Consider the following 72,089-nt stretch of genomic DNA (forward strand, 5'->3'; position numbering starts at 1 on the left):
CCGCCTGCCGATGCAGGGGACACGGGTTCGTGCCCGGGTCCGGGAGGATCCCACATGCCGCGGAGCAGCTGGGCCCGTGAGCCATGGCCTCTGGGCCTGCGCATCCGGAGCCTGTGCTCCGCAACGGGAGAGGCCGCAGCGGTGAGAGGCCCGCGTACCGCAACAACAACAAAAACAAAAAGTACAAAAATATGGAAGTAGAAAATAGGAAATGTATAACACAGGGAACTATATTCAATATCCTGTAATAACCTATAATGGAAAATAATCTGAAATATATACATATGTGTGTGTATATATATATATATATATATATATAACTGAATCACTTTGCCGTACACCTGAAACTATCACAATATTGTAAATCAACTATACTTCAATTTAAAAAAAACAGAAAATAGGAAAGACATTGGAAGGTCATGCAAGCCAGGTCAACATCTAATGGGAGGAGATCATTCTTGAAAGTGTGCCAAGTATCAGGCAAGATGTTAGAAGGAATGAAGGAATCTGAAAATTGCCATTTTGAAATCACCAATCTAATCATTGATTCAGGCAACGCTCCTCAATGGATTCTAAAATCAGAAAGTAAATGGTCAAGATAAGGGATATTCACTTAGTCTCTTAGCATCAATCCACATATGATTTACTAATTAAAAAGGGAAACATGTACCTTTATACTGGAAAGGTTTGGTACTCAGTACCTTTAACCTTGAATGATGAAACTTGGTATCATCAACAGTGGAACAACCTGACACTCTGCCTTCTGATGTAATGCAATAGAATAAACCATACCACCTTTGTCAAAATAGGTAAGCTGAATCTAAGCCTCCTATTTCCATAAGAAAACCATCAGACAAATGGAGGTTGTGAGACATTCTATAAGGCAACTGTCTTGAATTCAGTGTCATATAAAGCAAACAAAAATGAGAGGCTGTTCTAGATTAAAAGAGACCAATGAAGCCCAATGACCAAAATAATACATGAATCCTGATTGGATCTGAGATCAAGCAAACAACCAAGTAAATAAACAAAAACATAACATCAGCTAAAAAAAGACATTTGGGGGAACCACTGGAGAGATCTGAACATGAAATGTTTGAGGTGGTACTAGTGAGTTTATATTAATTTTCATAGATTTGATATGTCATTGTTATTGTTTGGAAAATGTCCTTATACTTAGGAGATGCACGCTAAAAGTATTAAGGGTAAATGTCAGGATGTCCCCAACTTATTTTCAAATGATTCAGGGGAAAAAAATGCACACGCACACACACGCACGTGTGTGTGTGTATTTAGAAAAATAAAGCAAATAAATAAATAAAGCAAATGTGGTAAGATGTTAACAATTGGTGATTTTAGCTGATGGCTATATGGGGCAAAGAACTGAATATTCTTTCAAATTTTCTGTATGTTGGAAAATTTTCAAAGAAAACAGAAACCAGAAACAGATTGTTTTTAAAAGTAGCATTTAAGAAGATTTTCCAGAACTGAAGGACACAAATCTCCACATTAAATGGGCTCGCTTGATACCTAGTATAAAGAATAAAAATTATTCACACTAAGATATAATTTCATTAGGTTCCAGGACAGTAGGAACAAAGAAAATACCCTAAAAGAATCCAAACAGTAAAAAAAAAAAAGTGCATAAATAAGACCAGGAATGAAAATAGCTTTGGAGTTCCCAAAAATATTCTAAGCCAGAAGTCCTAAGTTCAAATTTCTGAGAGAAAATAATAATTAGAATCCCATGCCCTGCCAAAGAACCAATGCACTGGTTGAAACAGCCCTTTCAGATATGCTAGAACTCACAACAAATTTAACACATTTATCTCTTCTTACATGCCATCTACATCGAAAACCCATTTTGATATCTGGAGTTTTCTTGGAGTAAACCAAGAAACAGGAAGGAAATAAATAGGAATTCATAGTCTTGCCATGATTTCCATGTGAAAGGTAGAGACTTGATTGGGAAAAAATGAGATCCTTAAATATGGAACTGGGACATCTGGTTGGGACCCAGATGAAACTGACAATTTTGAACCTCCAACTTGCTTTGGGCCTCTCTTACCAGTGGAAGAAGCTTGCAATCCAGTGTCTGGGAGACTAGCTTTCCTCTGACTGAAAACCCTATAATAACATCACCTGGAGCAGTACCTGAAAAGGCATGCTAATTCTCCTCATGACCCACCAGAACCATTCTGTTGCCACTAGACCTGTAACAAGGGTCCAACCTCAGCATGTTCCAGAGGAACAAGTAGATACTATGACCCAGGAGGAAATAACTTACTATTAGTTTGCAAGAGCTGCCAAACCAAAATACCACAGACTGGGTGATATAAACAACAGAAACTTATTTGCTCACAGTTCTGGAGATTAGAAGTCCAAGATCAAGGTGTCAGCAGGTTTGGTTTCTTTTGAGGCCTCTCTCCTTGGCTTGCAGATGGTTACTTTCTCACTGTGTTCTCACATGGTCTTTCCTCTGTGTGAGCATCCCTGGTGTCTCTTTGTGTGTCTAAATTTCCTCTCATATAAGGATACCAGTCAGATTGGTTTAGGATCCACCCTAACAGCCTCATTTTAATCATCTCTTTTAAAACCCTGTCTCCAAATATAGTCACATTGTAAAGTACTGGGGGGTTAGAGCTTCAACATATGAATTTGGTGGGGGACACAATTCAGTGCACAATATTCACTAAAATGAAGGTTATTGAAGCACAGTGACACTACTCTAACTGTATCTTTTTGTATAGTTTTAACGTTTGGAACCATGTTCATACAATCAAATAAACAAGAATGGATTAATATTAATTAAAAAATCAAACAGAATACAAAGGGAATAAATGAACCTAAAAGTATTTGAAATGAATAACGTAACCACAATGAAAGAGCAGATTAAAAAATGAATCCAAGGGGCTTCCCTGGTGGTGCAGTGGTTAAGAATCCACCTGCCAATGCACGGGACACGGGTTCGAGCCCTGGTCCAGGAAGATCCCACATGCTGTGGTGCAATTAAGCCCACGCGCCACAACTACTGAGCCTGCAGCAACGAAGACCCAAGGTAGCCAAAAATAAATAAAATTAAATCTTAAAAAAAAAAAGACTAAAAAGAGACATGATAACTAAATTCAGTGTGTGATCCTAGACTGTATCCTGGATAGCAAGTCAGGGAGAGAGGGTGTGATGTAAGTAGGATGAATTGCTAAAAGAATATTATTGAGACTAGCAAAAAATTTTGTATATGGACTGTTACATAACAATATTGCACTGTTGTTTAAATTTCTTATTTTAGTGACTGTACTGTGGTTATGTAAGAGAATACTCTTGTTCTTAGGAAATAACACACTGAAGTGTTTAAGGGTAAAGAGGCAAATGTCTGCAACTTATTCTTAAATGGTTCAGATAAAATGTGTGTATTGTGTATGTGTGTGTGTCCTCACATGCATATATAGAGACACAGAACAATTGCAAGTGCACACAGGAATGATAATACAAATGGGGCAAAATGTAAACAATTGGTGAATCTGAGCAAAGGGTACCCAAGAATACTTGGTACTATTCTTGTAACTTTCCTACAAGTTTGAAACTTAATCAAAATTTAAAAGTTACCCAAAACAAGACGTATTCCTAAATAATTCTCATGTTAAATATGAAACTAAATAGAAATATAAAATACCTAGAAATGAAGTGAAAAGGAGATCAATACATGTAAAAAACCTGGACACAGGAAAGAAAATTACCCCCCAAAAAAGAAAATATAATAACATTAAACTCCCTTTAAAAAATAAAACTGATTTGAATTCAATACTGCAACAAAAGAATCTCCAAAAAAAGCAGAAAAAAAATTAATGAAGATTTAAAATATGTAAGATTCACAATAGTCAAACCTTGCTTTTGAAAAAAAATGAAGACTGCTGATTAAACATGTATGTATACCATCTCCTTTAGGTTTTATCCCAAAACACCACTAAAATGACCAAATGGTGATATTTTCCTATTGTTAATTGCTGGTAAGGGCACAGGTATGACAGATACTACTGACTGCCCCCCTCAAAATCATCCCTCCCCTACTTCCTTGCTACAAGAATTTTTTTCCATAGTTTTTTTTCATCAGCTCCAGAAAATGAATCATGATTTGCCTAGGCCAGTGGTTCTGAATTGACTGCTATTAGAATCAATTAGGTAGCTTTTTAAAAAATTCTAAAGCTTGAACCCCACTCCAGACCAATGAACTCTTAATGTTTTTCTTGTCATCTTGTATGACTTTAAGTCATTAATTCTCAACTGTGGCAGCACACTAGAATTACCTGGTGATCTTTTAAAAATGATGATGTCCAGGTTATATCCCAGACCAATTAAATCAGAATCGCTGAGAGTGGGACCCAGACATCAGTAACCAAGGTTAAGAATAACCAGCTTAAATTAAATGAAATAAAATTAACTCTCTGTTCTATTTGTTGCAGTTGTGTTTTTCTGCCTTATGCAGCCAAAAGTAACCTAATGGCAGTGGAAACACAGGTTCTAGCAGAGAGAGCTGGGTGTACTGGAAGTGTTTACTGAAGTTTAGAATATGTGTACTCTATTATCTCCATGATTTCATACTATAAAATACGGCCTTACATGAAGCAATTAAAATGAGCTCTATACTTAAGTGAACAATTCTCCACACAGAATAAAAAGCACAAACAGTAACAATAACTACAGAGTGACCACTAACTGACACTAAGTAAATCGGCAGGTCCTCTTTTAAGTGTTTTATGTGAACCAACTCAATCCTTGGACCCACTCTATAATTCAGTTACTTTCCACATTTTGCAGGATACACTTATAATCCTTTTTTTTTTTTTTTTTTCGGTACGCGGGCCTCCCACTGTTGTGGCCTCTCCCGTTGCAGAGCACAGGTTCCGGACGCGCAGGCCCAGCGGCCATGGCCCACGGGCCCAGCCGCTCCGCGGCATGCGGGATCCTCCCGGACCGGGGCACGAACCCGCGTCTCCTGCATCGGCAGGCAGATTCTCAACCACTGCGCCACCAGGGAAGCCCCTATAATCCTTTTTATATAGAAATATTTTTAAGTGACAAAACAGTACCACATACACATTTACATGTGTATGCATGTAAAAGGATATTTAAAAAGGATAAATAATTAACTGATAACAGTGGCTACCTTTGGGTACTTTGGGTAGATACCTTGGATTGGGAATTGTAGTTACATCAGACCTGAACCCCTTCATAACATACAAATTATTTTTATAACAAAATTATAATTATTAACTAAATATAATTTAACTAAAAATAAAATTTAAAAAGGAAAGCACTAGCATTCGTCCTAAGGAGATGCTCATTGTTTATAATGGCAATAATTTGTAAGCAAACCATGTTCAAAAAAGGGGGCTTGGTAAAATGGTAACATGATAAGGCCATTACAACTCATGGTAAAGATAAATGTGTAAAGACATGGACAGTTGTTTACAATGTATTGATATTTTGGCATGATAAAGACAGGTTACAGGTCAGTAGCCATAGTATGATCACATTTAGAAACGAATTCTCAGTATTGACAGCAGTTGTCTTTAACTGACAGGATTACAGATAACTTTTGTTACTTATTTGTGCTTCTCTGTGTTTTACAAATTTGTTGTAATAAATATTTTTTTTGTAATGAAAGAAATAGAGAATACAGCTATCTTCAGAAAAGTGACATATTTTACCAAGTATTCAAAGATTTTAAAAAAGAAATGATCTAAACATGGCACAGGTACAAGCACAGAGACATAAAATTTAAAACTTCAAATACATAATACAAACTATTTAAATAATATAACAACAGGTAGGCAATGCACAGTGGAATACTAGTCAGCCATAAAAAATAATGAAATCTTGCCATTTGCAACCGTGTGGATGGACCATGAGGGTATTATGCTAAGTGAAGTAAGATAGAGAAAGAAAAATACCCTATGATCTCACTTATATGTGGAATTTAAATAAATAAGCAAACAAAAACCAAGCTCATAGATACAGAGAACAGATTGTTGGTTGCCAGAGACGGGGTGAGGGGGTGGGGTTGGGTGAAATGGGTAAAGGGGGTCAAAAGGTACAAACTTCCAGTTATAAAATAAATAAAGCTTAGGGATATAATGTATGGCATGGTGTAGAGTTAATAATACTGTATTGCATTTGAAAGTTGCTAAGAGAGTAAATCTTAAAATTCATAAGAAAAAAATTGTAACTATGTATGGTGATGGATGTTAACTAGACTTACTGTGGTGATCATTTTGCAATACAGTTGACCCTTGAACAACATGGGTTTGAACTGAGTAGTTTTACTTATAAGCAGATTTATTTCAGTAGTAAATACTATAGTACTACAGGATCTGTGGTTGGTTAAATCCAAGAATGCAGATACAGAGGAACTATGGATGTGGAGGACCAAGTATAAGTGATATGAAGATGTTTGATTGTGCAGAGTCAGCGCTCCTAACCTCCACATTAAGGGTCAACTGTATGTACAAATATTGAATCATTACATTGTACACCTGAAACAAATATAATGTTATATGTCGATTATACCTCAGCAATTAAAAAAAAAAGATCTTTTGGGACCCACCAAAAGACTCTGGGACCCACCAAAAGACTTTTAGGCAACCACTTTATACCATAATTGATTTAGAGGTCCCAAGAATGGGAAATAAAGGAGACGGGAGCTAACATTTATTGAATTTCTGATGTGTACCAAGTGTTCTACATATCTTATTTCATTCTCAACAACATTGAGAATGAGAACCACTTGTTTACAGGTTAAACAGCTCGTAGGTGGTGTAGCTGAGATCAGATGTCACATTTGATACTAGAATCCCTAATTTTTATACCATGTTACAGAGACTAGTAGTGTAGGTAAAATAACCCGAGGGATGATTTGTTTCTTTTTTTTCTGAGGGAGCCAATATTTAAACTAAAGTGTTAGTGAGAATAGATGGGAAAGAGGCAGAGGCAGAAACTGCCTGATGGAGGACAGTGTGGGGGAGGGGGTTGAGGAGGCTGGGGAAGAGAAGTGGAAAGAGTAGTTAAAAAAGAAATATAATATAGGGGGAACAGCAAAAGGTACCATACAAAACTGACTTGATTAGACAAGAATGTTATTAAAATAAAAATATTAGACAATAAATATCTACATCTGTATCTATATCTCATTTTATATCCCCCACTTCCAAAAATGTATTTGAGGAGGCTAAGAATAAAGAAAAAATTTTAAATCATACATAAAGGTCATACATCATAGGTATTCAATGTCAAAAACCCAGGCTAAGATTATTACTACAATTGATCATTTCTGAAGTGCTCAAATTCCTGGCAGTCAATGCAAAAGGGAAATACTATATATGATGGATTAAATTATTCCTATTTGCCAAGGACTATTTTGTTTTTTCTGGCAGCGCCTTGCGGTATGTGGGATCTTACTTCCCTGACCGGAGATCGAACCTGTGCCCCCTGCATCGGGAGCTTGGAGTCTTAACCACTGGACCACCAGGGAAGTCCCTGCCAAAGACTATTTACAGGAGATAATCAAGACCTTGATGAGAAACATGCAGAAAATGTAATATCAATTGAGAGATTCATGTTATTAGAAGAGTCCCCAAATTTCTACTCACATAATTATAGACACAATGCAATTCGATCAAAATCCCAAAAGATGTTTGAGTGGAACCAAACTATTTCAAAAATGTATATGGAATGCAAAGAAACAAACAGCCAAAACATTCTTGAGGAACAAGAAGGTAAGAGGACTTGCTCCAAATATTATAAAGTCACAGTGAATAAGATAGCAGAGTATTACTGCAAGGGGAGACAAACAGAGCAATGGAACAAAACATAAAGTCCAGAAACCGATGTAGCCATAATGGTCACTTGATTTTTGGCTACAATGGCACTGCAGCTCAGTGTAGAAAAGATGAAGAACTTTTCAATAAATTATACTGGAGCAACTGGATACTCACATGGGGGATAAAATGAAATTGAATCCCTACCCTACACAAATCAATCCCAGGTAGTGTAAAAACATACATGTTAAAGCTAAAAACTAGGAAGCTTTTAGAAGAGAACACAAGAAAATCTTCATTACCTTGAGGTAGCAGAAAATTTCTTAAACAAGCACTAACTATTAAGAAAGATTTCATCACATTGAAATCCAAAACCTCGATTCACCCGAAGACACCAGAGTGAAAAACCAAGTCAGAGTAGAAGATAATATTTGTCACATGTGCAACTGACAGTAAACTAAAATATAGAAGATATATATTATGTATATATATTTAATATATATATTCAACTGCTATAAATTAGTTAGAGAAAAACAACCCAGTTAAAAATTGGCAAAATATTTGAACAAGCATTTCACAAAAGAGGATATCCAGGAAGGCAAGAATTAGTGTTCAGTTTCATTGATAATACAGGTATATCAATTAAATGTGATAACACTAAAGATCTACCAAATTGGCAAAAATTTTAAAGTGTGACGATGCCAAGAGCTGGCATGACTGTGAAACAAAAGGAGCCTTTTTAAACTGCTGATTCAAGTAAAACACTTGCATAGTATATTTAGAGAACAGTCCAGCACTGTCTAGTAAAATTGAAGATGCGCAAACCCTATCCCTCAACAATTTAATTACAACTTTAGTATATATATTAAAGAAATACAAGCACATGTGTACCAAAATATGTGCACAAAACATTTGTAGTCACATTGCTTATAGCAGCCAAAAACTAGAAGCAAGTCAAATATCCATGCAGAGTAGAATAGATAAGTAGTAAATTGATACTATTATACAAGATAGTATATAGAGAGCAATGGAAAAAAATGAACTGTAGTTATAGGAAATATGAATGAAGCTCACAAACGTTTTTCATGAAAAAAGACACAAAAGAATGTCTATTCATACAAAGATAGAAAACAGACAAAAACTAAATCTATGTGGTTTTGGAATTCATATCAAAGCTCTAATGAAAGACAAAGAAATGATCACAGTGGTTATCACCAGAAGAGCATAATTGTTTGTGATTGTGGAGTGGTACATCAGAGGCTGCTTTAGAGATGGCTGTATTCTTTTTCTTGACCTGGGTATTCCTTACATCGGTCTTTATAATTATTTGCACAAATGGGTGTTAAATGCCATTTCTGTATCTAATTTGAAAGAAAAAAAAGACATAGGCATTCAAATAATTATGCACCTCTAAAAATGTTTCCAATATTAAATTATGTGGGGAAATACTTAAATATAATTTTATGTGAAAATATAGGCTATAAAACGGTAAATGCTGAATAAAACCAATTTTTAAATATCACACTTTATATATGTACATAAAACATACTGGGAAGAAATTATCAAAAAGTTAGCATTGGTTTTAACCGGGAATTTAAATTTTCTTCATTGGGAATTGCTGTACTTTTGAAGTTATTTAAGATAATTTCACTTTTATAATAAAAAAAGAAATATTTTTTTAAGAGGGCATAAAGAAAAATTAAACCATTTGTCAAATTAGGAAGAGAAAGTCACGTGTGTGGGTTGGGTTTTGGAGCAAATCACATTTCTCAAAGGAAAAATTCCATAGATCAGGTCACCTGACAGGCAAGAATTTTCAAGAAAAGGAAAGCAAGTCATATCCTGACATAGAAAAGAGGATTTCAGGAAACAAGGGGAAACGACAAGCTACCTTGCAGGTGCCTTGTGGATGTTCAACAGTCATTCTTTACTCCACTCTGGAAGACTATGCAAGCAGAGAAGAGCTGGAGAGAGAGAAAGGAGTCAGGAAAAACCACGCTCTTCTGGGAGCCCAAGTCAACCTACCACCCACCACCTACAGATATTTGGTCAGACAAGTCTTGGGCGTCCTGCTCAATACCAGCATTACAGACAGGCATGGTCATTTGCAGTTCTGGGCAGAATGTGTCCCTGAGCTCACAGAGGTCTCCTGGTAACAGAGCGCTGGAGTCACAAAGGCACAGACAAAGGCGCCCCACACCTACAGTGCTATATGGATACATAATCATAGGAAGTCACACCACGGGCACACAGGCACCCCAGACCTCAACAAAATGGGCTGCAGACGGCCACGCAATCATACACACCCCGGGGACAGTCAGTCACAATCGCAGTCATAGGCACCCCCACGTACTCACATTCCCAGTGACATACATCATGGGGACACGATGACAAATTCACACGCACCCTACCACCAACAATAACACACACACACACACACACACACACACACACACACACACCAAGGGGAAACAGTCACAAATCTCACAGTTAAGCCATCCCACACCCACGGATCAGCAAATGATCATAAATACACACACACACACCCCAAGTGTATACACAGTTTTACAGCCGCGGTCAAGGAACCTCACATTCGCAAACAGTGCCACACCCGGTCACACAATTAAACCCCCATCACACTTGCACAATCAAATCCACAATCAAGCCCGTCTCCCGCCCTCACAGTTTGGTACAAGGTCACACAGACACAGAGACAAAACCACAATCAGACACACACTCCTCACGATCTCCCCTTCCCAGCTGGCTCCCGTAGAGGCCGGAGGTCCCAGACACTCCCGGCTCCAACCCCGGGCTCCAGGCCATCTCACCTACGACTCCTCCGGTCTGGTCAGCACCGCTCCACTGTACTTGAAACAAATAGAGCCCAGCACCTCGCACAGAACCCTGAGGCCGTTTGCCCCAACCCGTCAGAAAATCCCGTCCACGCCTCAGGAGAAGGTCTAGTTCTCGCGGGAGGGAGCACTAGGCCTAGAGGCCTCTGGGAGATGTAGTCCAGAAAGCGACAGGCTGCTAAAAGCTCTCTCCTCTTCATCCTGATTCCCCCTGGCCGCGTAAGCCTGGATCCGGCAGCGCACCTGAGGCTTCCGCGAGTCTCAGCTGACAAGAACTCCCTCGACCAAACTTTAGTCAAGTCGACCGCACTGACTCCATCACCCTGCCCTGTGGCTATAAATCCCCAGCTACTGTTACATACCCAGTTGAGTTCAATCTCTTTTCCCTATTGCGATAGTCTTTATAATAAGGCCTTCCTTATCTGTTTACCTTGTCTGGTGCAACTTCTTTGACACATCCCAGCCTCAGGTTGCGGTTCTTTCAGGTTTTGGCGCTCACCCTGCAACATCCTGGGCCTCACGGCCTCCTGGGAAATGTAGTCCAGGACTTTGCCAGCGGAGGAGTGGACCCGGCCAAGATAGACTGCTTTCCTTAGGCGCTGAGGCGGGACGTGGCCTCAGTTAAATGCCCAGGAGGCTGCTAAGAATTACGCTTTGCCCTGGGAGCGCGCAGATACCTAGAGGCAAGCTGCTGCGGAAAGTGTCGGGGAGCCAGAAGAGCGAACCCGAATGCAGGACGTGAGTGTCTGGGACCAAAGCAGCCTAGGGAGTTTGAAGGGGAGAAATCCACAAGCCCAGTCACGTATGCGAGAGTGGGTGAAGGAGGGTCCGAGTGTGAGACCGTGATGAGACTGCGTGTGTGACTACATTTAGGGGTTAGTTGAATGGAAGAGAGACTGCATGCAGGTAAAATTGATGAGTGTGAGAGAGAGGTGGGATCAAGATTATAAGTGGCTTTGTGAGGATGGAGCGTCATATTGTGGGCTTGTGTGGTTGGGAGTAATTGTGTGTGTGTGTGTGTGTGTGTGTGTGTGCGTGGTAGGGCAAGATTGTGTGTGTATGAAAATATGTGTCATCACGTGATGTGGGCCACTGCATGGGTGGCCGAGATAGTGGAGGAATCTGAATCCTCTCAGCCTCATTTCCTCTTCAAACTGAGATAATAGGATATGTCTTCCCGTAGATTCAATTTTAAAGAGAAAAAGCTCCCTGTTGATATAATAAATAACTTATACCATTTTAATATAAACACTTAAGGTTCCAAACATTTTGTTCTGGAATAGAATACTGAAACAGTATGGCTTTTTAAACAGGGTGTATTTTATTATGGGGGTGCCTGTTTTGGGTTATGTCCATGAACTTATCCCCAGACGTTTTTCTCTTCTCTGTTCCTTGGGAGACATTGATGAGGTAAATATTCAGAGATGTGATTGTTCAGTTCAACCAGGAGGCTCAGCCACAATTAAAAGATGTTTAGAGGAAGTTGTATAGATATATGACGCTGGAGAACTAGAGCAACATAGCCTTATTAGGTATGGATAGCTTCTCCGTATAATCCAACTTTTGAAAGTAAAGTGACATCTCTGATATATTTAGAATCTTTACATAGCATAATGGTTTCAGCTTTGAGATGTAGGCTTCAGATATTCTCAAGCCCTCTGTGACATGATTGTATATGCTCAACCTTTAAGGCAAAAGGTTATTTACTTTGTTCCTCTTTATATGGTAACTTCCTTAAAGGCCCAAGGTCAGTCTGAGTTTGGAGATGGTGCTTGAATTCAAGCCTTTTGTGATTTTCCTATATACAGGCTCTCACATCACCAAACTGCATGAAATCTTCAAGTTGGGACAAGAAGATAGGCCATGGGTGGTGAGTAGAAGAAATGAAAAGGAGTGGGAGCCTTTTCTGTACAAGTGAGTGAGTGGGAGCCAGGCAGATGTGCCTGGGACAAGGGAGAGCACAGATAGATGTTCAGTGAGGCAATTTACACCATAAAATGTTTTCCAGGTTTTGCTATATAGACCCTACTCTTCTTGAGTTTTAGTTGATGTGAATCCTTCACTCATCATTCTTCCTCTATCAGTGCCCTCTGTATTTAAGCAGATTCTAGAGAACCATATTCTCTTCATTTTCAGAGCCTACATATGCAGTCAGTCCTTTATACATCTGCAGTCTTTTAAAACTCTTATTGTTTCACGCTGCTGTTTCTTCTTATTACATTCCATTTTCTAGCTTTCCATTGCTAAAAGCTTCAGGATTATAGTTTACCATTGTCATTGGCTTCCCACAGTCATATTTCAGCAATCTCCATTACCACGAGAAGCTGCTAGCTTAGAAATCATTGCTACTTTCCTCTTAGCTCCCCTCTCTGCCAAGTTTTTTATTTCATAATTGTTTTTAAAGGAATCATCTCATCGATTTTAAAAATTTAAATAAGGTTATAGTGAAAAAAGAAGTCTCCCTTTCAGTATTTCTCTTCTCCATATGTATCTACAGTGACTAGTTTCTTATGTTAACTGCTTTGAGTTATTCTATGATTATACCAACATATCTGTATATATAACATCTTTATTTTTCACAAATGTTAGTATAGTGTAAAGCACCTTGTTTTTTACTCACTATTATTTCTTAGAAGACATTCCATGTTAATATATATTCCTTATTTTTTCTTATGGTGGTATAATGCTTTATGGTTGGGGAAATGTCATACTTTAACTAATGCTATGTTAGTGAATTTTTAGGATGTTTTCAGGTTTATGCAATTTTGGAATGAAATCCTTATATATTCAGCTTTGCACAAATGTGCATGTGCATCTTTTGATTTCTTCTAAGAAGTGCTGGGTCAGAGGTTATGTATAAGTATTTGCAGTCCACAAAAGATGAATCACTTTCCATTTCCACCAAAAAATTTATGAAAGTGCCTATTTCCTGTTGCTGTCAAATGTATTTCTTCATTCAGCAGATATTTATGGAGCCCTTTATCTGTGCCAGTTGCTGTTCTAAGGCCTAGGAAAGCATCAGTGAACAAAACGGTCCAAATTTCCTGTCCTCAAGGAGTTTACATTCTAGTCTGGGAAAGTGACCAGTGAACGTGTAAATGAAGTATATAGTGTTCCAGATAAACGTAAGATCTGTAGAGAAAAATGAAGCTTGGAAATAAGATAGTGAGTGACAAGGGAGTTGTGATTTTAAATAGAATGGTTAGGAAAAGCCTTCCTAAGAAGAAAATATTTGAGCAAAAACAAAAGGAAGAAGCAGTGACATTTGAAGATATTTGGATAAAGAGCATTACAACCAGAGAAAACAGCTAAACATAAATGCCGTAAGTTATATACAAGCCTGGTGTATCCAAGGAGCAGCAAGTAGGCCAGCATGACAAAGTAGAGAGTAGTAGATGAGGTGAAAGAGCTAATGAGAGGACAAATTATGTACGGCCTTGGAGAATATTTTAAGAAGTTTGGTTAGTCTTAGCAAGATGTAAAAGCAATAGTGGGTTTTGAAAAGAAGAGTGACATCTTATATTTAAAAGACATCATTTGGGGTACTGAGTAGAGAGTAGGGTGTAGGGGAACAAAAAAGGAAGCAGGGAAGCTAGCTAGTGGGCTGTTGGAATAATCCAGGTAAGAGATAATGGTGACTCAGTCTAGGGTGATAGCGGTGGTAGTTAGGAGAAATAGTTGGATTCTAGATATATTTTGAAGATAGAGCTAAATGGATCCGGTAATAGATTTGATGTGGGATATGAGAGAAAGAGAGGAACCTAGGCCAACCCAAATATTGCAGCCCAAGAAACTAGACCAGAATTGTCATTTACTAAGATAAAACTATAGAATGAGCAAGTTTTAGTGGGTAGATCAAGAGTTTGGTCTTTGCTCTGCTAAACCACTGAGATCAGTGACATAAGAGGAGAATTCTAAGGAAATCTATTAGGATAAAACTAAGTATAGTAACAGGTTGTTTTGGGTTGAATGGTGACACCCCAGAGATATGTCCACATCCTAACCCTCAAGACCTGTGAATGTGACCTTGTTTGGAATAAAGGGTCTTTACATATGTAATTAAGTTAAGGATCGCTAGCTGAGATTATCCCAAATTATCTGGATGTGACCTAAATCCACTTACAATAGACAGAAGATGAGAAGATATAGAAGAAGGCTGTGTGAGGGCAGAGGCAGAGATTGAAGTTATGCAGCAACAACCTAAGAACACCTGAGTCTAGTTCTGATTGCTGCTTTGTGTTTTGGGAGTGTCTTGATTTTTCTTGCCTTTTCACATGCCTTGACATTTTTTGTTGTTGTTGAAAGCCAGACATTTTGTTTAGGACAGTAGTGTGCAGAAAAGGATTAACATAGCAGACCTGAGACTTCTTATCCTTAGAAAGGCCTGCTTGAAGTTTGGCGCTTGGCTTGCAACTAGAACTTGGATTTTGAGAAGATTCCCATTATCCTCACTGATAAGAATGGCTTACTGTGCCTAAAGTGTTTGTGCAAACAATATAATTTATGCTAAATACCTGCTTTCCTTCTGACAGTCTGAAATTCTGGTATGTGCCAGGCAGAGACTGCCTATGTGACCAGGCCCCAATAAAAACCCTAGGTACTGAATTTCTAATGAGCTTCCCTGGTTGGTACTATTTCACATGTATTGTCACAACTCGTTGCTGGGGGAATTAATGGCCTGTGTAACTCTACTGGGAAAGGATCCTTGGAAGCATGTGGCTGGTTTTTCCTGGACTTTGCCCAATGCACCTTTTCTTTTTTGCTCATTTTGTTTTGTATTGTTTTGCTGTGAGTTCTCCCAGTAAATCATTGAACCTTGGAGGGAGGGTTGATCTTGGTCCTACCATAGTAACTGAGGAAAATAGTTTTTATGCCTGAATGGGGGCATACATTTACTTCTGCAAAGCCTTTAGTGTGGAGTTTTGAGTTAATCAAGTTAGGAGTTTTAACAACTCAGCAAGGTAAGAGATTCATACAATTTGATTGCATTTAAGTGACAAACCAAGATATTATTACATTAACAATCAGGATAGTGGTCAGCTGGGGTCTGAGGGGTCAGAAATGATCATATGGGGTGGGCGTTTCTTCTTGAGGTACCCACAATCGTCATGGTATGAACGCGGGTTGGAAAAGAATTTCCAGACACAAGGCAGAATGAAAAGAAGATAGAATTTATTAGAGGGAAGGTTCGCTGCCAGAACAGCGGGCCAACTTCCTGATAGCCAGGGAGAGTCGACCCCGAGCAAGGGTTACTGGTCTGTTTTTATAGCCAGGGAACAAAGGAACCTGCGAGTCATCTGCTGATTGGGCAGGGTATGTATACTTTCAGTGTGCAGAGCGTGAGAAGAACGGGACAAATATCTTTCCTTATATGGGATGGGAAAGGGACAGGGCATGCTGCTTGGGAGGGCTCTGGGACATTGTAATGGTCGCAATGTGACAGAGTGATAAGAGTCCTGTAACTCTTTGTTCCGGCAATGTTGGCCCTTTGAGTTTATCTTGTTCTTTGTCCTTGGAGCACCACAACAATGTACTGTTTCTTCACTTGTATGGCGTTACACTGAACTTACACATTCTATGCAGTTTTCTTCAGGTGTTTTCTATTTCACAATAAAAAAATTTAAAGAAAAAATATTTAAAGGTTACCTGATGATTTTAAAAATATTGAAGAAATTACTCCTCCATCAGAAAGTTTAGATATACATCTAAATGACAAGCACATAGGAAAGGATGCAAATGAGAAAAGCTGGCAAGTATTAACTTCAGCAAAAAGAATGGCTCAGACATGAATAACATTTACACAATACTAATGTAACCATGAATATTAATTTAAACCACTTTAAGGGTAATTGGAATAAGGTATTTGTCTGCTGATGTGAAGGATATTACACGTGGGTTCAAGGAGGAGCTCCAATGGCTTCACAGGGGACACCCCTCTCCCTCTCCCGAGGGGTGCCCCATAGTTCCTCCCCTTTATCCTACCCTCAAGCCGGGGCTTGTGGGATAAGAGGTATGCACCCGGCCAGGCCGAGGCTCAAGACCTTTCTGCCACATCATATGTGTCACATGCCCAGGCGGCGAGCTTGCAAAGAAAAGAATTACACGCTCCTTCCCGAGGTAGTTTCCACGGCTCTGGACTACATTTCCCAGAGGCCACCGCGTTCACGGCTACTTCCCGTCGAAAGACCGAGTTGGCTTATGGTCCAAGTTCCCAGAGAGGGCCATTTGTTTGCGGAGGAAGAGCCGCGTGGAATCGTCTGTCGAGACTTGCGTTCTAAACGCGACCTGGAATTCGTTAACGCTTGCCAAAGATAGAGCGGTGTGAGGACAATGGTCTTTGCCGAGCGAAGTGATAGGGTACAAGACCGAGGCCTGTGAATTGAGACCACTGGGCTCTGGGCTCTTAAAGGTTGTCCCGGCTCCAGACTACATTTCCCAGTGTCCGCCGTATCCGAGGCAAAGTTCTGTCCGCACACCGGCCCTTTCAGGACCATAGCAGGGGTCGTGCGCGAGTCCCTGAGGAACATCCACAGCTTGAGGGAACCGCAAAGTCGAGTGAGTCTAAGACCCGGAAGCGGAATGACCCCTGAAAGGCCGAGGCCGCGGGGGAGGGCAGTGAGGGGCTAACGTTTTCGGAGACAGGCTTTACCAGCCAGCAGGTGTGGGAAGGAAGACGGTGGGGAGTTGAGTATGCGTGTCCGCGCGTGCTAGCGATCGCGATAGGGAACCTTGGGTGCTTGTGTGAAATTGATACAGAAGCAAGGTGTGGGAGTGATCGCACGGGAACCGTAGAGGGGTGTATGTATGTGTGCGTGTGTGTGTGTGTGGACGGTGCGATGGTGACGGGAGCAGTATGTGATTGTAATTTAGGTGTGATTGTGCATGTATATGATTGTGACTGCGTCACCATGTGCGTGACAGTGTGTGTAAATATGGTAGCATCAACTGTGGGGCCAGAGACAAAGAATTGAGCGTTGCGTTTAGTAACGTTCACAGTCATTCGTGAATGTGTGGAGAGCAGTTTCTGTGGGGATATTAGTTGGATTGGAGTAGGGTAATGTAGAATGAGGGGAGAGGAATGGGAGACAGTGTAGACCACATATTCGAAGAGTTTTTCTGTAAATATGAAAATGGAACAGCAGCTGGTGTGGGAGAAGTAACCTATCAGTATGCTGGTGGGAATAAGCCATTAGAGAAGGGAAAGAAGTACAGGTAAGTGTGAGTAAGCCAGGCTCATCTGTGTGGTGTGTACTGAAATTGCAAGAATAAAACAAGGGTAGTAGCGTTGCAGCGAGTGAACCAGGAGCTCAAGTTTTGAAAAAACAAGGGGAAGGAAATATACAGTGTTTGGTAGATGTCAGCAACAGTGAGGTGTGGTGAGTTATATATGATCTCTTGGCATGAAATTCAAAGGTAGAGCTTTTGTGGAGGACGAAGGGAGAAAGGTCTGAGAGTAATAAGAGCAAGGAGGACACCTGCCCCACTTCCAGACCCAGTGGCAAGAGGCTGTAGGGGGAAAAAAAAACGTAGAGAGGGCTGCAAGAGTCCTCTGGAGAGAGCCAGGTTTCTGTCAGATCCAAAGGTGAAGGGAGTGTTCAGGGAGGTGGTTGAGGATAAAAGAGGGGTTTATGACTGTGAATTCCAGAGGGCATATTGGAAAGTGTCGGGAGTTGAGGAGGGGTGAGAAAATGGGACATCCAACTGATGGGGAGTAGAGTGTCTGAAAAGAGAGATGATCAAGGAGCCTAGGGCCTTTTATGATGTACATAAACATGGATGCAGGGGATACTGATGCTTATTCTGGTTGGATTCACGGCAGTGTTGGAGAGGTAGTGTTGGGCTAGAAAGGTGGACTTTTGAGAATTCCCTCCGAAAGAGGGAAGCTGAGGATGGAACATTTAAGAGTGGTTGGGGTAGGCAGAATAATGCCCCTGCAAGGATGTCTGGACACCTGTGAATGTGTTACCTTACAAGGCAAAAGGAACTTTGCAAATGGGATTAAGTTAAGGACCTCGAAGTGAGGAGATTATACTAGATTATCCAGTTGGGCCCAAACTAATCACCTGGGTCCTTAAAGTCAGTAAATCTTTTCCAGCTGAGTTTAGAGTCAGAGGGAGATGTGATCACAGAACAGTGGTCAGAGAGATGCAAAGTTGCTGGTTAGGTAAAGGAAGGTAGCCTTGAGCCAAGGAGTGTTGGTGGCCTCTAGGAACTGGATAATGTAAGGAAATTAATTCTCCCCTAGAGCCTGCAGAAAAGAACACAGCCCTGCCGACACCTTGCTCTTAGCCCAGTGAGAACCATGTCAGACTTTTACCTAACAGTAAGATAATAAAGTTGTATTGTTTTAAGCCACTGCATTTATAATTTGTTACTCAGTAGTAGAAAACTAATATAGTTGTATAGTTTCTTAGCCTCAGCTCTGTGGAAGGGTTTTGAACCGTGTGACAGGAGGGGAACTCAATCCCTATTGATAAAATTTAGAACTTTAGGTAAAGCACATAGGCCCCCTCTTGTAACTTGGAGTTTTGCTGCATTGTGATATTTTTTAACATTGGAATTTAATGAATTTTTGTTTGTCATCTAACATATGGTCAGTCTATAGTTACTTGTTTTGCACTTGGTTTATCTTGGATTGAGAGAAATGTGTTAAAATTCTCTATTATTAATGAAAGTTTATCTTGTACAACCTGTAACTTCTGCTTCATGAAACTTCCTGCTGTTAGTTGATATATAGATGTTCATAATTGTTATATGTTTATTGTGAATGGTAGACTTTAGTATTTTAGCATCCTCAAGATCATGGTCCTTGCTTATTTGTTTGTTTGCATTTTGCCTTGTATATATTTCTCCATAATTTGTAAAATAAACCTTTTTTGAAGTTTATCATATATACTGACAAGTGTATACATGATGATACAAACAACCAATACAATCAAAATTGTACACCTTGAGTTACCACAAAGGGAACACCCATGTGATAAGCACCCAGATCAAGAAATAAACCATTGCCTGCATTCCAGAAGTCCCTCTTGTGCTCCTGTTCAGTCAGTAGCTTCCCCAAAGTAACCACCATACATCAGTTTCATCTGTTTTTGAACTTACGTGTAAGTGGAGTCATATAGTATATAACCTTTTGGCTTCTTTTGTGCAACATTATGTTTGTGAGATTCATCCATATTGTATGTAAATATAGCTTACTGTTTGCATTGCTAAATGCACTAGTATTCCAGTGCATGCATATACCAACTATATTTGTCCATTCAACAGTTGTCATACAGTTGATAGACATTTAGAACTCTTTATGTCCCTTGTACCTGAAGGACAGCTTGGCTGCATGTCAAATCTTTGACTCTCTCATTTGTTTTTCCACAGTATATTGTAGGAGCTACCTCACTCTTTGGGGCACTGAATTAAGCAGTCTAATGACAACTGACTTTCCTTTTTCTTATAGGTGACTTGATATTTTTATCTTGATTCCCCATGGATTTTAGTCTAATAATTTTATTAGGAAATGTTTTGGTACAGACAATTTGAGTCATTTTCTCCAGCAATATAGTGTGTATTTTCATTATGCATATTCATGCATTATTTCAGAAAATTATTCTTGAATGTTAAAAATGTAGTTTTTAATATTCTCTTCTTGATTTGGATTTCATCTCTAGAGGTTCTGCTTAGTTGCAAGTTGGATCACTTCTTTTTTAAAAATTAATTTTATTGAAGTATAGTTGATTTACAATGTTGTGTTAATTTCTGCTGTACAGCAAAGTGACTCAGTTATACATATGTATATACTTTTTCATATTTTCCATTATGGTTTATCACAGGATATTTTTTTAACATCTTTATTGGAGTATAATTGCTTTACAATGTTGTGTTAGTTTCTACTGTATAACAAAGTGAATCAGCTGTAAGTATACATATATCCCCATATCCCCTCCTTCTTACATCTCCTGCCCACCCTCTCTATCCCACCCCTCTAGGTGGTCACAGAGCACTGAGCTGATCTCCCTGTGCAATGTAGCTGCTTCCCACTAGCTATCTATTTTACATTTGGTAGTATCATGGGATATTGAATGTAGTCCCCTGTGCAATGCAGTAGGTCCTTGTTTATCCATCCGATATATAATAGTTTGCATCTGCTAATCTCAAACTCCCAATTCTATCTTCTCTCACCCCCCCCCCATTGGCAACCACAAGTCTGTTCTCTATGTCTGTGAGTCTGTTTCTGTTTTGTAGATATGTTCATTTGTGTCATATTTTAGATTCCACATATAAGTGATATCGTGGTATTTGTCTTTTTCTTTCTGACTTCACTTGGTGTGATAATCTCTAGGTCCATCCATGTTGCTGCAAATGGCATTATTTCATTCTTTTTAATGGCTGAGTAGTATTCCATTGTATATATTTACCACATCTTCTTTATCCACTCATCTGTTGATGGACATTTAGGTTGTTTTCATGTCTTGGCTATTGTAAATAGTGTTGCTGTGAACATAGGGGTGCATGTATCTTTTCAAATTATAGTTTTGTCTGGGCATATGCCCAGGAATGGGGGTTGCAGGATCATATAGCAACTCTATTTTTAGTTTTTTGAGGAACCTCCATTCTATTTTCCATAGTGGCTGCACCAAGTTACATTCCCACCAACAGTGTAAGAGGGTTCCCTTTTCTCCACACACTCTCCAGCATTTATGATTTGTGGATTTTAATGATAGCCATTCTGACTGGTGTGAGGTGATACCTCATTGTAGTTTTGATTTGCATTTCTCTAATAATTAGCGATGATGAGCATCTTTTCATGTGCCTATTGGCCATCTGTATGTCTTCTCTGGAGAAATGTCTATTTAGGTCTTCTGCCCATTTTTTAATTGGGTTGGTTTGTTGTTGTTATTGAATTGTATGAGCAGTTTGTATATTTTGGAAATTAAGCCCTTGTTGGTCGCATCATTTGCAAATATTTTCTCCCAATCTGTAGGTTGTCTTTTCATTTTGTGTATGGTTTCCTTTGCTGTGCAAAAGCTTATAAGTTTGATTGGGTCCTGTTTGTTTATTTTTGCTTTTATTTCTGCTGACTTGGGAGACTGACCTAAGAAAACATTGGTATGATTTATATCAGAGAATGTTTTGCCTATGTTCTCTTCTAGGAGTTTTATGGTGTCTTGTCTTATATTTAAGTCTTTAAGCCATTTTGGATTTACTTTTGTGTATGACGTGAAGGTGTGTTCTAACTTCATTAATTTACTTGCGGCCGTCCAGCAAGTTGGACCACTTCTGACTTTCATTTTTTTCTTATAATAATTATCATCTCTTTGTTTCATTTTGTTCCATTTGCTAACTTTAAAAAATTTTTAAATTTATTTTATGTATTTATTTTTGGCTGCATTGGGTCTTCGTTGCTGCGCGCGGGCTTCCCCTAGTTGCGGAGAGTGGGGCTACTCTTTTTTGCAGTGCGTGGGCTTCTCATTGCAGTAGCTTCTCTTGTTGCAGAGCACGGGCTCTAGAGTGCAGGCTCAGTAGTTGTGGCACATGGACTCAGTAGTCATGGTTTACAGGCTCTAGAGCGCAGCCTCAGTAGTTGTGGCACACGGGCTTAGTTGCTCCTCGGCATGTGGGATCTTCCTGGACCAGGGCTCGAATCCGTGTCCCCTGCAGTAGAAGGCGGATTCTTAACCACTGCGCCACCAGGGAAGCCCCATTTGCTAACTTTTATATTTTTTGTTCCATGCTGTACTTTCTGTAGTATTTGTCATATGTTGTGCTCTTTGTAATTATTCTTCATTTCTAAAGTGGTTTTGCCTATGAAGTGGTTCTCTTTCATTCTTGAATTGTACTAGCTTTCATATGTGGTCTGCCTATCACTTCCTCCCCTTTTCTGAGATTATTGTACGATTTGTGCATGTAGTCTTGCTTCTGAGCTGTGATTGTATCATAACTTTTAAAAATTCATTTTGGAAAGTTGGGTAATAATTTTAATCTTCTCTGAAATTTTTAGTGAGTTTTCTTTATACATGGGGAATTTAGACACTCTTTTCAAACTTTTATCTAACATTATCTTTGGACATGGTGTTTCTAATTTTGTTTTTGGAGTGTGATTTTTTTCTTTTTTTTGGTATACCTGTCACTGGCACTTTCCTATGAGAAGGTGAACGGGGAAAAGGTAGTTTTTTAGGTTCTTCTGCTCAAGAGTTCCTTCCTCTGTTACTACAATAGAAGACAGTTTCTTTAAAAGATAACCCCTCTGAATATCCAGGCCGTCTTTGTTGTTCAGAACCTAACTTGGTTCAGGAAGACCCCTACTATCAGCTCTGAGAGCCACAGTGTCTTCTTTTCTGCAATTAAAGAATACAGTCAAGCTCCCAGTTCATTCAATGAGGCTAGTATTACCCTGATACCAAAACCAAACAAAGCTTATCTCATAAAAATATGATACAAAAATCCTCAACAAAATGCTAACAAACCAAATCCAGCAACATATGAAATGAATTATGCAACATATCCAAGTGGAATGTGTCCCAGGAATGCAAGGTTATCTGAACATCCAAAAATCAATTAATGTAATGCATCATATCAATAGAATAAAAAAAAATTACATGATCATTTTAATAGACACCAAAAAAGCATTTGACAAAAGCCAATACCCTTTCATTATAAAAACACTATAAACTAGGAATAAAAGGGAATTTCCTCAATCTCATATAGGTTATCTATAAAAATCCTACAACTATTAATGGTGAATGTCTGAATGCTTTTCCCCTAAGATCAGTAATAAGACAAGAATGTCTGCCTTTGCCACTTTTATTCAATATTGTACTGGAAGTTTTAGCCAGGGCAATTAGACAAGAAAAAGAAAAAGCATCTAGGTTGGAAAAGAAGTAAAACCATCTCTATCTGCAGATAACATGCTCTTTTATATAGAAAATCCTAAGGAATACATACCCCAAAACACTGTTAGAACTAAGAAATAAGTTTAACAAAGTTTCAGGATACAAGATCAATAAATAAAATCAATTGTATATTATACACTTGGAATGAACAATCCAAAAATGAAATTAAGAAAGCAGTTCCATTCACAGTAGCACCAAAACAAATAAAATGTTTAGGAATAAATTTAACAACTGAAGGTGAAACTCATACTCTGAAAATGACAAAACAGGTATTAAGCAAACACTTGTACATAAATAATCATAGCAGCGTTATTTATAATAGCCAAAAGGTGGAAACAATCCAGATGTCCATTAACAGATGAATGGGTGAACAAAATGTTGTCTGTCCATACAGTGAAATATTATTCAGCCAGTATTTCAGGAGTGAAATACTGATACCTGCTACAATTTGGATGAACCTTGAAAACTTTATACTAAATGTTTTCACAATTTTGACAACCAGTCACAATAAGTTCACATACTATATTATTCCATTCCTATGAAAATCCAGAACAGGAAATCTGTAGAGACAGAAAGTAGATTAGTGGTTACTTAGAGTTGAGAGAGAGGTGGAGGGAGAGTGTAGGGGGTTGAGGGGACAAGGAGTAATAGCTAAAGGATACAGGATTTCTTTTTGAGGTGATGAAAATATTCTAAAATTGACTTGTGGTGGTTGCACATGTTAATTTGCTAAAAAAAAGTTGCTCACTTTAAATGCATTAATTGTAGAGCATATGAATTATTTATCAGTAAAACTGCTTAAAAAAATAAAAGAATACAGCCTATGTGTTTTGCCACCTTAAATCCCCCTGACATCTCTATGCCTCCTTTTACCACCTCCACCATCAATCACCTTTTCATAGCATTCCTGCTCACATACACTCATTGAGGGTGTAGTCTACTCTTCATAGGAATGAATGTTTCTTATGTCTTCTATGGAGAAGTGTATATTTAGAGCTTCTGCCCATTTTTTGATTGCGTTGTTTGTTTTTTTGGTATTGAGCTGTATGAGTTGTTCGTGTATTTTGGAGATTAATCTCTTGTCGGTTGCATTGTTTGCAAATATTTTTTCCCATTCTGTAGATTATCTTTTCATTTTGTTTATGGTTGCCCTTAGTTTTGAGGTATGAGTGCTTTAGATAAAAATGAGTCAGTAAGTATTGTACATTTTGTGGGACATAAAGGAGATAGATGAAAGGTCACTGTCGTACAGGGAAGTACACAGGAGGGCCCTGGGCAAATGCACTGGGCTCCCAGATTGGAGAGTTTCCCTGGGGATGTCTAACTTTGGGTCCTTATTGCTAAAGGGGTTATTCAGAGCAAGTCAGAATGGCCTTATCTCATATCCCGAATATCCTGATCCGTGTCATGATTTAGCATTACTGATTGGACTGAAACTTCATCCTGCTGTATTTGAGTCTCTTGGGTTTTGGATAGGGCCAGGATTTCTGCAGATTCCCTATGACCTTCCTTCAAGGAATAAAATGATATTCTTAATCCATTTGAAAGCTCTGAGGAAAGCCTGACCTCTCATTATTCCTTCCCTCTAGCTCTGCTTTCTCAAGACTGCTTCACCGGGAGAGGAATCTAGAAGACTGAGCGACTCTTGGAATTTTAAGTTATGGCCCATGTGAGTTGGAATTTCTTCTCTCCAAAAATATAACCATTTATATCACATCATGTCAATATTTTTATTCCTTATCCTTAAACTGCTTACCTTAGTCACTATTCAACGTGGTAAGTGATAGTTGTGAAACAGTCTGGTGCCTTCCCTAGATGTTCCTCTTCTCTCCAACATGGCATTCAATACCTCCTGTGACCTAATACTTTGACAGGGCACTGAAGGAAAAGATATTGTTTAAAGGAAATAGTAGAGACTTTTAAAAATCAAAACTGTGACTCAATAAGGTGGAATTGTGTGACTAAAAGGGACCCACTGCATGAAAGCTTTTATTTACTCTATATAATGGGGTGTTTCAATTAAGAAAGATGGGAGTTGGTGTTAGTTGGTATTCATTTTAGTAGTGGCACTTTGTCATGCTTTTAGATAGAGAATATAAAGAGGAGGTTGAATTCAGAGAGATCTGGGATTTTGCCAGGAAATCAATGAGAGAATAATATCATTAACAAGACATGTGCTGATAGTCAGCTGACAGCCTAGAGATTTTATACATTCTCCACAGAAAATGGTATTCAGTTAGAGAGTGTATCTCTTAAGAATCCTTTCAACTTCAACTAATAGAAAATCCTAGTAAAAGAAGCTGAAAGAAAAAAAGAAAACTATTCTCACATAGTAAATCTGGAGTTGATTATTCCAGGCTGTTATAGCCTCTTGGTGGTATCAACAAAGAACTCATATGATATCTGTTATTCTGGGCTGACATCCTCTTGTCTTGATGTTTGTTACAGGAAGGCCATAACAATGTTGTGACTGAGCAACAGGAGATTTTAAGAGCATATAGGCACTTGGCTTCAGGGACACTAATTTCCATATCATTTCCCCCCGCACTACAGGCACCCAACTCCAGTTTTTTGCTGAATGTATGGACCTCTTCCTGCAGTTCCCTTTTCCATCTTTTCCCCATCCATCTAAAAGATTTCTTTTAACTTCACTGTTGATGTTTGGGTTTGTCATTTCAGCAGTTGATGATGTTCAGGGATGTAGCTGTAGACTTCTCTGCAGAGGAGTGGGAGTGCCTGGACTTGGAACAGAGAGCTCTGTACAGAGACGTGATGTTGGAGAACTACAGCAACATGGTCTCACTGGGTAAGATTCAGAATTTCACCCCAGAAATTCCTGATTCCTACATTGTGAACTTTTGGATTGCCTTTCAAGTGTCTAGGGGGATTTCTGACCTATTTCTGGGAAAATGGTTTGTGCTTTATAAATTTGGCAATAGTCATCATCATTGGGAAACTCCATCTTCCCCATCCTTTATGCATTTTTCTTGCCCTTTCTAATAACTAAGGGACTTACGGAACCCTTACCATATGGTAATTTCCTATTTCTTATTTTCTGGTCAGGACTTTGCCTTTATCAGCCAGATGTGTTCTCTTTACTGGAGAAGGGGAAAGAGCCCTGGATGGTTTTGAAGGATGAGACAAGAGGACCTTGCCCAGGTGAGTGAGGGTTGAGCAGGCACAAGGAGGCCATCATTGCAGATAACACCCAGCTGTTTAGTGAGTCAGTAACATCTCTGTAATATTGATCTAGAATTTCCTCCTCAGAGGCCAGAAGCCTGTGGATAAAGGCCTGAGACCTAGAAATAAAAGTAACCTTTTCAACATGAATTTCCAACTGAACCTTCTCTTCAACTCCAAATACCACTCCATTTCAGTGCTCTCATTTTTCCTTCATGTTATGAAAATGTAAATGCCGTTCTTTTCCTCCAGTCGTCAGTTTATCTATGGTTTGGATTAAGTTTCTTCCCATTTCTTTTTTTCCATTTCTATATTTGTAAATTTCATCACTCTCTAAAAAAACATTTTTGACCCTGTTTTTCATTTTACCTGCTATCTCTTGAATTTTTCTTATTTTGCCTAGTTTCTCCTTGCTTCTGCATTTTCTTCATTAATTAACTCTTTTAAGCAACATTTATTGATTTTATAATTTCATTTTAGGTTAAGAAGGGTTAACAAAGAGTCTGTAATCAATTAAGAAACTTGGTATTCTTTCCTATGACTGGAACATTTTCATAAATTTCTGCAGAGTAGGCTTTACATTAAGAGAAGGCCTAATAGGCTGCTTTTTTATGGTTTCTTGCTACAGTGAAGAGGAAATGGCAGGAGAGAGGTTAGGGCTATTGGAAGACAATGAGGAGAGAGTACAGTGTCATAAAAGACAAGTCCTGGCTGTCAAAAGGAAGCAAGGGGTATATTTGGCAACTAGATGGTAATTAATGAATTTTCTGTTATGGGCAGGAGTCAGGTTGAAATAACTTACTCTTGGAGCTTCTTTTTTTATTGGAAATATCAAGGAAAGAAAATAAATTTTATTTCCTTATTGGAATCATGTTTCTAAATTCCGGAACCTATATTGATGTTTTAAAATTGTTCTTTTTCTGAGCTATTGGTACATGGAAACTTGAATGAACCTCAAGGATGTTATGCTGAATGAAAAATGCCAATCTCAAAAGTGTAATTGACATATAACATTCACATACTATATGAATTCATTTATACAAAATTCTGGAAATCACAAAGTTAGAGATTGAGAACATATTAGTGGTTGCCAGGGGTTAGGAATGGGCAGGGAGCAGTGGTGGTGGTGGTTATGACTATAAAGAGATAGCATGAGAGAGAACATCTTTGTGGTGATGGACTATTTCTGTATCTTGATTACAGGAATCCACATATGTGATGAAATGACATAAAACTATATACATATATTGTGCCAATGTTTATTTCATGATTTTTATATTGTAGTATAATTATGTAAGATGTATTCATTGGGCAAAACTGGGCAGAGGGTACACAAGACTCTGGAGTATCTTTGCAAATTCTTGTGAATCTATAATTATTTCAAAATAAATGCTTTTAAAACTTAACTTTGTTCTATAAGGTATATACAGTTTTCTCTCATATTTTTATTCCCTAAACACTACCACGTATGTTTTTAATTTTAGTTTATTTTCACATATTATGATTATACTGTTATATATTAAGGTTGCTCTGCATTTCTTGTTACTGAAGTTACCACTCTTGGTACACATCAGTTATTCCTAGGATTTTTCTGCATTAGATGATACTTATATTTCAGATATGAGATTCCTTAGCCAAAGGGTTCAAAGTTAGAAAATCATGTGCCCAACTAATTTAAGATACTTCATTGAAAAAAGTTATTTTAAATCATACAAAATTATATGAATACTTTAAATAACCTGTGCTATTTATTTATAACCCATAACTGTTTCATCCATGTTTCAGTAGAGGGCCATGACATGTTTTCTCTAATTGCAGTTCTGCCTATTCTTTCTTATATCAACCATTCCAATAATTCATTCTCCTAATTTCTTGGTTCTGTTTTGTTAAAGGGAGTGGGAATTTAGGCAGTCTAACTGTAGATGCTTTATTTTTCCCAATCTTTAAAAAATTTTTTTATTGAGCTGTATTGACATACAACATTATATTGGTTTCAGGTATACAACATAATGATTCGATATTTGTATACATTGTGAAATGACCACTACAATAAGTCTAGAGATCCTCTATCCCCATACAAAGTTACAAAATATGCCATATAATATTATTGACTATAACCACCATGCTTTGCATTATATCCTCATGACTGCTTTATGTTATGACTGCTGGTTTGTACTTCTTGACTCTCTTCACCCATTTCGCCCAACCTGCCACCCCTTTGGCAACCACCATTCTGTTTTCTGTGTCTATGAGATTTGTTTTGCTGGTAGGTTTTTGATTACTGATTCAATTTCCTTACTACTAGTAATCAGTCTATTCTGATTTGTATTTCTTCATGATTCAGTCTTGGAAGATTGTATGTTTCTAGGAATTTATCCATTTCTTCTAGGTTGTCCAATTTGTTGGTGAATAATTGTTCATAATAGTCCCTTATGGTCGTCTGTATTTCTTTGTCATCAGTTTTAACTTCTCTTTCATTTCTGATTTATTTGAGCCCTATCTCCTTTTTTCTTAGTGAATCTAGCTAAAGGTTTGTCAATTTTATTTTTTTAAAGAACCAGCTCTCAGTTTCATTGATCTTTTCTAGTATCTTTTTTTTTTTGGCTGCACTACATGGCTTGCAGGATTTCAGTTCCCCAGCCAGGGTTTGAACCTGGACCACAGCAGTGAAAGCCCAGAATCCTAACCACTAGGCCACCAAGGAACTCCCTCTAATATCTCTTTAGTCTCTATTAGGGAGACTAGTCTCACTATTAGTCTCTTAGTCTCTATTAGTAATTAGTCTCTATTAGTCTCTTTAGTGATCTTTTATTTCCTTCCTTCTACTAACTTTGGGCTTAGTTTGTTCTTCTTTTTCTAGTTCCTTTAGGTGTAAGGTCAGATCGTTCATTTGAGATATTTTTGTTTCTTGAGGTAGGCCTGTATCACTATGAACTTCCTTCTTAGAACTGCTTTTGCTGCAAGACATAGATTTTGGTATGTTGTATTTCCATTTTCATTTGTCTCAAGGTATATTTTGTTTTCTCCTTTGACTTCTTCGTTGACCTATTGGTTGTTCAGGAGCATGTTATTTAATCTCCAAATATTTGTGATTTTTCCAGTTTTCTTTTTGTGATTTGTTTCCCATTTTATACTGTTGTGGTCAGAAAAGATGGCTGATACGATTTCAGTCTTCTTAAATTTATTGAGACTTGTGGCATACTATATGATCTATCCTGGAGAATGTTCATGTGCACTTGAAAAAAATGGATACTCTGCTTTTGGAAGGAATGTTCTGTATATATCTATTAAGTTAATATGGTCTAATGTGTCATTTAAGGAGCATGTTTCCGTATTGATTTTATGTCTGAATGATTTATCTATTGATGTAAGTGGGATATTACAGTCCCCTACTATTATTGTATTGCTGTCAATTTCTCCCCTTAGGTCTGATAATATTTGCTTTATATATTTCGGTGCTCCAGTGTTGGTTGCGTAGATATTTACAAGTGTTATATCTTCTTGTTGTATTGACCTCTTTATCATTATGCATTGCCCATCTTTGTGTTATATTGTTTTATAGTCTTTGTTTTAAAATCTTTTATGTCTGAAATAAGTATAGCTCCCCCACCTTTTTTGTTGTTGTTTCCTTTTGCATGAACACTCTTTGCATCCCCTCACTTTTAGTGTGTGTGTATTCTTACACCTGAAGTGAGTCTCTTGTAGGCAGCATATAGATGGGTCTTCTTTTTTATCCATTCAGCCACTATACGTCTTTTGAATGATGAATTTAATTCATTTACATTTAAAATAATTACAGATAGGATATACTTACTGCCATTTTGTTAATTGTTTTCTGGCTGTTTTGTGGTTCCTCTTTCTTCTCTTGTTCTCTTCTCTTGTGATTTGATGAATTTCTTTGGTGGTTTTTTTTTTTCAGATTCTATTCTCATCATCTTTTCTGTATTTATTATAGATTTTTGCTTTGTGGTTACCATGAGGCTCACAAATATCAGCATATATGCGTGTGTGTGTGTGTGTGTGTGTGTGTGTGTGTGTGTGTATGTACACTCTACTTTAAGTTGATAGCAAGTTAAATTGAATGCATTCTAATACTCTACATTTTTACTTCTCTCCTCCCACATTTTGTTTCTGATTCCATATTTTAAATCTTTTCATTTTGTGTATCCCTTTACTAATTATTGTAGTTATTTTTATTACTTTTGTCTTTTAACTTTTATGTTAGCTTTATAAGTGATTAGTCCACTACCTTTTCTAGATATTACCTTCACCAATGAGGTTTATTTTTCATATGTTATAGTGTCCTAATTAGTGCCCTTTTCCCAGCTTAAAAAAGTCCTTTTAATATTTCTTGTAAGGCTGGTGTAGTTGTAGTGATCTCCTTTAGCCTTTGCTTGTCTGGTAAACTCTTTATCTCTCCTTCAATTCTGAATGATAACATTGCCAGGTAGAATATTCTTGACTGTAAGTTTTTTGCTTTTAGCACTTTGAATATATCATGGCACTCCCTTCTGGCCTGCAAAGTTTCTGCTGAAAAATCTGCTCATTGTCTTATGGGGTTACCTCGTGTGTAACAAGTTGTTTTCTCTTGCTGCTTTTAAAGTTCTCTCGTTATCTTTAATTTTTGACATTTCAATTACATTGCGTCTTGGTGTGGATGTCTTTCGGTTTATCTTATTTGCAACTCTCTGGGGTTCCTGGATCTGGATGTCTGTTTCCTTCCCCAAGTTATGGAAGTTTTCAACCTTATTTTTCAAAATAAGTTTTCTTTCTCTCTCTCTCTTCTCCTGGGACTCCTGTAATGTGAATGTTGTTCTGCTTGATGTTGTCCCATAGGTCTGTCAAGCTGTCTTCAGTTTTAAAAACTTTTTTTTTTTTTGCTCTCTGTTTGGGTGAGTTTCACTACCCTGTCTTCTAATCACCAGTCCTTTCTTCTGTTTTATCTAGTGTGCTGTTGAATACCTCTAGTGTATTTTTCAGTTCAGTATTCTTCAACTCTGTTACTTCTGTTTGGTACTTTTTTATATTTCCATCTTTGTTGAAGTTCTCTCAGTGTTCATTCTTCTCCCAAGGTCAGATGCTCCTCAGCATTTTTATGACCACATTGCTTTGAACTCTTTATCAGATAAATTACTTATCTTCATTTCATTAAGATATTTTTCCTGGGATTTTATTTTGCTTTTTCATTTGGAACATATTTCTTTTTCCCTCATTTTGCTTGACTCTTTATTTTTGTTTCTATGTATTAGGTGAAACAGCTACCTCTCCCAGTCTTGAAGAGTGGTTATAGGAAGACTGGGGCTGTGTTTCAGTCTGCTCTCTGTGCAGTACCCTGGGGGTAATAGCCTGCCAAGAACTCTCTGATTGTTTCAGCCCCATGGAACCCAGAAACACAACCCCACCCTGGCCCTCAGAGCCAGGTATTCAAGGGATGTCCCCTTGGATGTGGGCTTGGGTATGTGGACGTCCCCCATGTTGGCTCGACTTGTGTTGGGTGGGGCTGCAGAGGGCACCAGGCTGGGGCAAGACTGCCCAATGGGTTGGGTGTGGCTGTGGGCACACACCAGGCTGGGGCAAGCCCAGTCACCAGCTTGGGTAGGACTATGGGGAGCACATCCCACTGGTGCTAGCAAAGTAGAGGGAGAGTGTAAAGTGGCACCTGCCAGCACCTCCATCCCTGGAGACAGTTACAACAGGTCCCAGCAGATACTCTAATGTTAGCAAAAGGATCTCCATATATGGTCTAGGCACTTTGCAAACTTCTGCTTTTTCCCTGGGTCTTGGGGTGAGTAAGTCTGTGCACAAGCCCTTTAAGAGCAGAATCTCCATTTCCTATAGCCCTTTGGTTTTCCTGGACATAAGCCCCATTGGTTTTCAAAGCAAAGCATTTTGAGGGCTCATCTCTCTAGTGTAGGTCCCAAGGTTTGGGGTGTCTAATGTGGGGCTTGAACCCTTTGCTCCTCATAGGGAACCCTGTATTTGTGAGATTCCTCCCAATTGTGAGTTGCCCCACCAGGGGTGGGGTTTTTGGAAAGACTACTTCTCTACCTCTCCTACCTGTCTCAGTGTGGCCCTTTGATCCTTTGCTGTGGAAGAGCTTTTCAGTTAAGTGTCAGGTCTTTTTCAGAGGATATATTTAACTAGATTTGATGTGTCTGTGGGAGGAGGTGAGTTCAGGATCTTCCTATGTTTTCATTTTGAGCTGCCCTCCTATTTTTTTCTAGTCTTTATGATTGAGTCTCTAAACTACTAACATAAAATTTGTAGCATTCTTGAATGAGTTTTTTTAGAGCATTCAGCTTAGTTTTCATAAAAACAGACAACCGTTCTCTCATATTTCTTTACATAATGTTATTAAAAATATATAAATAAAATATCAGGAGCAGTTGGTATAAACAGGTTTGGAAGCAAACAGCTGATTCATGGTAAGCACATGGGCATCCTAGAGGTAGCTACTACTTGAATGCTTTTGTATATTGTGGACATTAATCCTTGTGTTTTCTTAAGGATTGGAGGGCTTTGGTTCATATGGAGGTCAGGAACAAAATAAGTTTCAGTGTAGCCTCACTAAAAATGGGTCATTTTTAATTAAAACCTTCTAATAATTTAATAGGATAAAGGCTATTGATTTCTAGTGAGGACAGATATTTCCCCTGAGTTGTTTACTGATTTGCCACTCATATTTATTCGATAACTGTCTGCTCTGTGCTTGATTTATCCGTATCACTTGTTGGCTTAATAATTTTTATTTTTAGTGTGAATGGACATTCACATAAAGAAAACAGTAATACACTAGTGCCTAGTTAGAGTGACAAAAATGACATTTGTTTTCTTTAGGATTTTAGTTTTCTTTTATTTTGGTCCTAAAATTTTTATTTTACAACTTAATCTAAGTATAATTGGAGAATAATAAACTCCACGTATTTGAAGTTACAGTTTGATCTGTTTTGACATGTGTGTGTATCCATGAAATTATCACTATAATCAAGACAACAAACACTTCAGTCATAGCCAAATTTCCTTGTGTCCCTTTGTTATCCATCCCTTCTTCCACCTCCATCCCAAAGAAATCACTAACTTGCTCTCTGCAACTCTAGATTAGTTTATATGTTCTAGAATTTTATATAAATTGACTTATACAGTGTATACTTTTTTGGCCTTGTTTCTTTTACTAGCATAATTTTCAGATTCATCTATGTTGTTGTGTGTATCAATAGTTTATTTTTTATTTCTCTGTAGTATTCCATTCATGGGTATGCTGTAATTTATTTATTCATACACCTATTCATGGACATTGTTTTTAAGATTCTCAGCCATTATCTTTTCAAATATTGCTGCTTCTTCCATTCTTCTCTGTGTAAGTTTCCATTTACACTTGTGTTTAATCTCCTAACTGAATCTTCTATGTCATAATGCTTCTCTTATGACTTTTCCAATCTTTTTCTCATAGAATTTTTCTTTTGACCTATATTGGTTTCTTATTCTCTGATGAAATGATTAATTTTATGTTTTAGCTACTTGAGCATAGTTATTTTAAACTCTGTCTCGTAACTCCAATATCTAGAATCCTAATAGATGTATTTCTGCTATTGTTTCTATAGTTTCTATATTCATGTTGTCTGTTTATTTCTTTAATTTCGTGCCAGACACTGTTTGCAAAATGTGAAACTAATCACTAAGATATCTTCATTTATAGAGAATTTCTGTTCGCTTTTACAAAGTTCTGAAGCATTTTTGTTGTTATCTCAATCCGTTGCCCTCCTTGGTCACTGGGATAAATTGAAACTGAGCTGTAGTTCCTGTGTAGGTCTACCTCTGTTTTACCCACATTCCTAGGTTATGGTCCTTCAGTTATAACTCAACATGAGAGATGTTTAGGACGCCCCCTGTAGACAGACCCTAGATACCAATCTCTGTTACTTTAGCCTTGAGAACATGTCATATGTTCTGTCAGTCTCTAAGCCAAATGCTAATACCAGTACAAATTCTTTTTTTCTTTTATTGGAGTATAATTGCTTTACAATGTTCTGTTAGTTTCTGCTGTAGAACAAAGTGAATCAGCTATGTGTATACATATATCCCCTCCCTCTTGAGCCTCCCTCCCAACCCCCCCAGTACAATTTCAATAGTAGATATTGGATAAGCCCTTCAGCATATTCAAATAGTAGCAGTTGTAGTATTTTCTTGCTTTGTTCTTCTAAAATATTTTACCAATAAATGTGATATCCCATGGAGATTTGGTAAAGGTCACTTGAGAAAGGGCTTGAAAGCATAAAATCGAATGGATGAGCAATACTATAAACTCAAGAAATAAATAAAACAAAAACACCTTGGTTGGGATCATCTGACAAAATATGACTTGACTAATAGGCACAGTGGAGAAAATGAGCAGGGCAAAGTATTTAAATGTGCATAGGCAAATGGAAGAATGAGTAAGTAGGTATGATTCCATTTCTCTGAGCTAGCATGGATATGCTTTTGTTTCCTCTTATCTGTACAGAAAGTAATGTAGAATTATTTGTACTCATTTCAGTAGAGATGGAAGGGATTAGACAATGAGGTGTATTACATTGCTATCACATGATGCCAATTGTGCTTCCTGATCCCTGATATTTTTAACATTATCCTTTACTCCCTCCTATAACCACCCCACTTTGCTTTTTTTTTTTTGACGTGTAGTGTATTGTTTTTTTACAGAATTTTTTTTAATACCTAACATGTGCTAAGTGTTGATTTACCATACTGGGTAAAACAGTCTTAAGTCTTTAAATTGATATCCCATGATTGGGGTAGTACCTGCACTTATTTTTTTGTTGTTGTGGAACTCCTCAGATGAAATTGACCTGAAAAAAACTTTATATATATATTTTTAAATTTATTTATTATTTATTTGTAGCTGTGTTGGGTCTTTGTTGCTGCACATGGGCTTTCTCTAGTTGTGGCGAGCGGGTGCTACCCTTTGTTGCAGTGCACAGGCTTCTCATTGCAGTGGTTTCTCGTTGCGGAGCACGGGCTCTAGCCTTGTGAGCTTCAGTAGTTGTGGCATGTGGGCTCAGTTGTTGTGGCGCATGGGCTTAATTGCACCACAGCATGTGGGATCTTCGCGGAACAGGGCTCAAACCCATGTCCCCTGCATTAGCAGGTGGATTCTTAACCACTGTGCCACCAGGGAAGTCCTTGCTCTATTTATTTTAGGATTTATTTCTTATATCTACATTGGAAATTTTACTTCTTTTTGAACAGTAAAACGGTATGAATTTGTTTTCTTATTTTTCAGACGTGCAATCCAGGTGTAAGACCAAGACATCACCAAAAAATGGCATTTTTAACAGAGGATTACCTCAGTGGGAAATAATGGAAATTTGTAAAAAACATAGCCTTGAATGTTTATGTTTTAAATGTGATTGGGAAAGCAAAGGTCAGTTTGAAACACAACAGGAAAACCAGGAAGAATGTTTTAAGCAGATTATACTCACCTGTGAAAAAATTCCCACATTTAACCAGCACACAACTTTTAATCTACTTCAGAGACTTAATACAGTAAAGAAACTGAATGAATTTAAAGGGTGTAGGAAAGCATTTTGTTCTGACGCAGACTGTATTCAACATCAGTTAATTCACACTGGTGGAAAATTTTGTGACGATAAGGAATGTGAGAAGACCTTTTTTCCTGATTCAGAACTTACTCAATATCAGACAGTTTACACTGCTAAGAAAACATATGAATGTAAAGAATGTGGGAAGGCTTTTAGTTTGCGTTCAAGTCTTACTGGTCATAGGAGAATTCATACTGGTGAAAAACCTTTTAAATGTAAGGAATGTGGGAAGGCCTTTAGATTTCATTCACAACTTAGTGTCCATAAGCGTATTCATACTGGTGAGAAATCTTATGAATGTAAGGAATGTGGCAAGGCCTTTAGTTGTGGCTCAGACCTTACTCGACATCAGAGAATTCATACTGGTGAAAAACCCTATGAATGTAATGACTGTAGGAAGGCCTTTAGTCAGCGATCACATCTTACTAAACATCAGAGAATTCACACTGGTGAAAAACCTTATGAATGTAAGGAGTGTGGGAAAACTTTTACCCGTGGCTCACACCTAACTCAACATCAGAGAATTCATACTGGTGAGAAATCTCATGAATGTAAAGAATGTGGAAAAGCCTTTATTCGTGTTTCAAATCTTGCTCAACATCAGAATGTTCATGTTGGTAAGAAACCCTATGAATGTGAGAAATGTGGGAAAGCCTATGTCTGGAGTTCACACCTTGCTCGACATCAGCGAATTCATACTGGTAAGAAACCTTTTGAATGTAAGCAATGTGGGAAGACTTTTATATGGGCCTCATACCTTGCTCAACATGAGAAAATTCATAATGAGAGAAAACCGTATGAATGTAAGGAATGTGGAAAGACCTTTATTCATGGTTCAGAGTTTAATCGACATCAGAAAATTCATACTGGTGAGAGAAACTATGAATGTAAGGAATGTGGAAAGACCTTTTTTCGTGGTTCAGAACTTAATCGACATCAGAAAATCCATACTGGAAAGAGATCATATGAATGTGAAGAGTGTGGAAAAGCCTTTCTCTGGGGTTCACAACTTACACGACATCAGAGAATACATACTGGTGAGGAACCTTACATATGTAAAGAATGTGGGAAATCTTTTATCTGGGGTTCACAACTAACACGACATAGGAAAATTCATACTGATGCAGAACCCTATAAATGTAAGGAAAGTGGCCAGATCTTTAGTCACCATTCTTATTTTGCTGAACAGAAAATTCACAGTGGTGAGAATCTTTATCAATGGAAATATTATGGGAACACTATTAGTCATGACTCATACTTTGCTCAACACCGGAGTATTTACACTTTTGAGAAATCCTATGAACGTAAAGATTTTGAGAGGGCATTTTCTCCAGGCTCCCACTTTATTTCACTCTTGTGAAATCTTGTGATATAAAAATGTAGGAAAAATCTTTATTCATGACTTGTTAATTGATCTCAGTTAATTCCTTCTTTTGAGAAAGCCCATAGTGTAAATAATATTGGAAGACCTTTTGACAGAGCACACAACACACTCAACAGCAAAGAATTCCGAATGCAATCTATATTAATGGAGGAAAGCTTTACTGATTGGTTATCAAATATAGAATATTGGGTAAAGTCCTACAAGTAAGATGATTGTGTGAATCGCTTCTGAATCATTCTCAAAAAATTCTCCACATCGTTGATATTATGCTGCATAGAACTGAAGTCTAACTCATCTAGGGAAACTTTCCATCATTACTTAAATCTTGTTGCACTTCCACAAAATCACACCAAAGGTGAATTTGTGTTTTGTAATTAATCTGGAAAAGCCTTAAGCTGTGTCATACAACTTATTTGGTATGTCTTAGTTTCAGTACCTCTTACTCCCTAATTTTTTGGAAAGTAACTTAATTCTATGTTTGCTTACTTATTAGATTGTAAGGGTTAAATGAGTTTGAGTATTTAAATGACTTAATGACCATCATTGATAATAGTATTAGACCATTTCTATGAGAGAAAGACCTTAAGAGATTATAGACAAATATGCCATTTGTATGTATGTCTTATTGAACAGCAGAATGTTAATTCTGAAGAAAAACTGGTAAAATCGAATGAAGCAAAGAAAGCTTTGATTCAGTATTAATTTCATTTGCTATATTAAAAAACTCATACTATAAAGAAAGCCTTATGATTTTCATGAAAGTGGGGTTGTTGAGTGCTCAGCATTTTTTAAGGCATTTGGAAGGGATTTGTTTCTAACAAATTTCTAAAGCCAAATGGCATAGTCCATTTTATCACCACAATTAAATTTTGGAAATTAGAAGATAGCCAAATGAATTCTGACCTCTTGGAAGTTTAGTGCTACATATGTAAACAATTCTCAGATTAATGAGTAAATCAAAAGTGAAATTACAGGCAGTTTGGATGTGAATGATAATGAGACTCCTATAAATCAAATCCTATGAATGTTTCCATAGCACTTCTCAGTGGAAATTGCTCTGTGTATAAAACCAAGAAGATTGAAGGCAGTGTATTTCTTGTCACCACTGTATCTCCAGCTTTTAGAACAATGCCTGTTATATTGTGGGATCCAAATATTTATCAAGTTAAATAATGATTACTCAAGCTAGAATAAGAGCAAATGCCTCCAGGTGAACTGATGGAAAGGTTTAATGAAAATAATGCAAAAATCATGGAATAAAGAACAATACTGAAGGATTTTTATTTTAAATCAAAATGTTTCTTTGAAGAAAACTATTATTTACTAGACTTTGGCAATGCCTCCACATTATAAGAAAGGAGAAATGTGATACAACCATATGTTTAGAGGAATTTTTAAAGGTCATGTAAATATATATAAACTATTAGACACAAATTTTTAAATATAGAAAGTAAAGTTTATTTTCTAGGAAAACATTATCTTAAATGATTAAAATTTGAGAGTAAATAGAAAGGGCTAATTGGAAGAAAACTTTTTTTTTTTTTAATGGAGGATCAGATAATTGTATAGGGTACCCCCTGAAGGAACAGAAAATCCTATGGAAAAATTGTTCACTCATGCTAAAAGACTAAATAATGTAATTCTGATAATAAAATTAGATGTAGCCCTTGAACAACATATTCCAGAATAATTTCATTCATGAACATACATGAAAAATATGATAGTCAAATGATATTTACTCAGAATGTTTAACCTCTGATCTGGATGGGTGGTAATTCTACAGTTTAAACAACAGCAAAATATGATGAAAATGTAACCTCAGTTTAGTACTTAATAAGTTTATGTGCATTTTCTTGGTACCTTTTAGTATTACATGAATTAAGGAATAGTGAATATATGTACATATATTTAACTTGTTTATAATTCAGTTATTTAACAGTAGTTAAACAGTATTAGGGGGGCTTCCCTGGTGGCGCAGTGGTTAAGAATCCATCTGCCAATGCAGGGGACACAGGTTCGAGCCCTGGTCCAGGAAGATCCCACATGCCGCGAAGCAACTAAGCCCATGCACTGCCAACTACTGAGCCTGCACTCTAGAGCCCGCGAGCCACAACTACTGAAGCCTGCAAGCCTTGCGCCCATGCTCTGCAACAAGAGAAGCCACCGCAGTGAGAAGTCCACACAGTGGAATGAAGAGCAGCCCCTGCTCGACGCAACTAGAGAAAGCTCGTGCACAGCAACCAAGACCCAACACAGCCAAAAATAAATAAATAAATTTATTTAAAAAAAGAAACAGTATTAGGGAACAGTACTTCCCTCCAAATTATTGTCTTCTATGGAATTTCACAACTCATGGGGAAAATGAAAAAATTTTTTGTTATATTGCTTTATTATTAATAAACAAGCTATTTCATTCATGTTGACTAAACTTTTTTTAAGGTGACCAGTACACTGAGAAAAATAACATTTAGAACTTTCTGGACATCCATATAAAGATAAGTATGAGACATTCTGTTTTCCTTTGGCCTGGACTGCCTTGTTGAGTGTATCATCTACTGCTCCTATCTCCTTCATGGTGAATTTCTGGATCTCCTTGAATGCCTGAGGTATATGCTTCTTGAGCTCCACTCCACTGATATGTTTGTGAATATTGATAATGTCTTCTCTAGCCTATCTTATAGATGACAGAAAGCCCTTAGTTTCTCCCTAACCACCTTTCTTCTCAGGAGCCATTTTACTACAACCATGTTGGAAAAGAACTTGTTATAATTAGTGCATCTGGATAAAATGTAGGGGATAGAAGTAGATTAATTCCTGGCAGTATAAAGCAGGGTAAATTCCCAGCAAATCAAGAGATCTAAATATCAAAAGGGGTGGGGGAGAGAAACTTAACAAGTACTATGAGAAAACATGAGTGAATTCCTTTATAACCTTGGAGTTGAGATATCAATAACTATGAATCAAAAATCCAGTAGATGGGCTTCCCTGGTGGCGCAGTGGTTGGGGGCCCGCCTGCTGATGCAGGGGACACGGGTTCGTGCCCCGGTCCAGGAAGATCCCACGTGCCGCGGGGCGGCTAGGCCCGTGAGCCATGGCCGCTGAGCCTGCGCGTCCAGAGCCTGTGCTCCGCAGCGGGAGAGGCTGCGGCGGGACACGGGTTCGTGCCCCGGTCCAGGAAGATCCCACGTGCCGCGGGGCGGCTAGGCCCGTGAGCCATGGCCGCTGAGCCTGCGCGTCCAGAGCCTGTGCTCCGCAGCGGGAGAGGCTGCGGCGGTGAGAGGCCCGCATACCGCAAAAAAAAAAAAAAAAAAATCCAGTAGAAATAAGGAGGAAGAAGTCAATTTTCTGTAGGACTAAAGCAATATTCACAAAGATACGGGAAAATTACAAACGAGATATTTGCAACTATATCACAAACTAATAACCATAAAGAGCCTAAAAGTTGAGATGAGAATATAAGTAACACTACATTGAGATACCACTTCATACCAATCAGATGGACAGAAATCCAACAAGGTATTAAAATATTCTATTGGCAAGACTGGAAAAACAAGGACTCTCACATTGCTGCTGAAAATGTAAAACAGTACATACAACCTTTATAGGAGGGAATTGAGCAATGTCCATGTGTAATCTCTGCATATCCCATAAGACCCAGACCCTTGCTTCTATCCTAAAGATACATTGGTAAAATTATAAAATGTGGTATGCACAAAAATTTTAAAAATACTATATATAAGTGCAGCAGACTGGAAACAATCCAGATGTCCAGCATAAACTGGTTTAATTAGCATATTTATGTAACAGTGGAATATCGTGCAGCTGTATACATCTATAGAGTGATCTTCATGATAGGCTAAATGAAAAAATAGGTAATTGGAAAGTAATATGTATATTATGCTAACATTTGTGAAAGGAAGAAAGGAATACTATATATACCTATACTTTCAAAAAGAAATAAAGTGAAACAACAGTTGGGAGAGAGCAAGGATGGAAGGTAGTTATCTTTGGTTGAACCTTGTTTTATATTTTTACTTTGAATCCATGGAGATACTTTACATATTGACTTTTATTTTAAAAAAGAAGTCAAAGGGGAAATAGCAATCCTAATATCAAAGCCAGTGAATTTGATTCACCATCAGCTTATTACATAACAGTGTAAAGAAGAATAATTTCAAATGATGTTAAAATATTTTGACATGGTAGTAGGAGAGCTATATCTCAAGGACAAAGAAATACAAAGAAATCTATGCTTGCTTTACTAGCCTTTTGTTAATGGTAATATTGATATTATTGTAGGTGAGTCCAAAATTAAGTACATAACTTAATTTCATGAGGATTCAATTTTTGCAGAATAAAAAATAAAGAAGTAAAATGCCTGTAGTCTTTCATGTGAATTTGAAAGTGTGCATTTCCTACCTCTCCAATGAAGGAGTCTAAAAACATTAGTGACATGGAAGCAGTGAGCACCATGTTTTCATGTATACAATCTGTGGTTCCTAAATTCTGTTTCCTATAAAAGGAAGCAAGGGCTCCTTGGAGAAATGGCATATGAACAGGTCAATGGTAGGAGATGTATATATGATTATCCTGACATATCTTTTATGCCTAAAAGCAAGACAGCTGTCAAAGACTGTAGAATCATGTCAACCTGAAGGAACTGACCAAAGGTAGGATAATCTGAGCACATAAAAGCTATTGCAGTGGACTGAAACAGTGATTGTAGGTAAAGCTTCCAAATTCAAAGTGAAAAATTTTTGATAGAACCTTTTATGGAGCTTGCCAGAGTACCAGCTTATTCTGAAAAGTTGGTAAGGAACAAAAGTAAGCATTTATCATTTTTACACACACACGCACACACACACACACTACAAATCAGTGAAGAAAGACTATAGAGCTACTATAGTTCTCCTTTTTGCAAGTCTTGAGACTATAATCGATATTTAACATTTCCTTCAGATACTTATTTCATGTTCCCTTTGCTAACAGCATCGCAGATTATGTTCCCTCCATTCCTCTTTTTGTCCAAGATTTTATTATAAAATTTTCAAACATACAGAAAAGCTGAAAGAATATTACAGTAGACCTCATATGCCCACTGCCTAGACTCTACCATTAACATTTTATTGTACTTTCAGCTGGGAGTTATTGTTGGGTTGACACCTTTGTTTCTGAAGGGTCTGAGCTATTCATCCTCTCTCTTTGGAGTTGCTATTGTAATCCATTAATTTTTACCAGTGAACATGGAAGTACTAGAAGCACCACAGAGGTTTTCTCTGGGTTCCAAACATACTCTTTCCTGCCTCCTTTTTGATAATCAGGATGATTTTCTGTGGATGTCATTCTTTGACATCTTTCCCTTGCCTTTTTGTCACTGTTATAAGAGCCCCAAATGGCAAAATGGCAGATTCAGTTATAAGGTCATTGGAGTCATTCTTCCCACTAGCAGAAGGTTCCTTTGCAACTAAGAATTCAGAAATAGCAAAGCCCAAAATAGGAATGGAAAGCAAAAATATTAGTGGTTGGGTATGAACACTAGTTACTGGGCCTGGTGAGATGTAATAATGAAAGGACCTGCTCCATTCTTTGTTTCCTAGACCTATCCTGGTTTTTTGAGAAACAGCAACATCCTGAACAGTACTCCAACCTAAACAAGAGTATTTTCCTGCCAGATGGCACCATAATTAAGTTTACAATTATTCTGCCATTCTATTACGACAGACTACTTTGGGTTGATGGGATCCATGGTAAGACAGGTAAATCTCATTGTCATGTCACCACTACCTTATTTATTTTGCTTTAAAATTATGTATTCATTTAGAACCACTGTTACATGGGATTATAATGATGGTGAATAATACATTCAGTAAGTCCCTCAATGGTGGATAGTAATAGAAAATCCTTAATTAATCACCTGTTTCTCCCCCACCCCATATGGCCATCATGTCCCCCTCCATTATGAAAGTGTTCCAGTGTAGTCAGTATATCACCAAAAGGGTGACTGGCCTTTTCTAGAGAAAAGTGACATCAGGCTTCTGTTTAAACTTTTGCACGTTGGGCACTCAGCAGTGGCAGTATCCAGATTAGCCTTGTTGAAAGGAAATCAATGTTCCTATGTATAACCTCCATCCGTGCCATTCGTTACAACTGAGTGAATGGTAGTGGAGCTGGGTAAAGAGGTTGACTGACATTCTGTCTACTTCTCTGGAGTCTTCTCTAAAATAGATGCACTTTGGTGAGCATTCACATAGCACACAAATATCTTCATACTCTGTGCTCATGAAGAAATATAATGCTGCAGAAGTCTATGGCTCGGCCAACATAACATGCTCAAGTTTTCTTCCTTAGTCAACTGATCATGTTGCCCATGGGGCTATAGATGTTATCTGTGGGAGAAGTAGCAATAAGAATAGATGCCACATGGGAGTCTGAGGCACTTACTTGTGAAACTGTATCTTCAAAAATTAATGATGGACTTCTGCACGCATCCCAGATGTCTTGAAAGAACAAATAATACCAACTTCATGGTGAATAATTCGACACGTATGGTCATGTATCATCCTCTGGTTAGCCAGGCAGTATCTCTTAGGGTAAAATTAGGCATCTGAAAGAGGTCTTGTGTTTGCTTCAAAATTCTAGGGTTCTTCTCTTGGTTCTCCTATTAAGGAAAGAAAGAAAATTAAAATTTAAAAATACACATTTACAATAGCATTAAAAATAACTGATAGGAATAAGTATAACAAAAGACCTCTACAGAAAACAATGAAAGCATATTAAGAGAACATTTCAAAGACTTGGATAAAATGAGCTCTTTACCGCAGTAATATGTTAAAGAATCAATGTTGTAAAGTTGCTTGTTCTCAAAATTGACCTAGAGATTTAAGCAAACCCAATAAAAAAAAATGACAACAGGAATTTTTCAAAACTTAACCAGCTAATTTTAAAATTTATATGGGAATGCAAAGGGTCATGAATAAGAAAGACACTATTAAAGAATAAGAACAACAGGGAAGGACATTCTATCATATATTAAGAAATAAATGTATAGATAGTAATACAGTATGGTATCATGCATATGGATAAATAGACCAATGGAACCAAACAAGGATGTCAGAAATAGATCCATTCTTATAGGACCACTTAATTAGTTATAAAGGTGGCAATACAGAGCTCTGGGGAATGAACACCACTTCAATAACTTGTTCTAGAACAATTGAGTATCCATATAAGAATGCAATCAAGCAGTCATGGAATAATACATGGAAATGAATTCCAGGTGGATTGATGATTTAAAAGCAAAAGACAAAATAAAACTTTTAGAACACAACATCTGAGAATGTTTCATAACCACAGAGTACAGTATATTTCCTAAACAAAACATTTTAAATTTAACCAGAAAGGAAAAGTGTGATGTGTTTGCATTAATTTTATTAATCCTGTTAATCAACAGTCACCATTAAAAGACTGAACAGTTGACTGCTTCTGACCAAGATGGAAAAATTGGCCAGATTTACTTGTACAGCTGAAATAACTAAAAGGGTGAACAAGATAGGTGAAACAATGGTTTTCAAGACATTGAACATTTTTAAATGTTCAATTCCAATGAAGGATGATGATCCCTGAGAGAAGAAATGAGATGACCCCTATGATTCCACAGTTTATAGCTGGGAGGGGTAACCAAGGTGGAGCCCAGTGATGTCTTAGTGTTGAAATGGGATGAGGAGTCCAATGAAGCCAATGTCGTCAGAATTTACAGGGCAGAACATCAAAAAAGTGAGAATTACACAAAGATTTCCAGAGATCTGCAGAGAATTTCCCTTAAGTACTCATCAATATATTTATGTGAAAAAACTACCTTAAGCCAGGGAAAAATCACCACCTGAAAGAATTGGAGGGAACTTACACAGAGCTCATAGAGGTGTAGGAATAATTCCTGCTCTCAAAATCCTAAGTGGAAAACCTGAGACTTCACATAGGATCAAGTAGAGTACTCAGAGGATTTTACTTCAGTTGTGGGGAAATTTTGCCATAGAATAAGCCCTACTCTGAGGCCACATGACAAAGCTTAAAAGTGTACCTCAAAAGGATCAAACTTTCCAAATAACTGCATCTCAAACAAAGATTAAAAATATTTATAGGTATACAAAAATATGCAGCACCTAACAGGACAAAATTTGTCTGGTATCCAATAAAAAAGTTTTAGGCATCCAACATCTATTAATGAGAAGAACTCAGCTAAGAGGAAAAGAAGGAATTTCCTCGAGCAATAAAGAGTATCTAAAAAGCCAACAGCTAACATCATACTTAATGGTGAAAGACCTACTACCAGGAACAACAGAAAGATGACTGGTCTCAACACTTACACTAAGCATTGTATTAGAGGCTCTGGCCAGTGCAGGGGGAGGGGGGAAGTATCCAGATTGAAAGGGAAGAAATAAAACTACATTAAAGTGAATGTCTATATGAAAAAAATCTGATGGCATCTACAAAAAAAGCTACTAGAACTAATAAGTGAGTTTAGTGAGGTTGCAGGATAAGGATTAGTATACATAAATTATTTTCTATGTACTAGCAATGAGCAGTCTGAAACTTGAATTTTTTAAATGGCACTTAGAACACCTTCAAGAGCCTTAGATACTTAGTGACAAATCTAGAAAAAGTGCAAGGTATATACCATGAAAATTAAAGAACACTGCTGAGAGAACTTAAAGAAAACCTCAATAAGCGGGGGGAGAGAGAGACTATGTTCAGAGATTGGAAGACTTCATACTATTAAGGTGTCAGTTCTTTCCAAATTGACTTGTAGATGAAATGGAATTCCAACCAGAATATCAGGAAGCTTTTAGCTTTGTGTGTGTGTGTGGAAACTGATTCTAAAATACACGTGGACATGCAAAGGACATGAAACAGGCAAAACAACTTTGAAAAACAATTACAAAGTTGAAGGACATGGACTACCTGACTTTGAGACTTATTATACAGCTAAACCAATTCAAGATTGTGTGTTATTGTAATCCAGATAGACAAATAGATCAGTGGAACAGAAAAGAGTTAAGAAATAGACTCAAACATGTATATGGACAACTGATTTGTGGCAAAGGTGCAAAGGTGGCTTAATGGATAAAGGTATTTTCAACAAATAGTGCTAGAAGAAATGAATATGCATATGCAAAAAAAGAGCTTTGGTTTATACCTCACACCATATTTAAAATAACTAAAATTTATCACAGATATAAAATGTAGGGCTTCCCTGGTGGCGCAGTGGTTGAGAGTCCGCCTGCTGATGCAGGGGACATGGGTTCGTGCCCCGGTCCGGGAAGATCCCACATGCTGCGGAGTGGCTGAGCCCTTGAGCCATAGCCACTGAGCCTGTGCATCCGGAGCCTGTGCTCCACAACAGGAGAGGCCACAACAGTGAGAGGCCCGCATAACATGGGTTCGTGCCCCGGTCCGGGAAGATCCCACATGCTGCGGAGTGGCTGAGCCCTTGAGCCATAGCCACTGAGCCTGTGCATCCGGAGCCTGTGCTCCACAACAGGAGAGGCCCTTATAGAACTTTGGATTAGGCAAAAATTTCTTGGGCATTATACTGAAATTTAAAGAACAATATGATAATAATTCATGAAATTGAAAATTTCTTTTCTTCAACAGACACTGTTAAGAAAATGAAAAGGTTAGCCACCAACTGGGAAAAAATATTTTCCAGTCATACTTGATAAAGGATTTTAATATGAAAAGAATTTTCAAAACCCAATAATATACTCCAATTTTAAAATGAGCAAAAGATTTGAACAAATATATAACCAAAGAACATATACAGATGTCAAATAAATGCATCTAAAGATATTCAACGTCATTAGTCATTAGAGAAATGCAAATTAAAACAGGTAAGTAAATATTATGCCACCTATTAGAATAGTTAGCATTTTAAAAGCTGAATATACAACATGTTGCAAAGGATGAGAAAAAACTGAATCTCATACATTGCTAATGGGAATTTAAATAATACAAACACTTTGGAAAACATTTTGACAGTTTTAATTAAAAAGTAAAAACTTAAACACACATAAATAGGAACCAGAGTCTCATAACCTAATACTTCAAATGTCAAGGAAACAATTAAAAATTCTTCTTATACCGAGAACCAGGAAAATCTAAATGTGAGTGGGAGCAAACAACAGATGTAATTGTCTGATAATGAGTTAAAGATGCTGTCGTAAAAATGCAACAAGCATTTGAAAACACTGTTGAATCAAATGAGAGAGAAAGGTTGAGAGGGACTATCAGGAAAGAAAGAAAAGATACAAGAAAGAACCAAATATAAATATTAGAACTGAAAAATACAATAACTAAATTTTAAAAATCACTGGGATGGGCACAGTAGCAGAATGGAGATGACAAAGAAAGTAATCAATTAACTTGAAGATACATCAAAAGAAATTATCCATTCTGAACAACAGAGAGAAAATAGATTGAAAAAAAAGTGGAAGCTCTTAGACCTTAGGGACAACAATGAAAGATCTAACATTCATATCAGAATCCCAGAAGGAGAGGAGAAAAAGCAGAGCTGAAAACATATTTGAAGAAAGAGGGTTTAAAAACTTACCAAGTTTGGGACTTCCCTGGTGGCAGAGTGGTTAAGAATCTACCTGCCAATGCAGGGGACACGGGTTCAAGCCCTGGTCCGGGAAGATCCCACATGCTGCAGAGCAACTAAGCCCGTGCACCACAACTACTGAGCCTGTGCTTTAGAGCCCGTGTGCCACAACTTCTGAAGCCCATGCACCTAGAGCCCATGCTCCGCAACAAGAGAAGCCACCGCAATGAGAAGCCTGTGCACCACAACGAAGAGTATCCCCTGCTCACCACAACTGGAGAAAGCCCGCATGCAGCAACAAAGATGCAACACAACCAAAAATAAATTAAAATAAATAAATTTAAAATACTTAAAAAAAAACTTCTCAAGTTTGACGAAAGACATAAACCTACAGATTCAAGAAGATGAGTAAATATTGTATAGGCTAAATCCAATGAAATTCACATCTAGATACACCATATTCAAATTTCTAAAAGCTAAAGACAAAAAAAAAAAATCTTGAAAGCACCCAGAGAGAAATGAAACCTATATAACAAGGTTTCTCAATTCTGTCAAATAATTATTATTGTGGGGGGCTACAACATTATTATTGTAGGCTATTTTGCAACATCCCTAGCCTCCATCCACTAGAAACCAGTAGCAACTCTTAGTTGTGACAGCCCAAAATGTCTCCAGGCATTGTCAAATATTCCCTTGGGTGCAAAACTATTCTCAGTTGAGAACCATTGCTGTAGAACAACAATCATTCAAATGCCAGTGCGTTTCTCATCAGAAATCATGAAGGCCAGGGAAGTGCCCAAATTTTTTGATCTAAAAGAAAAATGATAAAAGGAAGGAACTTTCAACCCAATATTCTACAACCAGTAAAAATATCCTTCAGGAAGGAAAGTAATATATCTGACATTCTCAGATGAAGGAAAATCAGAATATATCACCAGGAGATCTGCTCTAAAAAATGCATAAAGAAATTTATTTATCCAAAAAGAAAATTATAAAAGAAGAAAACTTGGAACATTAACAATGAAGAAAGAGCAAGAAAATGGTAAATATATGGGCACACATAATAGACTACCCTCTTTTAACATTTAAAATCATGTTTGTCTGAAAATATTGTCTCATATGGTTCTTGAAATATGTAAAGGTGATTTTTAAGACAACTGTATTATAAAGGGGAGAGTATAAAGTAACCTAACAGTAATGTTTCTACAGTCCACTTGAACTGGTAAGAGTTGATATTAGTAGTATAATATTACTAATAATATAATATCCTATATATATAATTAGAAATTACACGAAGGGATATACTCAAAAGATACAAGTCCAAAGAAAATGTTCAAGTAATCCATAGGCAGACAACACAGGGAAACCGAGGCACAAAAAACAAAGGGTACAAACAGAAAACAAATGATAAAATGTCAGACTTTAAATCCTAACATGTGATTAGTTACATTAAATATAAATGACCTGGGCTACCCTGGTGGTGCAGTGGTTAAGAACCCGCCTGCCAATGCAGGGGACACAGGTTCGAGCCCTGGTCTGGGAAGATCCCACATGCCACAGAGCAACTAAGCCTGTGCGCCACAACTACTGAGCCTGCGCTCTAGAGCCCACGAGCCACGATTACTGAGCCCGCGTGCCACAACTACTGAAGCCTGCGCACCTAGAGCCTGTTGTGCTCTGCAACAAGAGAAGCCACCACAATGAGAAGCCCACATACCACAACAAAGAGTAGGCCCCTCTCGCCGCAACCATGTTGCGGAGCAACTAAGCCTGTGCGCCACAACTACTGAGCCTGCGCTCTAGAGCCCACGAGCCACGATTACTGAGCCCGCGTGCCACAACTACTGAAGCCTGCGCACCTAGAGCCTGTTGTGCTCTGCAACAAGAGAAGCCACCACAATGAGAAGCCCACATACCACAACAAAGAGTAGGCCCCTCTCGCCGCAACTAGAGGAAGCCTGTGCACAGCAACGAAGACGCAATGCAACCAAAAATAATAATAATAAAATAAATTTTTAAAAAGTGCTCTTCGTTGAAAACATTTCCTAAATAAATAAATAAATGGCCTAACCATCACTTATAATTTCATTCAGAAGTGAAATTGCTGACTCTTTTCGTGCCTAGCGTAGCCATGGCTCATGGTCCCAAGAAGCACCTGAAGGGCATATCAGCTCCAAAGCATTGGAGGCTGGATAAACTGACTGGTGTGTTTGCTCCTCATCCATCTACCAGTCCCCACAAACTGAGGGAATGTCTCCCCCTAATCACTTTCCTAAGGAACAGACTTAAGTATGCCCTAACGGGAGATGAAGTAAAGAAGATATGCATGCAGCATTTTATTAAGATTGATGGCAAGGTCCGCACTGATATAACCTACCCCGCTGATCTTATGGATGTCATCAGCATTGACAAGACTGGAGAGAATTTTCGTCTGATCTATGACACCAAGGGTCGCTTTGCTGTTCATCGTATTACACCTAAGGAGGCCAAGTATAAGTTGTGCAAAGTGAGAAAGATCTTTGTGGGAACAAAAGGAATCCCTCATCTGGTGCCCCATGATACTCGCACCATCTGCTACACTGATCCCCTCATCAAGGTGAATGACACCATTCAAATTGATTTGGAGACTGGCAAGATTACTGACTTCATCAAATTTGACACTGGTAACCTGTGCATAGTGACTGGAGGTGCTAACCTGGGAAGAATTGGTGTGATCACTAACCAAGAGAGACATCCTGGTTCTTTTGATGTAATTCATGTGAAAGACTCCGATGGCAACAGCTTTGCCACCCGGCTCTGCAAAGTTTTCGTTATTGGAAAAGGCAACAAACCATGGATCTCTCTTCCCTGTGGAAAGGGTATCCACCTTATTACTGCTGAGGAGAGAGACAAGAGACTGGCGGCCAAACAGAGCAGTGGATAAAATGATCTCTAGGTGACATTATTGGAAAAGTCTTTGTACTTAATTAAAGATAATACCACATTTTTTAAAAAATTGAAATTGCTGGATCATATGGTTTTTATTCTTTTTTTACATGAGCATTTACCAGCTGTAAGTTTCCTTCTTTATGGTGCTTTAGCTGCTTCCCAGTTTTGTTGTGTTGGGTTTACATTTTCATTTATTTCAAAGTATTTTCTCATTTTTCTTGTGATTTCTTCTTTGACCCATTGGTTGTTTAAGACTATTGTTTAATTTCCACATATTTGTCAATTCCCCACATTTCCTTCTGTTATTCATTTCTTACTTAAATTCCATTATGACTGGAGAACATTCTTTGTATGTTTTAAATCCTTTTAAATTTATTGAGACTTGTTTTCTAGCCTAAAATGTGGTTTATCCTAGCAAAACTTGCATATATACTTGAGGAAAATGTGTATTTTGCTCTTATTGGTTGGAGTTTTCTATATATGTCTGTTAAGTCTAGTTGGTTACGTTGTTTAAATCCTCTGTTTCCTTGATGGTCTTCTGCCCAGTTGTTTTATCCATTATTGAAAGTGAACTGTTGATATTCCCAAGTATTATTGTTGAATTATCTATTTCTCCCTTTAATTTCTCCCTTTTATTGTTGAATTATCTATTTCTCCCTTTAATTTTGCTTCATATATTTTGACATTTTGTCTTTAAGTTTATCCATATTGTTGCAAGTGTCAGAATTTCCTTCTTTTTAAAGTCGGAATAATATTACATTCTATGTATCTGCCACATTTTGTTTATTCATTCATCTAGTGCTGGACACTTGGGTTGATGGGTTACGTGCATATATGTTTTTTTTTGTTTTGTTTTGTTTTTGGCTGTGTCAGGTCTTAGTTGCAGCACGCAGGATCTTTGTTGAGGCATGGAGGCTCTTTGTTGTGGCACGTGGGCTTCTTTCTAGTTGTGGAGCACAGGCTCCAGGGCACATGGGCTCTGTAGCTATGGCACGTGGGTTCCAGAGCCCATGGGCTCTGTAGTTTGCGGCACGCAGCCTCTCTAGTTGAGGTGCGCGAGCTTAGTAGTTGTGGTGCGTGGGCTTAGTTGCCCCATTGCCCTGTGACATGTGGGATCTTAGTTCCCTGACCAGGGATCGAACCCACATCCCCTGCATTGGAAGGTGGATTCTTTACCACTGGACCACCAGGGATGTCCCTGCATATATGCTTCTAATTGTATGTTTTCTTGATTGGATTGATGCTTTTTAATTATAGAATGTACCTCTTTGTCACTGATAATTTTGTCTTAATGTATGTTTTATCCGGTAGTAGTATAGCCACTCCAGTTTTGTTTTTCTGCTGTTTGCAGGGTATACCTTTTTTTCTGTCCTTCAGTTCTTAAATTTTATCTTTGAATCTTAAATGTCTCTTGTATTCAGCATATAGTTGAATCATATTTTTAAATTCTCTGCTAACCTGTACTCTTAATTGGAGTGCTTAATCTATTTACTTTTACTATACTCATGAGAAAGAACTTCCATTTTGTTATTTGTTTTCTATGTCTTACATCTTTTTTTCCCCTCTGTTCCTCCATTACAGACTTCCTTTGTGTTAGACATTTTTCTATCGTGTCATTATAATTCCATTATCATTTTTTAGTACTTTTTATTCAGCTATTTTTTGTGTGGATTGAAATAAATATCTTTATTTATAATGGTCTGTTTCAATTAATAGCAATTTAATTACAATTGTATCTAAAAACTTGCTTCTCTACAGTTCCATTTTCTTCTTTCTCTCATGCTGTTATTGTCATACAAATTACATCTTTATACATAGCATGCTGATCAAAAATGTATTTGCAACTCTTGCTTTATGCAGTTGTCTTCTACATGAAATAGGAGAAAAAAAGAGTTACAAACAAAATGTACATTTATATTGTCTTTTATATTTGCCTATGTAGTTACCTTTCACTGGATATAGAATTCTTGGTTGGCACTATTTTTCCTTCAGCACTTTTAATATATCATCACACTGCCTTCTGGCAGTTATTGTTTGTGATAAGAAAACAGCTGTTAGTCTTGCTGAGGATCCCTTGTACATGTTGAATTTCTTCTTCCTTGCTGCTTTCATGATTCTCTCTTTATGTCTTAGCTTTTGGCAGTTTATGGTGTCTCTGAATGTGAATCTCTTTAATGAATGTGTAGATTTGTTTTTCACTGAATTTGGGAATTTTCAAACATTATTTCTTGAAATACTCTTTCTGCCCTGTTCTCTCTCCTCATCTTCTTTTTAAAAATTATTATATAAGTTTCAGGTGTACATTATAATTCAACATCTCCATACACTAAAAAGTGGTCACTTCCAAAAATGTAGCTGCAATCCATCACCGTACAATTGACTGCCTTCACCCATTGGCCCACCCTCCAGCCCACTTCTCCTCTGGTAATCACCAATCTATTCTCTGTATCTGTGACTTTGTTTTTATTTTTTTTTGTTCATTTTTTGTTTTGCTTTGTGTTTTTGAGTTTCCACATATGAGTAACAATTATATGGCATTTGTCTTTTTCCTTCTGACTTATTTCACTTAGCACAATAGCCACCGAGGTCTATCCATGTTGTCAGAAATGGCAAAATTTCATTCTTTTTTATGACTGAGTAGTATTCCTATAAATATATATACCCCATATCTTCTTTATTCATTCTTCCATCAATGGAGACAGGTAATTTCTATGTCTTGACTTGTATATAATGCTGCAGTAAACATAGCATGCACATATATTTTCAAGTTAATGCTTTTGTATCCTTCAGTATATACCCAGAAGTGGAATAGCTGTATCATATGACAGTTCTATTCTTAAATTTTTTTTTTTTTTTTTTTTTTTTTTTTGCAGTACATGGGCCTCTCACTGTTGTGGCCTCTCCCATTGCGGAGCACAGGCTCCGGACACGCAGGCTCAGTGACCATGGCTCACGGACCTAGCCGCTCCGCCGCATGTGGGAACTTCCCTGACCAGGGCACGAACCCGTGTCCCCTGCATTGGCAGGCAGACTCTCAACTACTGCACCACCAGGGAAGCCCTATTCTTAATTTTTTGAGGAACCTCTATACTGTTTCCCATACCAGCTGCACCAATTTACAATCCCACCAGCAGTGTGCAAGAGTTCCATTTTCTTCACATCCTTTCCAACACTTGTTACTTTTTGTGTTTTTGATAATAACCATTATAACAGGTGCAAGATAAACTTTCATTATGGTTTTGATTTGCATTTCCCTAATAATTAATGACGTTGAACATCTTTTCATGTGCCTGTGGCCATTTTTATGTCTCCTTTGGAAAAGAAGACCCCTATCAATCAGTCTGTCCAGATCTTCTGGGGGAGGCTCTCCATACTCTTTCCCTCCCAAGGAAGAAGTAGACCACTGTGATTTTTGCCCACTCACTCTTCTTGAGCTGAGGATGGGGAGTTATGGTGTCTACCAAAACAAACCATTGTCTGTTTTCCCCCAGTTGGATAGATTGTGTCATACCTGTCAGACCTCTAAGACTGTTATGTAAGACGCCAGTTCTTTGGGTAGCCCCAGCAAAGTTGGAGTATTGAATGCATGGATCAACTCTTTCCTTCCCCACAGTGAAGTTGAGGGCTGGGATTTCTCATCTGCTCACTTTGCTGAACAGAGGCAAGGATCTATGGTGTCTACCAGCCAAAGCCACCATCTCCATTTTCCACTGGGTGACTAGACTTTGCTGGACCTGTCAGAGCTCCATGACTGGCAAGACAGTAGCCAGTATTTGGGGGAGCTCCCTAGAGTGCAGGGTGTATGAACTATCTGCTTTCCTCCCCTGTGTGAGGCTGGTAGCTAGGGGGTTTCTCACTGATCATTTGGTATTGCACCAGGCACTGAGACTTTGGCAGGAGGGTGACCCATATCTCCCTACAAGTTTTGGTCAGTTGGGTTTTGCATTTTCTTGGTGTGCAAAAGCCTGTCAATTAGTTTCTAGATTTCTCACAAAGAGAATTTTTCCATGAATTGCAGAATCAGTGGGTTTGTTGGGGAAAAGAGGGTCCAGGACATCCTGTTCCACCATATTGCTGACATTCCATTTATATGTATCTTAAACTTCTTTATATTTTCCCAAAGGTCACTGGGGATCTCTTCTTTCAGTCTTTTTCTCTCTGTGCTTCATTATTCCTGGCAAGTTTTTAAGTTCACTGATTATTTTCTTCTACTGTGTTTAATCTCCAATAAAATTTTCTTCCTGGATAGTTTTCTTTTCTAGAAGTTCCATCTTGTTCTCTTATATATCTTCCATTTCTGTTCTCATTATGTTTATGGTTTAAAAAGTCTTCAGTATATCCAGTATAACAGCTTCTTTAATAATGTTATACTAATACTATTTTCCCTGCCATTTCAGTCTGGGCCAACTGGTTGATTTTTCCTGGTCTTTTGTCACATTTTTCTACTTCATCATATAGACACTGGACATTGTGAAATTTACATTGTTAAATGGTGGTTATTGTTATTCTTTTAAAGTGTTGAGCTTTGCTCTGCAGGCAGTTACATTACTTGCAAGTTGGCTTGATTCTTTTGAAGCTTTTAAAAAGCAGTTTAGGATAGGTCTGAAGTGTTTGATTTACAGATAGTTTAGCTCTACTCCTAATATATAACTCTTCTGGGCTACCTAATAAATAGTATGGGTGACCATCCCATCAGGATCAGAATTAAAACATATCTTTGCTCTGTATCAGCTCTGGGCATTTTCCAACTAGCAGCTCCTTAATTACTCTTTGCCTGGTCTTGTAGGATCACACCCTACTTCTTTTAGGAAAGATTTAAAAGTACTCTTTTGTACATTTCTGAAACTCTTCTCTGTATAGTTCCCTCCTCAACATAACTACCCTGCAACTTGCAGGCATGTCAGTCTCATGATCCTCATCTTCTCAACACAGTAACAGCAGGATGCTCTCTCTATTTGGGGCCACCTTTCTCATTACCCAGAATGTGTCTCTAGGTGGAAAGTGTGTGTGATCATGTTGCTCACTTCATTTGTTTCTCTCTGTCAGGGATCAGGTCCTGTCCAAACCTGTTATTCCATCATGACTCCAAAGGAATTCCATATTTTTTGCCCCTGCTGATGTTATGGGGAATGAATACTCTCATACATTAACAATGAGAATGTAAATTTACTTTTTCAAAATTTGGCATAATCTGTTAATATAAAAAAAGTACACATAATTTGATTTAGCAGTCTAATATGTAGGAAATTTTTTTATTTTCTATGGAAATAAAACACCAACATGCAGAAATAAGCATATAAGGATATTTGTTGTACTGGTTTGCAGCAACAAATAACCTGAAAGGAATGGATAAAGAAAATGTGGTACAAATATACAATGGAATATTACTCAGCCATAAAAAAGAACAGAATTGTGTCATTTGCAGAGATGGGAATGGACCTAGAGACTGTCTTACTGAGTGAAGTTAAGTCAGAAAAACAAATATGTTATATTAATGCATATATGTGGAATCTAGAACGATGGTAAAGATGATCTTATTTGCAAAGCAGAAATAGAGACACAGATGTAGAGAACAAATGTATGGATACCAAGGGGGAAGGGCGGGTGGGATGAATTGGGAGATTGGGATTGATATATATACACTACTATGTATAAAATAGATAACTAATGAGAACCTACTGTACAGCACAGGGAATACTACTCGGTGCTCTGTGGTGACATAGAAATGGGAAGGAAATCCAAAAAAGAGGGGATGTATGTATATGCATGGCTGATTCACTTTTCTGTATAGCAGAAACTGACACAGCAGTGTAAAGCAACTATACTCCCATAAAACACACACACACACACACGTACCATAAAACAAAAAACAAACAAAAAACCCCACAAATGACCATGAATTTTAAAATCTCCTGGTTGTACACTGCAAACAAACAAACAAAAAAGAAAAAGAAAGAAATAACCTGAATACTCAGCTTGGGGGGAATGGGTAGGATATATCATGGCATTGCTGTTGCAATGTTCCTGTTTTATTGTAGGCATTTTTAATAAGAAAAGCAAGGTGCACAAGAGACATACCAACCAAATGCAATGTGCAGACCTCATTTAAATCCTACTCAAATAAACCAACTATAATTAATAAAATTTGTAAAATAAATCAGTTGTTCAAGATACACACTGAAATATGTAGAGGGCAAATGACATAATATACTGGCTTGGCTTTAAAATATCCTAGCCAAAAATATTTGGAAGATGAAACAAGAAAGGCAATAAATGGGTGATTATTAAAAAAATGTGGTAAGTTCATGGCTGTTCATTTTACTATTCTATTTTTGTATACATTTGAAATTTTCTACAATAAAAAGTTTAAAGAGGGACTTCCCTGGCGGTGCAGTGGATAAGACTCTGCACTCCTAATGCAGGGGCCCAGGTTCAATCCCTGGTCAGGGAACTAGATCCCACATGCATGCTACAACTAAGAGTTTGCATGCTGCAACTAAGGAGCCCATGTGCTGCAACTAAGACCTGGTGCAACCAAATAAATAAATATATATATATATAGTTTTTTAAAAAGTTTAAACAAAATAAAGCAACTTACAGATAAATGGGTACTTATCCCATTAAAACATACTCTTATTACATTCAGATGTGGACCATATTTGAAAACAGAAGGAAACAACAAAAAATAAAAACCAAAGTTTTAACAGTAGATGGTTGGGAGATAGTGAAGGTGATTTAGTTTTTAATTTTTTCCACTATTTCTTTGGTATGGCATAAACTTTAATAAGGAACGTTGTAAGAGGAATGTAATGACTTTTGAAAAGAATTATATGCATGTAAGGGAAATAAAGCTTAATTTTGAACAGTTATGATGGTATCAATATATCTTAAAGTAGCAACTAAACCAGTATTGCATCCACGACTTCCGTTTGTCTTTAATAATCCTTTGATTAGTGTACATTCCTATCCCCTCCCACTACCTTAAAAGGTAAACCCTAAGTTTTAAAATTTGATTTATGAAATAAACATAACAGTGCTGAGATAATTAGCATTCATTCAAGTTTCTCCTGTTAAACAATCTTGTAACAACAGCATCAAGAATAAAAACCTTACTAAATTGATCTAGATGACAGAGTAGGGAAACGATTGTGAAAATTTAAGCTAGAAGGATTGTCCCTGTATAGTTTAGTGACTGATTGTAGAACAGAAAAGCATTATGCCACCCACTAAATTTAAATAACTGCAATTATGCCTTAAATTTCCTCTTATAATTATTCCTTTTGGTCAAGAATAGATTTCTCGAAGTGTGTTCACAACACAAAATATTAATTATTATGGAATAGAAGGGATTCATGGTCAGGACTGGGAAACAATGGGTTAAACAAAGGTAATATTTTCTTTATTGGGGACTTCTTACAGTTTTTTAATTTGGCTTGTTCAAAGTTGAATTCATTAAGCCAATAAGAAAATTTGGTTATGCATGGCCTTATATGCAATGAGGCAGAACACTTCTTCTCCAAAGGTATTTTGGAGATTATTATTTCTTGAATGTATCTTAGGAAAATCTGGTTCTGGGTATTTTCTGCAAAAGGCTGCTAACATGCATATATATTACTTGTCAGAGATATTATCAATAACCTATTATCATTGTAGCACATAACATTCTACTTACATTCCATTATTTACATTTTCTTTAAATTTAGTTGGGCAATAATGGTAGTCCCTGAATTGTAAACAACTGACCAATGATGGCATGGTTTGTCTAATCTGAGTGGAGAATGCATGACTGCATTGGCATCACCGTGGTTACACTAATGATTCAGAGTGTTCTAATGGTTCTCAATCACACTTTTTTGTTGTTGTTGTTTAAAAAATGGTGGACTAACATTTAGATTATAATTTTGTAATATATATGTAAAACCAAGTTTTTTTAGAGTGGGGATAATGAATATTAAGTTGTGAAGACAACTAAGTGGGCTGCAGTGTTCATTACAGACTATGTAATAGAAAACAGCAGAGTGCCTCACATATGGAAAAGTATTGTCTTGGGAAATTTTGTATCAATTCTTCTATCAATGTCTTTTATTTTACTTTTATTATTATTTTCTTTTATTTTACTAATTGTTATTTATTTCCATTATGTACTAATACATTTCATTATATATCATCATAGTATGTTCCTTGAAGTGTAGAAGAAAAACATAATTCATACTTTATAATGTTCAAAATAATTGCATGCACAAACATGTCTGCTAATTAATTACTTGTTAACTGGGTTTTAAATGTTTTATATTATTCAGAAATCCCAGAGAGAATTCATGTAAGTGGTTTAACTTGAATTTAAATTATGTTTGGGAAAATTGGTTAGGGTACTTGAATGGGTTGGAAACATTATTTTTCCCATTTGAAGTAATGGGATGTAGGTAGGCTCTGAAGTTTGGGCATCTGAAAATTTACTGTTCAACATGTTATCAGGAATAGATTAGGTTCAGATAATGAGGAAAAACTGTAGTTGGTAAATTTTGCTTTGATTTCTCATTTAAGACAATATTTTATAGGTTTTTTATTAATGGCCTTAACTTGGCTATCATTTTGTTGGTAAATTCTTTTATCCTTAAGGTAGTAATTAGAAAATGTGGAATAATGACTTCTGCTTTTGTAATTTGTTGTAGAAAAATAACCTCTCCTTGACTTTATAAAAAAGCTCTACAACCATAAAGAAATTTCTTCCATAGAGTTTCTTTCCAGTACGAATTTTCTGGTTCAGCAAAATTTATGAGCTCTAAAATAGAGGCCTTCATACTCTTATTATGTTCTAAAGCTCTTGTCATAGAATAAATTATTTGGGTTCAAAAGGGGATAGATGGTAATAGAATGTTTACATCTTTCTATGGTACTTATAAAATATTCCTACCATTTGACTTCTCTCATAGCATTAATTATGATGATAATAATAATGATGATGATAATAATAATGATAATAACACTGAGTATCAGATACTGTCCAGAGGGAGTTACACGTGTTTAATCACTTACAATTTGATCATTATTATACCATTATAGTATTTTACACATAAAGAAATGGAGGCACAGAGAAGTTAAGTAACCTATCCAATTTCACAGTTAGGAAATATTAAAATAGAGATGGTGCTCAATAAAGGATATAATTCAGCATTACATTCCAGGGTTATAGAGATTTTTTTAAATGTTTAATGGGTTCCTGAAGTCATTTATTTCTTCATTCATGAAGTTAATATAAGCTTTCTGAAAATGAGTTGATTTTGAACACAATCAAAAGGATGTCCTATTTCATTACAAACATAATATAAGTTCTCTAATATTCCAGAGCTGCTGAAGATGGGTGAAGGCTTTCTTATATTAAATCATATATAAAGCTTTCTCAATTATGAAGCCTCATATGTTGAATAAGTTGTGAATGACGTCTAAAGTCTTTACCACACTGTATGCATGCATAGTGTTGCTCACCAGTATGGATCCTTTGATGTAGAGTAAATTCTGAGCCACGACTGAAGGCCTTCCCACATTCCTTACATTCATAGGGTTTCTCACCATTGTGAGTGCTTAGATGTTCAGTAAGGTGTGAGCCACGAATAAAGGCCTTCCCACATTGCTTACATTCATAGGGTTTTTCACCTCTATGAATTCTCTGGTGTTCACTAAGTTGTGAGCCATAAATAAAAGCTTTGTCACATTCTTTACATTTGTAGGGTTTTTCACCTGTATGAATTCTCTGATGATATGTAAGTTGTGTGGTACGAAAAAAGGTCTTCCCACATTCCTCACATTCATAATGCTTCTCACCATGAATTTTCTCATGTTGAGTAAGATATGCACCACGAATAAAGGTCTTTCCACATTCCTTACATTCAAAGGGTTTCTCACCTGTATGAATTCTCTGATGTTCACTAAGTTGTTTGCCACAAATAAAGGCCTTTCCACATTCCTTACATTTGTAAGGTTTCTCACCTGTATGAATTCTCTGATGTTGAGTAAGATTAGAATTAGAAATAAAGGCTTTCCCACATTCTTTGCATTTATAGGGTCTCTCACCTGTATGAACTCTCAGATGATAAGTAAGTTGTGAGCCACGAGAAAAGGCCTTTCCACATTCTTTACATTCATAGGGTTTCTCACCTGTGTGAATTCTCTGATGTTCATTAAGTTGGGAGGCACATAAAAAGGCCTTCCCACATTCTTTACATCTGTAAGGCTTTTCACCAGTATGAACTCTTTGATGATAAGTAAGGTGTGAACCAAGAATAAAAGCCTTTCCACATTCCTTACACTCATAGGGTTTCTCACCACTATGAATTCTCTGATGGTAAGTACGCTGAGAGCCAAGAATAAAGGCCTTCCCACATTCCTTACATTCATAAGGTTTTTCACCACTATGAATTCTCTGATGGAGTGTATATTGTGAACAATAACTAAAGGCTTTTCCACATTTCTTACATTCATATGGTTTCTCTCCTGTATGAACTCTCTGATGTTCAGTGAGTTGTGAACCACGAATAAAGGCCTTCCCACATGCTTTACATTGATAAGGTTTTTCATTAGTATGAATTTTCTGATGTTGAATCAGATCAGAACTACGACCAAAGGCCTTTCCACACTCCATACACTCATAAGGTTTCTCACCATTCTGAATCCTCTGATGTTGAATATAGGTTGGTGTTTTGCTGAAGATCTTCCTACATTTCTTAACATCAGAGTGTTTTTCTTTATTATGACTTTTCTCATGCTGAATAAGGCATGACAAGTAGCCGAAAGCTTGTTTACATTCCTTACATTTGTACAATTTTTCCTTGGTAGGATTTATCTGATGAAGAATAGGGGACATGGAATGGCTTTGAGTGGCCTCTTCTTTACAGGTAATTTTCATGTGCATGTATGGTCTTTCCTGACTTCTCTGTTGATCCTCAAACTTGCCTTTGCAGTCTGTATTTTCTCCAAGATAATTGCACTCAAGGTTTTGGCTGATAGGTTTCCTCATATTCTCCCATTGCAGTGATTCCATTTCATAAGTTCCCTTTTCTGGGCATGACTTTTTGGTCTCACAGCTGTATTCCAAGTCTGTAAAATAACAAGAAAGCAAATTCCTGCTGTTTTTGTTTGTAAGAAAAAAATGAACTGTCTAAGGTAAAAATGGTAGATAAAATGATAATTCTCATAAGAACAGAATGGCTTAAACATTGCTAAAAATTTTGTGCAATTTAAAAAAAGCCACAAGGAGAGAACATAGAATGAGGGGAATTTATAGGGGGGAAATTAATTAAGAAAACAGATTAAGTCAGTGGTTCTCAAACTTTGGAGTGGATTAGAATCACCAAGGAAGCTTATAAAATTACAACAAAAACACCCCTGGAAATAAACAAACAAATGCCTGGGTGGATAGCCAATCTATCAACAAATCCTATTAGCTCTCCTGTCAAAATTTATCAAATATCTGACCACATCCACTACAACCACATTAGGCCAAGCCACCCATCTCTCACTGTAATAGCCTCTTATCAAATTCTTATGCATTTTAGACTCCCTCACATGCTGTTCCATCTGCCAGGAATGCTCTCTGCAAGGCCAGTTCCTTTTCGTCTAAAACGTACTAACTTAAATGCCAGCTGCTCAGAAAGACTATCACTGAAAACTCTAATTGGATCCATGCCATGTCTTTATTCTCTATATCTGCACCTTCTTCTTCATTCTTGTTTCAATCTTTGCAATTCTAGAATTACATTTTCTTCATTTATGTTGATCCTCCTATTCCTCAAGCTTCACAAGCGTAGGAAAAATATGCCTCTTTATAGCTATTCCCCAGAACACAGAAAGCAAACACAGTGTTTTCTTTTTCCCTTCATGTATTTTTTCAGGTCTTTCTTTCCAGTACCTTCTACTCAAGGCCAAATGTTCTCATATTTTCCAGAAAAGCATAAGGTTCTATAATGTTCTAGAAATAGTGACAACTTTATACACTAAAGAAAATTTTATGTTATTCTGAACAAAGTTGGGAGATGGGTGTAATTTTCAAATGTAAAAGAACACTATCCACTGTGACTGGAGCCCCAGGCACACTCTGGCAACACTGCATATAGGCTGTAGAGTGTAATAGAGGATGGTAGTGGGAAAGAAAATAAACATATATCAGTAAATTCAAGTTCAAACGGTCTTTTAGAAATAAGAGTCAGAAATCTGAGGAAAACGTGCTTTTGCTAAAAAGTACAATGAAACTGTAAAGTATAATGAAACTGTAAACTGTAAAATACAATGAAACTGTAAACTGTAAAGTACAATGAAACTGCAAACTATAAACAAAACCCCCCACATGGCTCAATTTAACACAAACTCGTCAGCAAAATGTACTGGGATGAGAGTATCTGGCTTCTACTTTCTGTCAGAGAAGCACAATATGGTTTACAAGACAGTAGGAAAGAAACCAACTGGAATATGGTGATTAACGGAACAGTGTAAGGGACCAGATAAATCCAGTTTAGATTCCAAACTGCTCTCCATGTTATAGTAACATGATAATAAAAATGGGAAGAAATATAAATCTAATGATTCTGGGGTAGGAAGCACTGTGAGACCACACAGGGTAAGGTGCTAAATGGCAACCTAGTGGGATAAAGAAAGTAAAGATAAGAATACCCAAGTCTTAAAACCTTGCTGAGGGTGAGGAATATGTAGGAAATGTACTCAAATAAGTAGTTTTTTTTAATTGTCATTAAATCAATAAAAGAATAACTGGGAAAACTGCAAAGGGGGTGACGACTGAAGACAACAAAATGGAGTCTGAAAAGCAGAAGGCATATTGAAAGGCCCCTTTGACTTTTACCCCCTTGAGTCCTACTGAGTCTATCTCCTAAATAGCTCTTGAATCTGTTTCCTTATCCCCAACACCACTGCCAACACTCCGAGGACACCCAAAGCAACTCTCATTTGAGCCACGACAATAACCTACTCAGTAACGTCATGAGACCCTTCCTTCTAATCTCCATCTGGCAGTCAGAGTAATATATTAAATGTGTAAATCACATTATGTCACTGTCCTATATAAGATTCTTCATAAGCTTGCAAATGCTTTTGGGATAAATTTCAAACTTGTTAGTAGCATTTTACAAACTGCTTTTGACTGCAGCCTACAATAAGAAATGAATGTTATATTATTATGCATGTTATATTGTGAGTACACATGCACAAACATAAATAAGACAAATAGGTCATGAAATTTTCTTTTTTACATGTGATGCATTCTGATATTTTATTTTATTTTCTCTTCTGTGTTATTTTATTTATGAAACAAAACCAAACCAAAAAATAAAAACAAATGCTGCTCACATTCAATAAAGATGTTAAAAAACAAACAAACAAAAAAACAAATGCTGCTCACAGCCTACAAGGTCATTTCATAACCCCTAGAAGGTGCTGCCTGGCCTGACTTCTGCCAGCTTCTCCAAACTCACACCTGGTACCTCTCCCTTACTAGGCTCCAACTACAAGGGTCTTCTTTGAATATCTCATATACACCAGGCTCTATCCTCTTATAGCCTTCAGTACATTGTTCCCCCTGCTAGGAATGCTCTTCCCTCTACCCTCAACCTCCCTACTGGCTTTCCATCCTTTCAGGGCTCATCTGAAATTTCACAGACCTTTGCAATTCCTGAAAAGCCTTCCCCAAACCCAGACTTCTAGCAACACTGCACCTACAATTCTTTCTTCTATTAAGACAACCACTCTACTCACTGCAGCCTAAAAGAAAGGCCCCCATAGCTTTTGGTGCTGGTAAGACCTCCACATCCTGCTATTAAGGCTGGTTTCTCCTGGGAGGTCTTGATTTCCATAAACTCTTAGTGTGACAGTCCCATCACTATTAGTTCGTAACAGAAATAAGCACCCACCTTCCCCAAAGAGACCAGTCAGGAACAATCCTGTAATGCTTGACATCTCTGGGTATCCAATTACCTCTGAAAAGCCCTGGCTTTCTAGGTCCTTGGTCATCACTAGGACTCTCATCCCAATCCAGGTCTGGACATCCTCTTTTATGACCCAATGTTCTACTGCACGCTAACCAACAGACCTTCTGGAACTCACAGTATACTTTCCAGAAGTACTCTAACCTCAGCCTCCCTTCTGATTATTCTCTTCACCTTCTTGCTCTGATTGAAACCTTGAGCACACTGCTTCCCCTGAAACACTGTTTTCCTTTTCATTCCACTTACCCTCTCCCACAGTAGGTATAATAGACCTTGTTGTTACCAATAATCACAACACCTCTAAAAGTTCAGTTTCGAGCAATCTCCCTTTTGACCACTACCACCCATATTTCATTTACTCTTATACCATCTCTCTATTATTTATCTCCATCTTAAAGACTCTCCTTTGAAATCAAAATAACACAACCTCTCCTTTGATTCTTTGGTTCACTTTGCAGCTCCTATCCATTTACTGTACTCCTTCCTGGCAAAACTTCTCAAAAGAGTTGTCTGTACTTCCTGTCTATACTTTTTATTCCCCTTTACTCCCACCCTCATAACTAACATTTTGCTGTATTTACTTCCAGGTTTTTTCCCTGCACTTTTATGTAGTTACATATACAAACTTGAATCAAACTTCTTTTTCCTCATTATTATATCATATTTCTTTTTCCTCACTATTATAATACTGTTATTTAAAACTTCTAAAGGATTTAAAAACTCTGTTTGTACCTTTGAGAACTCCTCAAATGGGCCTTCCACACTGCCTGGTGAGTTAACTCACTATCCCACTGTAGTTTTTACTGTTGACTTATTTCTTCTTCATTCTCTTTTTAATCCTCTACAATCAGGTTTTTGTTCCTCTCATTTCCAAACCTACTTTGTCAGGGTCACCAATATCCTTCATCTTACCAAATCCAATAGTCAGTTCTTAGCCTTCATCTTACTTGAGCTCTTAGAAGTATCTTTCACAGTTAACCACTCTCTCCTTGTGTTTGTCATGGCTTCCAGTACACTGAATTCCCAATTACTTCTTAGATCACAGGTTATTCGGGAAGCTCCTCAATTTCCTTTGCTGGATCATTTTCCTCTTCCCAACTAAATGTTGGAATGCCCCATGGTTTAGCCCTTGGACTTTATTTACCTTGCTTTGCATCTAAACCAATCCCTCCATAATCACATCTCGTCCCATCATACAGAGGTTAATCCTATATTTATCTCTTCAGTCCTGACTACCCTCCTGCAGGCTTTCAAATGTGTGTCTAACTTCTCTATGGAGATATCTAATGGGCATCTCAAATGCATAACTCTTGACTTCCATCTGCAGGCTTCCAAACTCTGATGCCTCTTTCTATTTCCAATCCTTCAGCAAATCCTATTAATCCTACCATCAAAATATAACCAGAATATAACCCATTCTCATCACCTCCACATATTAAACCCCATTCCAAGCCACTATTATCTCTAATATAGACTCTTGAACCAGTCCTCTAACTGGTCTTCTCCTTCCATTCTTACCGTCTTCCTACACATAACACCCAGAGTGACCTTTAAAAAATAATCCCCTACTCATCTGCACAAAAGTCTCCAAGGGCTCCCTATCATACCTAGGATAAAACATCACTCCTTTAAATGGCCTACAAGGCCTCATATGATCTGATCTCTGCCTATTTCTCTGACCTCATCTCTAATTTCCACTTTCACTCACTCTGTTCTAGCCACACTGACCTTTTTGCTGATCCTCAAATAAAGGAAGCTCAGCCTCTTCTCAGGGCCTTTGCATTTCTGTTCTCTCTGCCTGAACACACACTTGCCTTATTTTTCACAGCTAATTTCTTTCCAGTCTCAGTTCAAACGTTACCTCCTCTGAGAGATCATCCCTGTCCATCCTAATCTAAGAACACAATAAGCTCTCAACAAAAGTTTGCTGGTTGGAGACACCTAGCTAAACAAAAAAGAACAACTGGGAAAAAACTCTATCAAGAAATAGAAAAAAGGATTGTCTTGGAAGAAACCAAAGGTAGTTTCCTCATTAAAGCAAAAGGGGAGGGGGGACATCCCTGGTGGCACAGTGGTTAAGAATTCACCTGCCAATGCAGGGGACACGGTTTAGAGCCCTGGTCCGGGAAGATCCCACATGCCACAGAGTAACTAAGCCAGGGCGCCACAACCACGGAAGCCTGGGTGCCTAGAGCACGTGCTCTGTAATAAGAGAAGCCACTGCAATGAGAAGCCCGCACACCGCAATGAAGAGTAGCCCCCACTCACAGCAACTAGAGAAAGCCTGCGTGCAGCAACAAACACCCAACGCAGCCAAAAGTGATAAATAAATAAATAAATAAATTTTTTTAAAAGGGTGGGGTGAATGTAGGAGGAAGAGCAGTAAATGGGAGTTGGAAAGGAAGTTCCTTTGGGATCTCATGTCAATATCACCTTCCTGCTCTCCCTAGGTCTCAGGTCTACTTTCCACAGGCCTTTGAAGGGAGCTTCACACAAACATCGCAAAGTGTTGTCACTTCATAAAGCAGCTGTATTATTATCAGCAATAGCTGATCCTGTGTGGCCAGCTCTTATTCACCTGAGCTCCATCTTGTCATGGCTCTCACCACCATCCAGGGCTCCTTCCCTCGCTCCAATAAGGAAAACACGTCTGGCTTAGGGATCGAACATCCAGCTTAAAAGAAAGGAAATGGGACATGGTCATGGGATGAAGAGTCCCAGATTCAAATCCAGTCCATTGGTCATCAAAGAAGAGAAACTGACAGGAAGTGATGGAGGAAGATGTGAAGGTCCGAAGGGTGAGAAATAAAAAGGTACACAGTGGGGCTGTCTACTTCTACTTTAAAAAAACTCAAACCTTTCCTTAGGGAATAGAAATCAGAAATTCACAATGAAGGAGGCAGAAAATATGGGAGACAAATTCTGAAAACTGTGTAAAATGATCTTACCCAGTGAGATCAGGTGGCTGTAGTTCTCCACCATGACCTCCCTGTACAAATCCCTCTGAATGGGGTCAAGGCATTCCCATTCCTCCTGAGAGAAGTTGATGGCCACATCCCTGAAAGTTACCAACCACTGAAACAACAAATCCATTTATTATTTGTGAAAATATGATGATTTTGAGGTGAAATGAGATAAGAAGGAGGAGGGCATTGAAGGAAGGGGGTGATATAATAAACAATATGCCATGGCCGAACACCTGTAACATTGAAGGAAATTGGGTGCCTGAACTGTAGTGTCAACATGATCCTTGATCACTGCTATTGCCACAGACAAAACTTCCTATGTATACTAGGACAATTCCATTATCCAGAAAGGTCTGGGAATACAAAAGGCCAGATGATTGCAGTTTCCCAATTAAATGAAATATTGTATGCAATCACACAGCACTTTAAGCTTTCTAATTCTCAATAAATAATAAATAAATTCTCAACTAATGGGTTCTTTCCAAAATTATCTTCTCTCTTTAAAGAAAAGGATAAACGAAATTGATGAAATCTTTCCAAACAATTTTTTAACAAATCTCTGGACTGGAACATAGAATCTTTTTGAAGATTCAAATTCATTAAGTCACTATATTATGTCACCAAATATAATGGGCATACAGTATTTTCATTTTATGGATGTAATGATCTGCTTATTTGGGAGTATTTAAAACAAATTCTTTAATGTCTTTAGCTCTAGGAATCTAAAATTCTCAAGAGTATACATCTGGCTGATTTTATTTGCTCCTACTTTCTGTGTTCCTAGGCTACAGCAGGCTGATGGATGCCAGTCTAGGTGCACACAGGCATCACTCTGACACATTCTGGCCAACTCCAAGGTAAGCCTTGCCTCTCATTGGTTTCTTGGCAAGAAGAATGTGGTACGTAGACTAATGACCCCACAAAGATGTCCATATCTTAACACCTGGAACCTGTGAGTATGTTACCTTACATGGCAAATGGGACTTTGTAGATGTGATTAAATTAAGAATCTTGGGGAGATTATCCTGGATTTTCTGGTTGGGCCCAATGGGATCACAAGGGTATTTTAAGTGATAGAGGGAGGCAGAAGAGTCAAAGAAGGAGATGTGATAATGAAAGTAGAGATCAGAATGATGTGATTGCTGGCTCTGAAAATGGAGGGGACCCTTGAGCCAAGGAATGTGAGCAGCCTCTAGCAGCTGGAAATGCAAGAAAATAGATTTTCCTCTGGAACCTCCAGAAGGAACACAGACCTACCAACACCTTGATTTTAGCCCTATAAGACTGATTTCAGATTCCAACCTCCAGAAGTATGACAGTAAGTTTGTGTTTAAGTCACTAAGTTTGTAGTAATTTGTTACAGCAGCAACATGAAACTGTACAAGAGGCAAGATCTCTTTCTTCTCAGGACTCAGTTCCCCAACCAATTTCAAAGGCCTCACAAAAAAATCTCACCACACACTGAGATTGGAAACAACCAGCAGAAATGCTGTCACTTCCAAGTGGAAAACCTAGGTTTGTAGAGATCAAAGTCTGTCATGTGTCTCATTTAACTACCTCACTAAACCACTGTGCTAATACTACTCTTAAGGGGAGATATTTCTGCTTCCTCAGAGCTCCTGGCAGAATACCATCTGGTGCAGGGAAAAACATTTAGAGAAGAATGAAGCTCTTTGCTACAATCACTCACTGGAATGGGAGAAATTTGGGAGCAGTTCCTTTACAGGACTAAGTAAGGCAGAAAATATGGGAATAAATATATCTGGTGTTCATATAACCCAAAAAAATGATTGGACTTCAGGGAGGAAAGAAGAAAGAGCAACTCACGTGAGCCATGGTTTTGAGAACTGTCAGAACTGATCAACTTTCTGGGTTCCTCTCCTGGAGATGTGCAGAGTCCTAAGAGGACAGCAGGGCTGGAGAAGGAAAACAAAGCTATGAGAACAAGCTTGCCTCAGAGCCCACAAAATGAGCACCTTGGAACTACCTTTATTCCCCCCTTTTGAGGGAAGTTTGGGAAAATCTCAGCCCTCTTAGAAATCCAGCGGAATCCAGATAGAGCAGAGGGAATTCAGGCCAGACTTTTCCTTAATCCCCATGATGCTGAACAGGACCCCAGAGGGTGCCAGTTTCCATGGGCATCTTACATCTCTAGGATAGGGGAGTACCCAGGGAGCCCTGCGGAGCAGCGCTTCCCCAGGGCCCACATGCTAAGTGAGATGCTTCGCTCCCATGCTTAAAGGCTCAGGCCCACAAGACTGCTCCTGACTTCAGAAGCCAATCGAAAATCCCAGGCCACTGCACTTCTGACCAACCAGCTATAAATTGGGTGCTCCTACAATCCCCTCCTAAGGTTCTATACTTTGCTAGCATGGCTCACAGAACTTAGGAAAACACTTCACTTATGTTTAACAATTTATTATAATGGATACAATTTAGGAGCAGCCAAATGGAAAAGATGCATAGGGCAAGGTATGGCGGAGGGGGAGCTTGGAGTTTCCAATGCTCTCTTTGGGATTGCCACCTTCAAAGCACCTCAAGGTGTTCACTAACCCAGAAGCTCATCAAGTCTAGTTCGAGAGTTTTTATAGGGCTTAACCTCCAGTCCCACCCTCCCCTTTCCTGGAGGTCAGGTCAGTGGGTGGGTTGGAAAGCTCCAACCATCTAATCATTTGGTCTTTCTGGTGATCAGCTCCATCCTGAAGCTATCTAGGGGCCATACTCCAAGCCACCTCATTAGCATAAATTCAGGTGTGATCAAAAGGGGTTCATTACGAATAACAAAAGACACTCCTGTCATTCAGAAATTTGCTAAGTTAGGAAAACCAAATAGTTGATGAAGAAAAGTTCTTATTTATAGAACTCCAGCTAAGAAATGCAGACGGAATTGAGAGAATTTTTTTTTAAATCACTATATGTAACCCTTAATAAAATAATAGATCTCAGCATCAATCATAAATGGATGTTATAACCTCTACGTCAGTGTTTCTTACCCTTTTTTTTCATTATTAGTTCCCCCAAAGCCTTTTAAGACAACTTTTCTCCTGATACCACTTACCTATGAAATTTTAATACCACAGATATACTGTATATGTGTTTATGTACTGTGTCCACAAACCATTATAATATTTAGTAAGAGTTTTGTCCCCCTCCCTGCCAAGAACCAAGTTTTACCCCTGTGGGGGCAACACCCCTCCTTCTGCCATTGAGAATGCATGCTTTAGGTGAAAGAGGAAGAGGGCATTTTATAAAGGAAGAATTAAGTGGACAGCACTTGAACACCAATCAACATGGCATCACCAGAAGTGGGACACCAGACTTTAAAAAACCTCAGGATGTGATGTCACAGGAAGTACACAGCATGACCTATGAATTATTTTTGCCTGAAAATGTGATTTAGGCAAAATATGATCTGAATCTGATCAAGGCTCTAGATCTAACTACCCCTTAACAGAAATATGTAGCATAGGGGAACTAATTATATGACACCACAAGGAAGAAATTAGCCCAAAGGAGAATGCACAATATTCTGTAAACAAATAACCTAGTTTTTCTACAAATCAATGGCAACAATTAAAGAAAAAACAGAAAATAGAGAAAACTGTTATGGATTAAAGAAACTTAAGAGATTTGACAGGGACTTCCCTGGCGGTCCAGTGATTAATACTCCACGCTTCCAGTGCAGGGGGCCAGGGTTCAATCCCTGGTTGGGGAACTAAGATCCCACATGCCGGCCGTCCAGAATATATAAAAAAAAAAAATTAATAAAAAAAGAGATTTGACAACCAAATGTGATGTGTGGACCTATCTGAATCATGATTTGAACAAAGCAATTGTAAAAAATTCTATCTTCCAAAGAATTGGGGAAGTTTGAATATATACTGGGTATATGATATT

The 72,089-nt window shown here is 37.8% G+C and overlaps 3 protein-coding genes across 8 annotated transcripts in view; 2 read left to right on the top strand and 1 right to left on the bottom strand.

The window, feature by feature from the left end:
• Positions 1-16,881: 16,881 nt before the first annotated feature.
• On the top strand, positions 16,882-39,889 carry LOC102982998 (zinc finger protein 790). Of its 3 annotated transcripts, XM_055079290.1 has the most exons (6): positions 16,882-17,221; positions 25,143-25,222; positions 26,233-26,359; positions 26,617-26,712; positions 36,011-37,030; positions 39,719-39,889. In XM_055079290.1, exons 2-6 carry the CDS (start codon positions 25,214-25,216, stop codon positions 39,772-39,774), a joined length of 1,308 nt encoding a protein of 435 aa, XP_054935265.1. In that variant the 5' UTR covers positions 16,882-17,221; positions 25,143-25,213; the 3' UTR covers positions 39,775-39,889. The 3 variants fall into 3 exon arrangements, with proteins under 3 accessions (XP_054935265.1, XP_007117552.1, XP_054935266.1); XM_007117490.4 differs by having other exon boundaries at positions 26,236-26,359; positions 36,011-39,810; XM_055079291.1 differs by lacking the exons at positions 36,011-37,030; positions 39,719-39,889 and adding an exon at positions 27,937-28,059.
• Positions 39,890-50,441: 10,552 nt separating this feature from the next.
• On the top strand, positions 50,442-51,233 carry LOC102982717 (40S ribosomal protein S4-like). Its single transcript, XM_007117487.3, has one exon. The coding sequence runs from the start codon at positions 50,442-50,444 to the stop codon at positions 51,231-51,233; it is 792 nt and encodes a 263-aa protein (XP_007117549.1).
• A 9,020-nt stretch (positions 51,234-60,253) lies between these two features.
• LOC114484083 (zinc finger protein 571) overlaps positions 60,254-72,089 on the bottom strand; it is a 13,234-nt gene continuing 1,398 nt past the window's right edge. For 2 of the 4 annotated variants that reach the window (XM_028478128.1, XM_028478125.2), the window contains exons 2-4: positions 70,020-70,108; positions 67,805-67,900; positions 60,254-62,332 (exon numbers count right to left, since the gene is read on the bottom strand). In XM_028478128.1, coding sequence (XP_028333929.1) covers positions 60,639-62,332; positions 67,805-67,838 — 1,728 coding nt within the window. In that variant the 5' untranslated portion in view covers positions 67,839-67,900; positions 70,020-70,108 and the 3' untranslated portion in view covers positions 60,254-60,638. Of the gene's footprint in view, positions 62,333-67,804; positions 67,901-68,174; positions 68,302-70,019; positions 70,109-72,089 lie in introns of all 4 variants that reach the window. The other 2 variants (XM_028478123.2, XM_028478127.2) reach the window with 2 other exon arrangements.

This window comes from Physeter macrocephalus, chromosome 17 (genome assembly GCF_002837175.3).
Source record: "Physeter macrocephalus isolate SW-GA chromosome 17, ASM283717v5, whole genome shotgun sequence".
NCBI classification, from domain to species: Eukaryota; Metazoa; Chordata; class Mammalia; order Artiodactyla; family Physeteridae; genus Physeter; species Physeter macrocephalus.

What these genes read in the sequence shown, in the direction of transcription:
- LOC102982998 (XM_007117490.4), top strand. An exon ending in CAGCAACATGGTCTCACTGG is followed by an intron (nt 26,360 to 26,616) that starts GTAAGATTCAGA and finishes TTTTCTGGTCAG; the next exon opens with GACTTTGCCTTTATCAGCCA. An exon ending in GACAAGAGGACCTTGCCCAG is followed by an intron (nt 26,713 to 36,010) that starts GTGAGTGAGGGT and finishes CTTATTTTTCAG; the next exon opens with ACGTGCAATCCAGGTGTAAG.
- LOC102982717 (XM_007117487.3), top strand. Translation starts at nt 50,442, where the DNA reads ATGGCTCATGGTCCCAAGAAGCACCTGAAGGGCATATCAGCTCCAAAG.